Source organism: Physella acuta, unplaced genomic scaffold, assembly GCF_028476545.2.
Source record: "Physella acuta isolate Inbredline_101_S28 unplaced genomic scaffold, ASM2847654v3 ptg001170l, whole genome shotgun sequence".
Classification (NCBI taxonomy): domain Eukaryota; kingdom Metazoa; phylum Mollusca; class Gastropoda; family Physidae; genus Physella; species Physella acuta.
In genome coordinates this window covers 177095-238501 of record NW_026732687.1, presented here as the reverse complement: position 1 = coordinate 238501, position 61407 = coordinate 177095, and the positions used below count along the sequence as shown (strand labels likewise).

Genomic DNA, 61407 nt, shown 5'->3' with positions numbered 1-61407 from the left:
ATGAAATAGAGTTCACTTGTTTCTGTGACCTCGGCATATGAGGAGATAGTGTGGTCAGCACTATGCCTAGCCGCCCTTTACTTTCCCTAACTTGAGTTAGGTACCCATCAGAATTGGGTGGACTCAGGGACGGTTTACTAACTTGAACCCGGATTCGAACTTGAAACTTAAGGGTTAGCAGCCCAGCTCTCTACCGCTAGACCACTCCGTCCCTTGGAGGTATGGTTAACCGAAAAGTACCTGCTAATCTAAGTATTGTCATAATAGTGGTCATATTAAACAAAGAAACAATACTCATGGTTAAGAGAACCAAGAGAACAATAACGGTTATTTCCCTTTGTTTATCTGAGCATTTTCAAATGTTCAGGTCAGTTATTGTTCACCTTCTTGAGATTCTCTGCGCCCCATATTTTTGTAAAAATTTCTGAATAACTCTTTGTTCTTTTTAAACATGTTTGCCATGTGTTTCTACTCATGTAGGGCTAACAGTTGTCAGAAAAATAAAGCGGGAATGATCTCCCCTAAACTTTCTCGAATATTACATAGATAACACTTAGATAACACTTAAATAACACTTTGGGGGATGGCAACTCGGGATATATATATAAAGTTATTTATGTTTTTTTGTCTTTTATGCATTACTGCAGCTTTGTTCTATATATTTATAGAACTGAGGCATATATATATATATATATATATATATATATATATATATATATATATATATATATATATATATATATATATATATATATATATATATATATATATATATATTAGACAAATTGAGTTGAGAACACCATTGTTTATTCATACCCACCCTACTATTCACATGAGAGAAGCGCTACAGTGTGACAGCGGTTCTAGACTTGAGACATCCTGGTTTGTTACAAATGTGAACACGCTTGTCTTTAAATGTTACATGTTACAGCAGACGAGCAGATAACTTTTAGATAACAAGCAATAGATAAATAGATACCTTTTAGAATAGAAACGCTTAGCTTGCTATTACAAGTTAACGATCTATAAACTTACTTCAACAGCTTGAGCACGCCTCAAATGCTGACCATATAAGAAAAAACACTTTTGTGACTTAACTGGGCTTGATTCTTAATATCTGGACTATCCCTGTTGGTAACGTTATATTTTCTAAACCTCTTTAACGCTAACTTAATTTTTTACTTCCACTCTCGTTCGTCTTTGGCCTTAACCTTGGTTAGCTACCGCTGGTCATGGGGTTGGCTCATTTAAACAATGTTCTGTCGCCTCAAAAAAGTGGAGCACCTGCTAACTAAGTGTGAGCAACAGAGCTCAGGGTGAACAGAGTTTTACACGTGAGGCCTAGAGTCTAACCTGTTGTTGAGTATGTTGTCAACCCATGCAGTGTCTTCCGCGGTTAATGCTCTACATCAGGGGTCTTCAAACTACGGCCCGCGGGCCAGACGCGGCCCGCGATGTCCTCTCATCCGGCCCACGGAGATCTTTTTGTGCACGGAAAAAAACGTTTGTTGGTGATGGCTGGGGAACTTTGCCCAGAAAAATCAAAGACAAACCTGGAAGAAACTGGCCCCCGAACTGAAATTTGAAAGTTAATGCGGCCCTCGGAATGAAACGTTTGGAGACCCCTGCTCTACATAACAACACTTCAACACTCTGTTTCGATTTTTTCCAGCTTGGAAAGGTAATTTGCTGGTAATGGGGAAACTTTGTTTTTTTTAACGTAACTGGTAAAATGGAAAGTCGTTGTTTGAACACCGTCAATTTTCTTAACGTTGTGTATTTAATGGTCGTTCATGCATGGCGTTTCGTTTTTTGTGTGACGATTTTTATCGACCTGAACGTCACAAAAACTCATACCTCCTTCCCCCTTGATACAATTTCTATCCCCCCCCCACCCCCAACAATTAAAAATCTTTATTTTCTTGAAACTGTCAATTATGTCCTAAAATATGAACTTAACTGGGTAAAAATTAAGTACACTCATTGTCCATATTGAAAAAAAACAAAAAACAAACCAGGAGTGACCTCTGTCAACGGTAGATAATACCGAAAAAAACGTAATAATTCCTAAGGGTACAACATCAAAATTTATTGTGAACTAGAATAACACATTTTCCGGTTATACGAGAAAGTAAAAATTAAAAATAAAAAAAAAATTGTGTGACTGGTAAAGATTTTATCCAAATTTTTGTTTTCAAAATTCTGTTCTTCTGTTTGCATTTGCTTTGATCTCAGAATATCACAACACTTACTACTTTATTGTCACGTTATCTCTGCATAGTTACCTTACTGACACAACGACCAACATAGCAGATTAAGAAGAATTACCTGTATCTGTGACTTGTATCCCTTTACATGTTAACATTCCCCAACTTGACTTCATTTGACTTGGTTAAATGCAGGGATTGTGCAGTCAGTTTTATCTTTCCTACACGTTAACATTCCCCCAACTTCACTTCATGGAATTTCTACATTCCCCTTACGGGGTTCATGCAACCTCTACATTCCCCCAAAATGACTTCATGCAACCTCGACATTCCCCCAACTTGACTTCATGGAATTTCTACATTCCCCTTACGAAATTTGCAGTCCGTTAGGCAGATGAAGTAGAGTCAATCCGTTTCTTGACCATATACAATGATGGCGTGATCAGCATCATTCCCAGCCACCTTTACTTTCCTTACGTGAGTCAGGTACTCTTCAGAGCTGGGTGGACCCAGGATCATTAAGGCTTTCAGGTTAGCAGTCAAGTGCTCTACCTCCCACCCACACCGTTCATCTCACTAAACATACAGAGATAAATCCAACACATTTTGTTTCAGCAGTTCTATGTGTTAATCTCTTAAAGAAATCTAATATTTTTACAAATGTGTTTGTTCTTGTTAAAATCTAAACAAAAAAAAAGGTTATTTCAACTGTATCCTAATTAAGGTTTTTATATTTAATTTTTTTAATTAAAAAAACCACACAATCCACGTTGCTGCCATAACTTTAAGCTAGTTTATTTCATTGAATAGATATTAGATCAACATTTAAAATTGTTTTAACAACTTGATAGAAAGGTGGACAGAAAGAGTTATTTTTGTAATTATATGAATTTATATTGCAGCTTGCGACCAGTCGTTTGGTGTATTTGTTTTGCAAAGAAAACTACTTGCTATCTGCATCTTCAATGTCGAATTTAAGTGCATTTATTTACTTTAAGACTAGTCTTTTTATTTTTGTTTTTGCTGTTTATACGGAAAGAGTCATCTTCTAGCAGGCAAAGCCGGAATCTCCATATTCTGTCCATAAAGAAATCGTCGCGGTAACTGTGAGCGCCCTGAATCACCTGACCATCCGGGACTTGCAGGGTCATTGGCCCTCCCAAGGTGTTGACCTCGTCTGTCCAGTAACAGTTGCTTAATTTCTTGCCTATGATTCCACAGCAACCGAATTTGAAACGACGGTCTTCGTAGTAGTTGTCATGGTGACTCCCAATGTCGGTCATACCTTTGTCCTTCGAACAAAGGAAGTTAATGGGCTGACCCATAACATTCACGTATCCTAAAACAAAACGAAAACATGAGCTTATATATTTTATAAACAGAAGCGTCACAATGTAGGGGGGGGGGATGACACAAGAAACAATGATCATTCCAGTTAAATGAATGATTAATTATAGTTAAATAGGCCTAGTCTTCTAAGAGGCAAGTTGACAAATCCCGACAAGAGGGGGGGGGGGAGGGGGGCTAATGATAGAGAAAACAATGCCACATCTCCTGTATTAACAACCTACTCTAAATAAAAATCGCTAGTATTATCTGTGCACAGTTTAAAGCTATGGGGGGGGGGGGGGCGGTGACACCAACTAAACGTAACATGTGCCGAGGAAAAAGCTTTTGTTGAGAAGTGTAATAACTGATATGTTAATCGACTACTGTGATGGGGGTGACACCAATTTTCTACAAAAACTGTTAGAGTTAGGCCCCGCAATGCTTTTTCTAGGTGGATTAATATAAATTGACGCCACTCGACAAGGTGGGGGGGGGGGGGGGGATAACACCAATTACACCGTCCACCGAAGTGGATTGGTGTGAAACCACATTGGAATCACTTTAATCTTGAAATTTTTTAATATTATTCAATGGAATATGTACAATTATAATTATTTAATTACAAATTGAGTATACCCATTAGAGGCAAAGAACTTCTAGCGGATACAAACGTGCAAAATGTATTCGGTCGCTATGTTACTCATTTTTCTATGCATAAAATAAAGCGGGAGTGATCTCCACTAAACTTTCTCGAATATTTTTATATAATAGAATCTCGTAGAAAAAAGAATTGCGCAGCAAGTGAAAACTAAACAATCTGTGTATGATAGTGCGGAATATTATTAGTATTTAATAAAATGACATGCGTTTTTTTTAGAAATTACCACTTCCTGTCAAACGGAAATTACTCAAAATTGGATAGAAGGCAGATAATTAGATATTTTACTTACAAGTAAAATTTCATTTATCTATCTGAAACAGTACTCAAGTTATAGGCTTTAGTAAAAATAAAAGTAGCATAAGTTCCACTTCCGGTTACCGGAAATCGCATTAAAAGTTGATACAGCACTACAAATTTGATATTATACTTATGGAAAAAAAAACTTTCGCCGAACAACCCCCTTGATATTTTGTGAGGTGGTAGAAGAACGCCTTAGGGTATCAGAAAAAAACTCGCCATATCTGGGAAAACTTCCTAAAGTGGTCAAAGCTGACCAGGTCGTATTTCCCTATATAATCATTGTATTTTATGTGAAAAACAGAGGGTAATTTCAATTTTTAGCCTGTGTACATCTAGCTAAATTTTTTTTGCATGCACCTAGGTAAATGGATAGGCCGTATGGAAAAACTGTCAAAGCCTTTGACAAGGGCTAAACGATGACCGCGAGTGAAATTCTACTTTTATGAGCTATATATAAAAAAAATTAAAAACTTTTGCCGAACGATCTCCCTAGTATTTTGTGAGGTCGTAAACCGGCGGTGGAGGGTAACAAAATTTTTTTATTCCCGTCGGAGAAACCCCATAGGGCAGGGTCGTTAGATTTGTCAAGATGCCGTATTTTCTTAAATAAAAAACTAGCTGCATACCCGTGCTCCGCCACGGTGGATCTTTTTTTAAATGTACCAACTTGGGAACAGTACAAAACTAAACACAAACACAAAAGAAAACACAAACACAACACAAACACTAACACAACACAAACACAACACAAACACAACACAAAAACAACACAAACACAACACAAACACAACACAAACACAACACAAACACAACACAAACACAACACAGCACAAACACAGCACAAACACAACACAACACAAACACAACACAAACACAACACAAATACAAAAGAAAACACAAACACAAAAGAAACCACAAACACAAAAGAAAACACAAACACAAAAGAAACCACAAACACAAAAGAAAACACAACACAAACACAACACAAACACAAAAGAAAACACAACACAAACACAACACAAACACAACACAAACACAACACAAACACAACACAAACACAACACAAACACAACACAAACACAACACAAACACAACACAAACACAACACAAACACAACACAAACACAAACACAACACAAACACAACACAAACACAACACAAACACAACACAAACACAACACAAACACAACACAAACACAACACAAACACAACACAAACACAACACAAACACAACACAAACACAACACAAACACAACACAAACACAACACAAACACAACACAAACACAACACAAACACAACACAAACACAACACAAACACAACACAAACACAACACAAACACAACACAAACACAACACAAACACAACACAAACACAACACAAACACAACACAAACACAACACAAACACAACACAAACACAACACAAACACAACACAAACACAACACAAACACAACACAAACACAACACAAACACAACACAAACACAACACAAACACAACACAAACACAACACAAACACAACACAAACACAACACAAACACAACACAAACACAACACAAACACAACACAAACACAACACAAACACAACACAAACACAACACAAACACAACACAAACACAACACAAACACAACACAAACACAACACAAACACAACACAAACACAACACAAACACAACACAAACACAACACAAACACAACACAAACACAACACAAACACAACACAAACACAACACAAACACAACACAAACACAACACAAACACAACACAAACACAACACAAACACAACACAAACACAACACAAACACAACACAAACACAACACAAACACAACACAAACACAACACAAACACAACACAAACACAACACAAACACAACACAAACACAACACAAACACAACACAAACACAACACAAACACAACACAAACACAACACAAACACAACACAAACACAACACAAACACAACACAAACACAACACAAACACAACACAAACACAACACAAACACAACACAAACACAACACAAACACAACACAAACACAACACAAACACAACACAAACACAACACAAACACAACACAAACACAACACAAACACAACACAAACACAACACAAACACAACACAAACACAACACAAACACAACACAAACACAACACAAACACAACACAAACACAACACAAACACAACACAAACACAAAAGAAAACACAAACACAAAAGAAAACACAAACACAAAAGAAAACACATACACAACACAAACACAAAAAAACAAAAATACAATGCAAAAACAAATTAAAACACAAACGCCACAGTCAAATACAAACATAAAAGAAAAAACAGACGCAAATAAAAACACAAATGAAAACACAAACACAATGCAAACACAAATCCAAACGCAAAAGAACACAAAAAAAAAAAACAAACACAATACTCATAACACAAACACAGCTTAAATGCAAACATAAAGGCATAGTGCTCACAGTCTAGCCCGTGGCGCCAAATCGCACCCTGTCCGAGCGCCGGCGGACGCGCCTGATTCAGTGAATGACTATAAAAACCCAGCTTGACCGCAAACGGAAAGATAGAATAATAATTAGTAAACAGTACGTTCAGTGTATAAAATAAATAAAAGGCGGTATTTAAAATATCCGTGTTTTACCTACCATATTGCACTTTACCAATTTAAAAATCAAGCACAGCGTAGTTATAATTAATATGGTTATAAAATTCTGTCTGGTTTTTTTTCGGACTTTACTAAAGATTGGATGTATTTGATGTTTTTGATATTTTCGGTAACTAAATAAACATAAAAATAAAGCAAAAACAATTTGGTTTTCACGTGTAATGGCGACATAAACAATGGCAACCGAATTTTTTCCCGGTGTCCCGGCGGTTCAGTCTACTCCTGCTGCAGTGCGTATTTTTGCTGACCAAATAAGTTTGGTACCTGGCTTGTTTCTCAACCTCGTATAGGCTGAAGTCATTGATTCAACCAGCAACAATCAGGCATGTCTACAGAGGCGTAGCTAGGGGGGGGCGGGGGGGGGGGGCGGCCGCCCCGGGCGCCGACCCTATGGGGGCGCCAAAAGGGGTGGGAAATTTTTTTTTTATAAACTGTCTAAGTTAAGAAATGTAATGGCTACACGCATTTACATACTGATTTAACTGTTTTCTATCTTGATTTCTTAATGTAAAACATATACTCTTAAGAAACAGTGACCGGCAAAACCGCTTTGAAGCTTTTCCTAGATGGGGGGGGGGGCGCTTTTTCGAGACTTAAAACGGAAGAATTTACACTAGATTGTTGAGTCGATAAACGTTACCACTATTAAAAGAAACCAATTGTATTAAAACGTATTGTACGATTGTTGAACTGTAAAATACGTTAGTGACATTTATCAAGATGGTGCAGGGGGGCGCTTTTAGGCTAAATAAAATAGCAAAATTACACAGGATTCTGAGTAAACAACCTTTAGCTCTCAGAAAGAAACGAATTGTACTGTGCATTGTATAATTGTGTAACATTTTTAAAAAAAAGTTAGTTACGTTAAAAACCGCTCTACAAACTTTGTCCAAGATGGTTGTGATGAGTGTGTGTGGGGGTGGGGGGGGGCGCTTTTTTCGCTAACAAAAATCGCAAGTATTTGTACTGGATTGGTGAGTAGATAACTCTCTTAACACTTAGTAAAGAAACCAAGTGTATTAACGCGTAATGTACAATTTCAATAGCCAGTTTTGTTAAAAAAAAAAGACGCGACTAGTTCTTTGTAAGATTCTTACGATTCTCTCAACTTCAACGTGAGAGATCAGATACTTTTGATCAGTGTTTCTTCCAGACTTTTTTCTCCGGGGGGGCACTTGAAATCTTCGGGGGGACGGGGGAGGCGGTAAACTTTCTTCGGGGGGAGGGGGGTAGACACTGTTAGAAGTATATATTTTCTATATATAAATTATATAAATTTCATTTCGTTCGGGGGGGGCGTAAAAAATTTTCCGGGGGGCTTCGCCCCCCCCCCTTCCGAAAAGATGCCTGGAAGAAACTGTGTGCGAGAAGGCAGGGCAAATCTGCGAAATCCAAGACTACGAGCTGTTAACATCCGTTGGATTCCAGTTTGTTTTCTCTAGCTTGTTTTGTCATACCATCAACCAATCAACGAAATACCCATGTCGTATTCCAATGTGAACAATAAATATTTCTGATAACTTCTTCTTGTATGTCACATGTGTGTCCTTACTCTAACAAACTTCGAATCCAACTATGTACCATATCACAACAGAGATCGTTCAAAACTAGAACATAAAAGGCTGGTCTAAACATATTAGCGTTAGCTACAAACTACCCTCTAACACAGATCAGGCTTAATTTTTTTTACTGACATTACTAATCTTTCGCAAAAAAAGTTAAACGCATCTTAATGGGAATTAAATTGTGGTAAAGTTTTAAGGAATGAAAATCATACAATGTAATTATTAAACCTTGTCCGGACTGTAGCATACACGCTTACACACACGCTTACACACACAAATACACTCTTACCCACACACAAGCTTATATATAAACACACTATCACACACACATAATTATATACACACACACACACACACATATATATATATATATATATATATATATATATATATATATATATATATATATATAAGCGGGGGGGGAGGGGCGCCAAATTGAAAGTTCGCCCCGGGCGCCGGGAAGGGTCGCTACGCCTCTGCATGTCTACGGTCTAAAAATTGGCCTGTCTTTAAGCTGTCTGTGTAAGACGTATTAAAACGCATATAAGTAAATCATAGGCTTATTTTAATATAATGGTTTTGGATTTATAACTCCATGGATGAATAAATAAAGTAATTTTCACATCAAGGCGTACTATACAGGCCTACATGAAGTAAATTCCTTACCGCTGTTCTCACACTCCATTGTCACATTAGGGCTTCCGCAACGAATTTCGTAACGCCTGTCTTTAAAATGGTTGCTGTATTCAGTGTAGATATAGTTGATGACCCTATTACGACAGGAGATACCAAAACTTAGGCTTTTATAATCGATTAAGACTGGACTGGTCCACACGGTGGCCAATGCTGCAGATAACAGCGAGAGTCTGAATAACAACAGCATTGTCTGAAGGTTTAGTGGCCGCTTGCTCAGCAAGGTCCAGTGCAAGCATTTTGACTGTGCAACACTGGTAATTAAACATGTCGGTATAGATTTCTTTGTCAGCTTAATTAATGAGTTTTAGAATGTATGGGGTTGTTTGTGTTTGGCTAAGTTTTACATAACCAGTATATCAGCAATGCCTTCGTTCAAAAGGGCCGTAAACGTAAAAGTAAACGATCTCAGTAGGATTATCAGGAAGAAAATCAGCGTCCAAACACAATAAAAGTGGGATGCACAAAACTCTATACACGTTTAAATTATAGCGATGTTGGTAGTCAGCCTTTAGGTAAGCTTTAGGTAAGCTTTCGAAAAAAAAGCCATTTTCTAACTAGAAAAAAAGGCAACAGAGAAATTTAATGAGCACCAGCAATGGTAATATCATAAAAGAGCAATTTTACTTTCCCGAATTCGTAAATCAGTTACGGAGGAAAAATAACTGAACATATTAACATCGCCTTGTACTCATCCTTAAGTAAACAAATTCTAGAAAATCGTTTAAGATTAGCGCCACTAATCGAAACTTTCTTTTGCGGCCGACAAGGTATTGCACTTGAGGGGCGGGGCACAGGTAATTACTTTACCAGAAAAGGCTAAACACGTATTTACGAAATACTACTTGCGATGGATTAAATGGTTTAGTATTATAAAATATTCACCGAGAAATTACAATTCCAGCTTTAAGGAAGACTTGAATTGCGTTAGTACCAGATTAATTTTAAATGTACTTTTAACGCGTTTGGTATGTTATCGAGACGATACTGGCTACGCCAATCATTGATTACCTAATTAAGCTGTAGCAGTTTGACATACACATGTGTGTGGCTGACCAAAAAATGGGGTAACACCTGTTTCTTCCTGCACAGCTAACCTAGGTTGTTTTTCTGACACATCTTGCAGTCTCCATGTTAGTTCAGTTAAATAGACCTAAATGTTAAAAAATAAAAAATATAGGTGACAAAATGCCCAAAGTTGACAAAAATACTTTCGAGTGGCCCCAAGAAAGTGGGAGCGCTAAGCTATTGCTTGTTTAGCTTATAGTTATATCCGGCACTGATGTCATTCGGTGGTAGAGTTTTTACGTATTAGCCATATTGAAGTAATTATATCTTATACAGCTTCTCGTTTGGAGACCAAGATAACAATATGATAGTTATTTCCCTTTGTTTGTTTGACCATTTTCAAATCTTCCAGCCAGTAAGAGTTGTTCACCTTCCTACCTCGGCGACAGAGTGACCACTTGAAGTTCTCTGCGCCCCAATTTGTGATAAGAAATATCTGAATTACCCTTCGTTCTTTCTAAACCTGTCTGCGCTGTGTTTGTATGCGTGTAACAGTTAACAAACTTTCATCACAAGGCAGTTATCAGAGATATGTGACATTAAAAAAATAATAGTGTTGTGGCGGCCTTCGTGAATAACTGGCTTACATGTGTTTACATATATATTAGACTAACGTAAGTATATATATAAAGATATATATATATATATATATATATATATATATATATATATATATATATATATATATATATATATATATATATATATTTATTTATTTATTTATTTATTTATATAGAGCCTATATATAGAGCCTAAATAGATACACACATAAACACACATAAACACACACACACACATGCACACACACACACACACATATATATATATATATATATATATATATATATATATATATATATATATATATATATATATAATAGATAAGTTACGATATATAATTTGTAGTTTAAAAAAAATATTTTCTAATTGTATTACATCGCAATTAATCTTTATAAACTACTAGTAGCTTGAGTCTAAAAAGAAGTTCAGTCAACAAATACCTCTATTCTAAATGACGTGTATGATTTATCCTCAGCAAAAATTTAGTCTTCAACATCTGCCAAAACCCCTAGAAGACTCTTTGGGATTCTAGACATGAGAGGTCCACTTTGGTTGCAGATGTTGACATGCTTGTCTTCAACTGTTTTATGTAACAGCAGACGAACAGGTAAATTAGGTTTTAATTAATAACCAGCTAACGATATATTTCTACCTAGAATAGAAACGCTTGATCGATACGGTATAATATAGTGTCTTTAGTTAGATAAGGTCCTTGACTGTCTCATACACCCCACAGAGACCTTGACTGTCTCATACACCCCACAGAGACCTTTACTGTCTCATACACCCCACAGAGACCTTGACTGTCTCATACACCCCACACAGACCTTTACTGTCTCATACACCCCACAGAGACCTTGACTGTCTCATACACCCCACAGAGACCTTGACTGTCTCATACACCCCACAGAGACCTTTACTGTCTCATACACCCCACAGAGACCTTGACTGTCTCATACACCCCACAGAGACCTTGACTGTCTCATACACCCCACACAGACCTTTACTGTCTCATACACCCCACAGAGACCTTGACTGTCTCATACACCCCACAGAGACCTTGACTGTCTCATACACCCCACAGAGACCTTGACTGTCTCATACACCCCACACAGACCTTGACTAACTGTCTCATACACCCACACAGACCTTGACTCACTGTCTCATACACCCCACACAGTCCTTGACTGTCTCAAACACCCCACAGAGACCTTTACTGTCTCATACACCCCACAGAGACCTTGACTGTCTCATACACCCCACACAGTCCTTGACTGTCTCATACACCCCACACAGTCCTTGACTGTCTCATACACCCCACACAGTCCTTGACTGTCTCATACACCCCACACAGACCTTGACTGTCTCATACACCCACACAGACCTTGACTGTCTCATACACCCCACACAGACCTTGACTGTCTCATACACCCCACACAGACCTTGACTGTCTCATACACCCCACACAGACCTTGACTGTCTCATACACCCACACAGACCTTGACTGTCTCATACACCCCACACAGACCTTGACTGTCTCATACACCCCACACAGACCTTGACTAACTGTCTCATCCACCCCACAGAGTCCCTGACCAACTGCCATGCTGTCAAACAGCACGAGTACAGCCTACAGGAAGGCGAGATGCTGCTGTTGAACACAGAAAACTGGACGGCGACACACCTCGGCGCGCGCGCCTGCACCCTCCACGTCACTTCCGCCGCGCGCACGATTCTCGCTCTCGCCATCTTGAATTGGCCACACGGCAACAGCTCGTGCGAAGGGGATTACCTGCACGTGGGCAATGACGTCAACCTGATCGATGTAGAGTCGATGACGTCACAAAAGTTCTGCCGTGGGCTGGAGGTCAGGCAGGAGATCTTCTCCCTTAGGAACTACCTGTGGATTGTCTTCAGGACGTCCAGCGAGCCCAAAGATCTGCACATTGAAATTCAGGCAAGGCGCCAAGGTAGGGACGCAATCGTGATGAAACAATCTACTTCACCTGCTTTGTTGATAATTAGTTCCCAAAATTGAACTTTACTGGGTTTTTTTATTTATTTTGTAATAAAAAGATTTATACATGGCTTTCTTTTATCGTGATCAGGGTTTCTTTCAGACAATGCCCCCCCCCCCCTATGATATGAAAGTTCCAATGTCCCTCTTTTAATTTTACATCTCCAGTCTCATGTAAAAGGACACAATTCCAATGTTCCCCCGTCCAGTGTGTGAACAGAACTCGTGTTTGTGATTCTGTCAAACACTGCAGGAATGGCAACGATGAGTTTTGTTATAGAACAGGTAAGGTTACACAGGTACTAGTTTTATTATTTTAATACGTCCCCCCCCCCATATAAAACAGGTAAGGTTACACAGGCATTAGTTGTATTATTTTAATAAGTCCCCCCCATATAAAACAGGTAAGGTTACACAGGTATGTTTTATTATTTTAATACGTTCCCCCCCCCCCCCATATAAAACAGGTAAGGTTACACAGGTATGTTTTATTATTTTAATACGTCCCCCCCCCCCATATAAAACAGGTAAGGTTACACAGGTATGTTTTATTATTTTAATACGTCCCCCCCCCTCCATATTAAACAGGTAAGGTTATACAGGTACTAGTTTTATTATTTTAATACGTTCCCCCCCCCCCATATAAAACAGGTAAGGTTACACAGGTATGTTTTATTATTTTAATACGTCCCCCCCATATAAAACAGGTAAGGTTACACAGGTATGTTTTATTATTTTAATACGTCCCCCCCCCTCCATATAAAACAGGTAAGGTTATACAGGTACTAGTTTTATTATTTTAATACGTTCCCCCCCCCCCCATATAAAACAGGTAAGGTTACACAGGTATGTTTTATTATTTTAATACGTCCCCCCCCCCCCCTCCATATAAAACAGGTAAGGTTATACAGGTACTAGTTTTATTATTTTAATACGTTCCCCCCCCATATAAAACAGGTAAGGTTACACAGGTATGTTTTATTATTTTAATACGTCCCCCCCCATATAAAACAGGTAAGGTTACACAGGCATTAGTTTTATTAGTTTTAATACGTTTTTTTTTCCCTATAAAACAGGCTAGGTTACACAAATACAGATATTGTTTTTAATTATTTTTTTTGAGTTTTTTAATAGGACAGTTAAAGTAACATAGATGATTTTTAATTTATTATTGTTAATAAAGAGTTGCCTGAAAGAAACTTTAAACGCGACTTTTGTCAATGGGATTATCGGCAGAAAGCTGGACTGCTAACCCGTAAGTCTCGAGTTCGGGTTCAAGTCAGTAGACCGTCCCTGAGTCCACCCAACTCTGATGGGTACCTAACCCACGTTAGGGAAAGTAAAGGCGGCTGGGCATAGTGCTGACCATATGCCGAGATCACAGAAACAAGAGAACTCTACTTCACTTACCCCTTAGACCGTCAGGTTTGAAAGGGAAACTACTTTTTTACTTTGTCAACTTTGAGCTTAGGTGCAAGGTTTAGGGGTACAACAACGACTATATTTAGTATGAATGTGCAGTAACTAGATCAAGGTTAAATCCGGTTAAAATGCCGATTCTGGATAAAAATCCGTTTTCAAATACATTTTTCGTTTCCATTTAAATTAGAAGTTGAAGTGGCGATTTTGGTTTAGGTTTCGTTTTAAAGAAAAAGACAACACTATCAACCTAGCGCCCGTTGTATTTCTCCAACAACGGGCCATTTATCTAGTGAAAGAAGTGTTTTGATTTCAGTTAGGTTGTGTTAGTTAATTTTTGCTGATTGCTACATACTACTGCTCTTATAAACTTGACATTCGAATATACCCAAACTGGTATAAACTTGACACTAAAATACACCACTCTCCCATTTAGCCTTAACGTCCATCCAATTCCTAGTACCACTAAGGCAGAGAAAAAGCCACTTCCTACTATATTACACACCCATAACTTCTAGTGCATAAGTATCCCCCTCACTCTCTCTCACACACAAACACAAAACACACAAACAAAACACACACACACTGGCGTAGGCAGGGGGGGGGGTTAGGGGGGTCATAACCCCCCCCCCCCCATAGACTCCTCGGTGTATATAAAAAGTATAAGGGGGGGGGTGCAAATCGAAAGTTTGAGGGGGGGTGCAAATCGAAAGTTTGAGAGGGGGGGGGGGGTGCAAATCAAAAGTTTGTCCCAGGGTAAAAATTGGAACCCCCCCCCCCCCCCCCTTGAGACGATCCTTGCTACGCCACTGCACACACACACACACACTCACACACACACACCAATCACAACCAAGGCCGACCGCGTCTCCCATTATTGATACTGATTCGCCAGGGTAAAAACAGCATGAAGCCGTACATTAAACAATCTATAATTATCCTAATTACATGGTCCATCACTGACTATAATTACATGGTCCTGTCGTCCATCATTGAAGTAACCAGTTTCTTCCCCTCAGGTCAAATCCCCCGACCCGACCAGCCGCCGTGTTTTCGCTGTGGGGACAGCACCTGTGTTCTACCTGCCCCACCCCGTCATGACGTCACGAGCCACCTGTGGTTCCTGTGTGACGGGTACCCCCACTGTCCCGACGGCTGGGACGAGAAACAGGGTCAGTCAGGGCGGATTTGTTTTAAGAGGATTAACGGGATTATCGGTTAGCTTATGGGATACGCTGCCGTCCTTATAGGTAGGGGAGGGGGGTGGGGAGGCGGGAAGGGTTCGGGCAGTGGGTAAGGGTGGGAGGGGACAGACAGTAAAGGAGTGTATCCACCTCTACCTACATAAACATATACATAAGTTGAGAACCTATGTAGGTGTATATGTGTACCTACACATACCTTTACCAATGGGCAGACATATATATATATATATATATATATATATATATATATATATATATATATATATATATATATATATATATATATATATATATATATATATATATATACAGGGATATAGTACTAGCTTGTCCATTACAACGATCTATTAAAATGAACTTTTAACGTCTATTTTTATATGAGGTTGTTATGTCCTGAAATAGAACCATAGATTGTTGTGTTACTAAAACTGCAACATACCACCCCCCCCCTCCCCCAATCTTGCTCAACCAGAGAGCTGCATGCCGGTCCAGAATTTGAACGATGTCACGGTGACCTGCGTGCCCTCTGACCTCCAGTTCGGGTACAACGGAAGTGTGGTCATGTGGGCAGACGTCGCGTGCAACGGTGTTGCGGACTGCTACGCTGGTGAGGACGAGGCTGCTTGTCAAAAAGGTAGTTGCAAACACTGCGGTGATATATGACAGGGGAACTATGGTGATAGATGACAGGGGAACTTTGGTGATAGGGGAACTTTGTTGATAGATGACAGGGGAAGTTTGGTGATAGATGACAGGGGAACTATGGTGATTGGTAGGGAACTATGGTGATAGATGACAAGAGAACTATGGTGATAGTTGACAGGGGAACTGATTGGTAGGGAACTAAGGTGATTGGTAGGGAACTATGAAGATAGATGACAGGGGAACTATGGTGATTGGTAGGGAACTATGACGATTGGTAGGGAACTATGGTGATAGATGACAAGAGAACTATGGTGATAGATGACAGGGGAACTGATTGGTAGGGAACTAAGGTGATTGGTAGGGAACTATGGTGATAGATGACAGGGGAACTGATTGGTAGGGAACTAAGGTGATTGGTAGGGAACTATGGTGATAGATGACAGGGGAACTGATTGGTAGGGAACTAAGGTGATTGGTAGGGAACTATGGTGATAGATGACAGGGGAACTATGGTGTTACAGGTAGTAGGGAACTATGGTGAGTTAGGTTGTAGGGAACTACGTGATACAGATAGTAGGGACCTACGGTGATTGGTAGAGAACTATGGTGTTACATGTAGTAGGGAACTATGATGATTCAGGTAGTAGTGAACTATGGTGATTCAGGTAGTAGGGAACTATGGTGATTCAGGTAGTAGGGAACTATGGTGGTACAGGAAGTAGGGTAATGGTGATCCTGTTAGTAAGGATATGGTGATACATTCGGTATCCCATAGGATGATGTAGAAAAACTAATTTAAATAAAAAATAGCTTACCCGTGCCTGCCTCCTCACTTCCCTTCCCAGAAGTTGCAAGTAGCCCCGGAGAGAAATGTCGTAAAGAAACCCTGATCTAAGATATACACCATTCCAAAGGCTACTTGTAACTTTTTAAACTAAGTATCTCGCACAAAATTTCACCCCAGCCCTGTATTTAATTTAAACTGACAACATATGGCTGACATAAAGACTAAGTACTAATTGCGTTTAAACGTCACAAAATATATCATGTGATCAAGCCAATTTATGTTTTGTCACTATATTATCCCTCGCATTACTTCATTACCACCTAATTATTGTTTGGATTTCAACATAAGTAAAGTATTTAGATAAGTGGATGCCTACACCACCGCGGGTAGTTGATTTTCGCTTGGGGGTATTGACAATGAATTATCTCCCATGTTGAAAAATAAAAATAACATTTGATCCAAGGGACAAAATTTCTTAAATGATTCAATTAAAAGAAAAAAAAGTAATGAAGAAATGACAAAGTAAGTTATTACAACAAATAATATTACCTTGATATGTTGATAACAACAGATTTAAATATTGCTTATAATTTCTGTTCGTACTTAAGTTTTGTATGTCTAAAAATTAAAAGAACGGATTAAATAAATAAAAATAAACGCTTTAACTTTATTTTAATATTAGTTTGAAGTCCTCTTGTTACAGCTCGCACTGCTTAAACTTAGCAATAAATTGAAAAATAAGTTTTGGATCCTGTAACAACATGAATTCTCTGTTGTTGTGGGTTAGCTTTCATACAGGAACACGAGCAACAGTGGCAACTTCAAATGACAACTTTATTTACACTATGTACAGATAAATCCGTGGTACATCCATATTTGAAGATCAACTGATATAGGTACAAATAATAATCACGACTCCAAGTCATGGAGACATCTTACATTCACTGCCATCGTTCCAGTCCCAAGTCCTAGCACACAACACCCGTTCACCTTTTGCTCTCTCTTTTATTCACAACTTTCTCTCCCTTTACGTCAATGAGCGATCTCACCCAAAACACGGAAAAACACATGACGATCGCTCAGACAGTCCTTCCGCTAGCCAGGTACTCTTCATTCATGCAAAACACAATATAATAAAGATACATAATAATACAGTCTGTGACACGTCCCCCCTTCGAATAAAATTTTGTGTAACAAAATTTATAAATACAATATTAGTAGGGCAGGATCATGTGCCAGACAACAAAATTTATAAATACAGTATTGGTAGGGCAGGATCATGTGCCAGACAACAAAAAATTGTGTACAACTCAAAGTAGAGTAAAATATATTCATTTTAGACTAAGCACTTGTAGTCATAAATTTATAGTGCATACAAATACAACAGTATGTAGTGACTATATCAGTGATAATTAAAATATGTCAGTGTTTTGAACAAAAACTTTAAATGTACAAGCATTATATGTAATATTTAATGCATCAATATACATTCACATAGGAGAACAAAACATTTCAATTACCCAGTAACTGTAGTATAAAAAAAAACTACATCAGTTGGGATAAATAATATACCAAACTAATTTGGTACAGGACTTAATTTCAAAACATAACACATAGTTAAAATTCTTAAAGACTTAATTCAACTCATGAATTAAATAATGATATCCTATGTAAAGAAAAAACAACCTTATCATCAAGGCATGTTATTACCACGCATGAGTAATATACTTTGTTGTCTCCCCTAGTCGACCCATTTCAGTCATATCTAGGTCACAACACAACAACATTCTTGCCTTCCACAGGTAATGATTAATACACAATTCATCATTGAGACTTCCGTCTTATTGTTATGCGGAATAAATAGTCTCTAACTTTTACTTTATACATTATTCCCTGTTAATTAATAGTATAGAATAGGTTTAACATAATACAGTTTACATTCTTTAGATATAGTACACAATTTATGTTTACTCAAACACATTATTTGATATTTATATATTACAGTTACAGACTGTATAATATTAATAAACTGTCAATTGATAATTTATCCTAGCATCCTCTATAGCATGAGTAATCGTTCTCGTGCAGTTGACGATGACCTGTATGCCATCTCTCCCTCAAATTGTAGCTTTTAGCTGTGCTACCATAATCATTTCCTAGATTTCGTGTAACTTGCGTTACTTCATTTGTTTTAATATTCTCCTCTGGTTTCTGAACAACGTCAGTAGTTATCTTGCTTTGTGTACGTTCGTTTGGTTCATCAACCAACTTAATATAAATATTATGGCATTGCTTTGGCCTCTCATAATATGTGTTGCGTCGGTAACTTCCATTAGTATACCTATTCACACTTTTGTTATTCTGATTTGAACTTGATACATTATTTCTTAAATTACTGTATTTCTCACATGACTTTCTGTGTACATAATTGTTTCTTCTCTGATTTGCCAACCTATGCCAACATTGATTTTGATAATGACCTGTTTTTCCGCAGTAAAAACATCTAGATTTTGGCTTCTTATAAACATGGTGACTGTATTCATAGTTTGCTAAATTTCTTTTTCTTTCATTCTGTGCATTAATGACATTAATGACATTCTTATTAACATGTTGACTGTATTCATAGTTTGCTAAATTTCTTTTACTTTCATTCTGTGCATCAATGACATTGTAGTTTCTAGTTACTGCTTCATCTTTCTTAACTTCCTTGTGCTTCTTTATTGATTCTAATTCACACATAAATTTCTGTGTTAATTTCTCCATTTCTTTGTTAAATTTATTCTTGAGTTCTAGTATATCTTCTTTATAGTTTGACTCCAATTTTCGAAGTAAATCTTCAATAGGTACGTTCTCTTCATTGTGGCTTATTAAGTTCACTGATTCATTAATCATCATTAGTTTATCATAATTCCTGCCATTCTCCGATGGACTTATTAAATCATCACTGCCATTGACTGATGGGCTTATTAAATCATTTTGACTGCCATTCACTGATGGACTTATTTCTTGTTTACTACCATTATCTGATGGACTTATTTCTTGTTGACTGCCATTCTCTGATGGACTTACGATACAACTTTCAATAATATTCTCGTGTACCTGCGTTTGAGTCAATAAAGAGTCAATCTTAAGACATTCTAATGTATCTGTCACCTTTAAATCATTATTAAGTTCAACCTCTGTTTTTTCCTTGGGTTTCAATTCTTCCTGGACTATGTTACTCTGTTCTTCATTCCAAAGGTTGCCAATATTTACTTCTTCAAGTTCTGCTTTAAATTCTGTCTGTTCACTTTCTAATTTTGTTTCATTTGTGTCTGTTATAGCTTTCATTTCTAATAGTTCTTGTTTATATACTAGTTCATGTAGGCCAACTTGTTTTTCCAAAGTTTCAGCCCTTTTATCTGCTCTTTGTTTTCTGTTTCTTTTTTTTCGCTTTCCTTTTAGTTGTACAGTCTCTTCTACTTTATCTCCATCTGACATTTCTTCTTCTTTTTGCATGTCTGTAATAGCTCTTGATCTATTACACTCTATTTCTATCTCATCATCTAATTCACTTATTACTTTTCCATGAGCTACTCGGGGTCGTCCTGTTTCTTCGTCCCATGCTTCTAATGCTTTTTCTATGTCTCTGTCAAATCGAGTGTTTGCCCAGGCTATCTGCTTCTTCATCTTCTTAATGCCTTGCGCCCTCGCTAGTGCTAGATATTCTTCAAAACATAACATTTTGATATATTTTCTATGACATAAAATATAAATTCATTAGTTGACAATAGATAAATGTTAATTAATTTACAATACCCTTTCTTGGTTTCTCGCTTGTTTTAGTTGATTACAGACATCTGGTAATCCAAGAAAAGTTCATAGTACATATATACGTCCAAAAATAGTTCACTTTGTTGATTCCAAAAAGTTGAAAAAAATTCAAAATAGTTCTAGTAGCCTGTTACAGAGTAGAAATTTGTCCAGTTTTAGATAAGACATCTTTAGGAACAGTTTAGGAACAGTTACAAAAATAAACTTGATCTGCTAAATCCAAACAGTAGAAAAACTTGAACAGCTAATCCATATAGAAAAAACTTGAACAGCTAAATCCAAATAGAAAAAACACACAGACGATATTTACTCGACATTGGTGAGACAATATCGAAATAAGGTGATAAAAATTATCACGTTGATGACTTGACTTGAACAAAACGTCTGACTTGACTACAGCAACCCTTCTGACTTGAGTGTAGATAGATGACTTTCAAGAACTTGACGTACTTGGTAAACAGTGGAAGACCACAGACTGTAATATCTCCATTTCTGACATATGTAGCACCAATTCTTCAACCACTTGTGACATCATAAGTAACAGTAATACAATGTAGCAACATCACTTTATTGCCTCCACTTCTGACACCATATGTAACAACATGAATTCTCTGTTGTTGTGGGTTAGCTTTCATACAGGAACACGAGCAACAGTGGCAACTTCAAATGACAACTTTATTTACACTATGTACAGATAAATCCGTGGTACATCCATATTTGAAGATCAACTGATATAGGTACAAATAATAATCACGACTCCAAGTCATGGAGACATCTTACATTCACTGCCATCGTTCCAGTCCCAAGTCCTAGCACACAACACCCGTTCACCTTTTGCTCTCTCTTTTATTCACAACTTTCTCTCCCTTTACGTCAATGAGCGATCTCACCCAAAACACGGAAAAACACATGACGATCGCTCAGACAGTCCTTCCGCTAGCCAGGTACTCTTCATTCATGCAAAACACAATATAATAAAGATACATAATAATACAGTCTGTGACAGATCCCATAGATAGAACTATGGGACGTCACTTAATTATTGAAGCTCAACTCATTTTCTACATAAAACGTGTGAGAATTTGTCAATTTAAAAAATCTGCAATTTGTATAGTATGCTCAAGAACTTTATTATGTAGAAAAAAATCCATTCTGTTAAATACGAATATATTGTTCTATGTAATAGTTTCGGTATTCTGTCACTCAGTCTATATGTCACTCTGTCTATATGTCGCTCTGTCTATATGTCACTCTGTCTATATGTCACTCTGTCTATATGTCACTTTAAAGAAAACATAAGGAAAATTAAAACTTCCACAGGGGACAATAGTGACGTCACATGAAACGAATAGGGCTTTTTCAAAATGAAAAGAAGTAGGCCCGTATAAAGCTTTAACGCCGGAGAAGTATACGCAATACAATGACGTCACTGATTCTAGAGTGAAAATAAAATAAAAAATACAATGTCGAAAACAATCCACGATAATAATGACGTCATGCACGGTGTAATTAAAATTAATCCACCGCATTCACCGATTAAGATTCGGCCTCCATTTAAAATGTTCCAGCCACTTCCGTTACCAAGTCATACAAGTCAGACTACACGACAAATCTGGTCTTATACAAATAGTCAAATACTGTTTATTTGGTAAAAACTCATTGCCTTTATTGTTACATTAAACAATCTAACCTGATCAAGCACTGCATGATTCACCGGTATGCCCTCGCCAGCAAGACTCTTCCGACTCCATTGCTAATAAAAGTCGTAAATTATATTAATTATTGAGCCCTACACACATCTGTTTAAAGAACTGTGCAAAGCATGAATATAGATCACGAGGATCTGCTTTTCTGCACTACAGTACGCTGTCTGTCAAAAGGAAATGTTGTGAATCGTGTTTTTGAATTGAAAAGTTGTTCTTGGAAGTACAAGGGAAACAAGACCTGTTGATATACTCTAGCGACAAAGAGTAGTTGGAGAGAATATCATGCCTAGCAGAAATTTTCAAACATCAACATAAGCTTAACCTGAAGCTTCAAGGAAAATGAACGAACAGTAGACTTATTTCCCTCGGCTGAAAGAAGAAGAATCTGCACTGGCACTTAACCTATCCCCTGCTTCCCTTGATGTTGCATCTTGAATCTCTTGAAAACGAACAGTGGACTTATTTCCCTCGGCTGAAAGAAGAATCTGCATTGGCACTTAACCTATCCCCGCGTCCCTTGATGTTGCCAGCATTCCCAATGAAGTACAAGAGGGATTCTTAAATTTGCAGAATTATTCCGCGTCACGAACCGTGTTAAATGAAAAACTGCGCACACTATTTTGGTGTAGTATGCACAATTAAAACACAAACGTCAAATTGATTGCCTTGCGAGTTTTAGCTCCTTTTGTATCTACATATCTTTGCGAGGAATGATTTTCAACAATTCTCCAATTAAAAACAAAACAAATAAATAAATAAAATGTTGAGAATGACACAAGGATGGCATTTACAAAAACTCAACAGCGAATTTTGAGGCTAGTTAATAGCATATAATTTCACTCATCGTATTAAAACAGTTATCAAGAATAATTCATTTTAAAAGTCTACTAAAATTTTTCATTTTTTAGTGCTTATTAATTTCCTTACTAATTTTGACTTTTTAATTCTATGGGGGTCGCGGGTTACTTACTTTTTATAAAAGTGGGGGGGGGGGGGGGTGTCGCCACTCGAAAAAGTTTGGGAATTATTGTGATAGAGCAAACACCAACTTTGTAAGCATGATATCAGTCAAATATTTCATTGTAATGTCATTATTAAACGTCGCCTATATTTTTTTTTGAGATATTCAAAGCGATTTCCCAGTGTATATATCTATTTGTTGATGCGTTTAATTTTGTAGTATACTTGTGCTGTATATGTTAAAAGATTTGTGTAGGCTTGGGTGATGACAATGAATTATCTCCCGTTTTTTCAATCTATAAATAAATTTTGAGTTAAGGGAGACAACGTTTATTCGATTTGCTTAAGGCTGAACATTATTGAAGATATGTATAAATAACTTAGTAAAATGAGATAACTATTTTATTGGTTATTTTGAATAAAAGCATTATTTTTGTTTTATATTCGTGTCGAAAACATCGTTTTATTAATTTGATATTTAAAGTTTTATTGTATTTAAAAATAACAAATACTTCAAGCGTTATTTCATTGTTGTTAAATAAAAGTGAGATTATTGCAATTTAAAGTATATTGCGATCCATAAAAATCCCAAATTTTGACTCCCTTGAAAATGAGGGACAAGAATAAAACTAGCCTGGCCCCATTCTGTGAATCAAAGTCTCTATTAAAACTCGGGGTCATCCATGAATGATGTCACGCTTTTTAAAAGGATTTTTACCTCCCCTCACCTCCGTCACACATCGTCTCAAATAGCCAGATCCCCCCCCCCCCCTAAAATGACGTCACACCTCAGCCTACAACCCCCCTCAAAATCGCAGTTGAATTTTTCTTAAAGCATCGATATTTTGTTATAAAACAAAAGTGTGACGTCACACCATCTGAACCCCCCCCCCCCCTCGCCCTTATCACACACCGTCACTAAATTACGGACCCCCGTCCCCCCACTACGAGTGTGACGTCATTTATGGACGACCCCATGCTTAAAATATTAGTTACTAAACGTCAATACAAAGTAAATTTAACAAGGGAATATCACTACACGATATGCACACACAAATCAACTACTTCCGATTACAAGAAAGAATAAACATAGCACCACAGCATTAAACTGTAAATAAAGAACTTTAAAATTATAAAATTCATATGAAAACAATAAGGAGGGAATTGTGTACGGAACTTTAATAAAGTGTGTTTAGCAAAGGTGTGACGTCACATTATCTGACACCCCACTCCCCTCATCACACATCGTCACAAAGTCAGGGACACCCCCCCCCCCCTCACCCATACTAGTGTGACGTCATTTGTGGTATGATTGTGACGTTATTTATGAACGACCCCCTTAGCTACCAAGACCTTTACCAACCCAAACATGTAATCACTTAAATCCATTCATTATCGCCGTTAACTTGTCATGTAATGCATTTTAGATAATCAAAGCTATTGCAGCGTATGTACAAATTCTAGTTAAGATAATTATGGTGTATCTGTGCTAGTTGATTTAGGTGATTTGTTAAGGCGGATGTTTGTTAAGGCCGATGTTTGTTAAGGCCGATGTTTGTTAAGGCCGATCTTTGTTAAGGCCGATGTTTGTTAAGGCCGATGTTTGTTAAGGCCGATGTTTGTTAAGGTTTTGTTAAGATTCGTCTCCCATTATTAAAGCTAGAAATAAAAATGTATCAAAAGGGACAGAACAAGTGTCTAATAATTTTTTAGGCAACAAAAGTAAGTAAGGTGATTTGTAAAATTAAGTGATTACTATTGATGTTTTATCAATTAAATAATAATATTGAAACAACTTATACATAGCAGCCAATTACGTGCATGTGCAAATTAAACATTGCTGTTGTCAATTATTTGTAAAACCTTAGCATTAGTTCAATATTTAGGCCGCACGCGTGTCATTGTATACTTTACGATGTCTATGTAATATTAAGTAAAGTTCCCTTTCAAACCTGACGGTCTACGGGACAAGTGAAGTAGAGTTCACTTTTTTCTGTGACCTATGAAGGGATAGTGTGGTCAGCACTATGCCCAGCCGCCTTTACTTTCCCTAACCTGAGTTAGGTACCCATCAGAGCTGGATGGACTCAGGGACGGTGTACTGACTTGAACCCGGATTCGAACTCGAGACTTTCGGGTTAGCAGTCCAGCTCTCTACCGCTAGGCCACTCCATAATTTTAAATGCATAAATGTAATATTAAATGGTTATGAAATTTTGGATCTAGTTTTACCTACACCCGCTCCATTGCATTCAATGATTAAATGTCACCCTCCGTTTAAAATGTTCCTGCCACTTTCGTTGCTAAGTCATACAAGTCAGACTACTTTTTCCAAATGTACACGACAAATCTGGTTTTATACAAATAGTCAAATACTGTTAATTTAGTAATAACTCCTGGTCTTTGTTGTTAAATTAAAAAAAAAATTTAACCTGATAGAACAAACACCAACTTTTGTAACCATGATATCAGTCAAATATTTCATTGTAGTGTCATAATTATAGACGTGTATTATTTTTTTTTTTTTTTAGATATGTAAAGCGATTTTTCAGTGAACATAGCTAAGTGTTAATATATTTGTAGTATACTTGTGCTGTAGTGTTAGAAGATTTTTGTAGGTTTGGGTATTGACAACAAATTATCTCCCGTTCTACAACCTAGTAATAAATTTTGAGTAAAGGGAGACAACGTATAAATGATTTGCTGAAGGTCAAACAGTAATGAAGAGATGTATAAATAACTTAGTAAAATGAGATAATAACTATTTTATTAATTATTTTGAACGATAACATTACCCTTATTGTAAATTTGTGTCAAAAAATTCGTTTTTATTAATTTGCTATTTAAAATTATATCGTATTTAAAAATAAGGAAAACCGTTAACATTATTTGAATGTCGTTAAATAAAAATGACAGATTTCAATGAAAGTATGCGGTACAAATCAATATATATTACGAAATTTTGACTCCCTTTAAAGTAAGGGACAAGAATGAAACATGCCCAGCGCAGGTATATATGTATATACCAGGGGTCGGCAACCTGCGGCTCGCGAGCCGCATGCGGCTCTTTTGATGTCGAGATGCGGCTCTTCAGCTCCACGCACAAATATTAATAATTATCTATCTATATATATAATTCTCCTCTTCGAGCCGTTAGAAAACAAGCTGCAAACGCTCTCTCTACCTCCCCACCCCTACATGGTTTTAGTGAGCTGTGTTCACTCTAAATGTTTACAAGCAGAGCCAACGATTTTAAACGTAGGGGGGGGGGAGGGGGGGGGGGAAGGAAGGGGGGGGGGTTATGGTCCTTAACGAGCTACTTATAGTGTTTTAAAGAAATATTTTCAGTGTCAGCGTTGGTACTGTCGAATTCACAAATTATGAATTATTGAAAATTAGAAACAACTAAATAGCGGCGTATGTTATGCCGCGGGCCGGCTCGTTTTATTTTATTTTCAAAACTCATCAAATTATTGTTCTGCAACACTCGATAGTGAGCGATATAATGATATAATGATAAACAGAATATTAGAATATTTAGCTAGTCCCTATTTCAATGTACTTCCTATTAACTTGTCTATCCCAAATTGAAACATTTTAAACGTAGGGGGGGGGGGGAGGGGGGGGGGAAGGAAGGAAGGGGGGGGGGGTTATGGTCCTTAACGAGCTACTTATAGTGTTTTAAAGAAATATTTTCAGTGTCAGCGTTGGTACTGTCGAATTCACAAATTATGAATTATTGAAAATTAGAAACAACTAAATAGCGGCGTATGTTATGCCGCGGGCCGGCTCGTTTTATTTTATTTTCAAAACTCATCAAATTATTGTTCTGCAACACTCGATAGTGAGCGATATAATGATATAATGATAAACAGAATATTAGAATATTTAGCTAGTCCCTATTTCAATGTACTTCCTATTAACTTGTCTATCCCAAATTGAAACATTCAACTTCATGGTGGTTATCACAAAGAAACTAAACGGGTTTAATATACAACTGCAAGGAAAGGAAAACCCAGCCTACGCCTTGCTTGAAAAAATACTTAATTTTGTTGAAGACACGGAGAGCGGTAAATTACTTTATTTCGAACAATCTGAAAAAAAAAAATCGTGATAAAACAAACGCTACTATTAACATGAATCACTTCAGCATTACTATAATTAAAATGAAGGGTGGGTTCACTGAGAGATTTGACAATTCAAAACAAATGCAAGTACTATGACGTTCATAGTAGATTCTCTCAAAACAAAAACAAATGAATATATATATATATATATATATATATATATATATATATATATATATATATATATATATATATATATATATATATATATATATAATCCTAATTAAATATCATAATATTGAAATAAAAAATATTAGTGGCTCTTTAAAGACCGGGAAATTTGGTAAATTGTGATTTTTGGCTCTTCCGTCTCAAAAGGTTGCCGACCCCTGGTATATACATATATATATATATATATATATATATATATATATATATATATATATATATATATATATATATATATATATAATTAAATAAATTCTTTAAAATATTATATAATTTTATTTCATGTGTAGCTATCTCTGCTAAAATAATAAAATTAGTCATCAAATAAAAAAACTATAAAAACTATAATAATTGAAAATTTACATTAGTTACATCAATGGGAGCATTGGCCTTGCATGCCTTTTAAAAGTTAGTTTAAACCTGGCTCATAACTTGTTGTTTTCAGCTTCAAGCACGTCTCTAGATTTTTATTTGTTAGTTGGCTTCTTACTTAACTATCTATATATATAATTCTCTTCTGGGAGCCGTTAGAAAACAAGCTGCAAGCGCCTCCTTGCAGTCCCCTCTCTTTCTCTCTATCACTATCACTACCACCCCCACCCCACCCCCACATTGTCTGGTGAGTTGTGGTCACGCTAAATGTTTACAAAGCTAAATGTTTACGTAGAGCCGGGTTTCTATTAGGGGCAGATAATTTAGTTCGATTTTAAACTTACAGGAGGTAACTAAGAAATAACTAAGAGGAGGCTGCTTTCAGGGGTGGGGGGGGGGGGGGTGGTGTAGGGTCGGGGTTAGGGGAAAGGGGGGTAGTGTTTTAAAGCAAATATTTTCAGTGGCAGCATTGGTACTGTCGAATTCACAAATTATGAATTACTGAAAAGTAGAAAATAAAACAACTAAATAGCGACGCTGCGGGTCGGCTCGTTTATTATATTCATAATATGAGAACTCTTGTTAGCACGAATATGTGGGCATAAAGATCGTCAGCTCTCCAGATGTCAACTTTTCCACGTTACTGTCGCATTCTGGAAAACTGTTCCTTGCGTCAAATACAAGTGCTTCAACTCGCGTCATTTCTTTTAGACCTGTGTATTTTTGAAGTGTAACTTGCATGCTTTTCTTAACCTCCAGCTCTTGCAACTTGCTCTTGAGTTCCACAAATGTTTTGTTTATTTTCAAATCCAGCAATTGCATTTGAAGCAAACTAACATAAATTCCAAATGGCTCAATGTTAATCTCATTTGTTTTTGTGTTGAGAGGATCTACTATGAACGACATCTCTTTTCAGTTGCTCAAATCTTTCAGCGAAAACATCCTTCATTTTGTTGATAGTAATGCTGAAGTGATTCATGTTGACAGTAGCTTTGGTTTCATCACGATATTTTTTTCAGATTTTTCCGTGTCGTCAATAAAAACAAGTAAGTTTTTTTCGAAACCCACTTTTTCAAGCAAATGACAGCCACCATAACGTTGAATTTTTTTTTCAATTTGGATTGTAAATAACAAATCAAATTTATTTACTTAATCCTAATCAAATACCAAAATATTGAACTAAAAATTGTGGCTCTTTAAAAACTGGGAAATTGTGTTGTAACTTTTGGCTCTTGCGTATCAAAAATCAAAAGGTTGCTGACCTGGGCTAGCAGTGTTTCTTCCAGACTTTTTTCTTCGGGGGGGGGGGGGGGGGGGAGAGAAAGGGCGGTAGAAATTTTTCGAAGAGATACCTGGAAGAAACTCTGTGGGCTAGGAAAATGAGATAGGTGTGGATCGGTACAGTGTTGAATTTTTTTCAGATTGCTGTTTATGTGTCGTAAGGTCTATTTTATGGTGGTCGGCGCAGTTAAACTATGTCTCTCTTAGAACCCTTCCAAAAAACATAAAGATTACAATTGCGCCACTTTTTTTACACACTCAGTCAGCTGCTTATTCATTTTGCTTTAATTGCTTTAAGGGGATATGCAAGTGTAGCACTATAGTTTTAACAAATCGTTAAATCTCTGTTCCCAAGATGGTACATTTAAGAAATATTTACCGTGGCGGAGCACGGGTATGCAGCTAGTGTATATACACACACACACACACACACACACACACACAAATATATATATATATATATATATATATATATATATATATATATATATATATATATATATATGAAGTATTGATTTTGGGGTATGTATTAAATTCCATTGCTAAAATTTTATAAGCAACCCTCGCTTTTCTTTATAATCCGTGTTTCTTTCGGGGGATCTCTTCGGAGTGAGAGGGCTCCCTCCCCCCCCCCTCCCCTCTCTCCCGTTTGAAATAGTAAATATATAATTTAGATAGAAAATTATAATTATATAGAAAATTATAATTATATAGAAAGTTATATATTATATATATATATATAGAAAATTATAAATATATAGACCCCTTTATCGTGTCCCGGGGCACTTTTTATGCACCCCCGAAAGTTTCAAAAGCACCCCCCCCCCCCCCAATGGAAAACAATGTCAAAAAGAGACTTTGTTTATATTTATTTAAATATTGTGCATCATTATATATTTAAAGAAAATTAATTATTGTGTTGTAGTTTCTGTTTTTTTTCAGAGCATTATATAAAAGCTTGTTGTTATAATACACAAATGTCTCGTCACAAATATCTTCACTTAGGTCTGAACCAGCGCGTTTCGAGTTTCGCGTTTCGCAATTTACCAAGACCCGAACTAGCTGCCCAAAGGCATGTGACGTCATGTATAGACGATCACAAATGGAAAGCAATGGAATTTTGCTAAGCAAACGATATCGTTGTTGATATTATGCGTTAGTTATACGTTAAAATCATTGCACTATTTTTTTACTGTGATGATTAGCTATTCATAAATGTGTACAAACTGCACTAAAAATCGGGATTTCGGCTATGATGTAATAATTTCTACTTCAGTTTAAAGTCAAACTCTAACCCATTTCGACAGGTCCTAAAGCCTTCCACGGTCTAGACCTGGACAAGGACAAGTTCGTCACGGTGCTAGTGGTGGCAGTGGTGGTCATCCTGTGTCCACTCGTGTTCATCGTCTACAGATTAAGTATTCATAAAAGTGCTCTTTTATTATATTTGTCGGTTTAGAAAAATGTTTATTCTCAAGTAGTAATATCCCATTGGGTATATTTCCATTATTCTTTATGCTAAGAACTAAATTAATCAAATTTACGCCTGTTTAATGTCAAGGGTACCCTGAGTATTACTAAGAAATATTGCATTGATTTGTAGGCCCTATATCCATGACGGAACTGTGTGGTCAGGTAGTAGAATTAACATGTAAAGCCTCTAGTAAAGTTCAGTCAGTAGGTCGTTCCTCAATATGAGTACCTGATTTATGTTGTGGATATGAGAAAGGGCATTATGCTAACCACCGTAACCCATGATGGTTCAGAAAACTAGATAAAATCTCCTCTGCCACACCGAGCCTTAGGTCTAAATGGTACTTTTTTAAAACAGTAATTTAACACTACTGCACGCACAAAACTACTGTACGCACTTAACTACTCCACGCACAAAACAACTGCACGCACAAAACTACTACACGCACAAAACTACAGCACGCACAAAACTACCACACGCACTTAACTACTCCACGCACACAACTACTACACACACAAAACTACTGCACGCACTTAACTACTACACGCACACAACTACTGCACGCACAAAACTACTGCATCCACAAAACTACTGCACGCACAAAATTACTTCACACACACAACTACTGCACACGCACAAAACTACTGCACACACAAAACATTTGCACGCACAAAACTACTGCACGCACAAAACATTTGCACGCACAAAACTACTGCACGCACAAAACATTTGCACGCACAAAACTACTGCACGCACAAAACATTTGCACGCACAAAACTACTGCACGCACAAAACATTTGCACGCACAAAACTACTGCACGCACAAAACATTTGCACGCACAAAACTACTGCACGCACAAAACATTTGCACGCACAAAACTACTGCACGCACAAAACTACTGCACGCACACAAAACTACTGCACACACACAAAACTACTGCACGCACTTAACTACTCCACGCACACAACTACTCCACGCACAAAACTACTGCACGCACAAAACTACAGCACGCACAAAACTACAGCACGCACACAACTACTGCACGCACAAAACTACTGCACGCACAAAACTACTGCACGCACAAAACTACTACACACACCTAACTATTGCATGTTGATTTCAGGGGATGATGCCCAGCACAGACCTTCTACCACCTCGACCACCTGCACACAGAGTTCAGTGCTGGAGACAGACTACACCGACACGACCCAGCAAGCTGAGTATGAGAGCTACGAGCTGAAAGGTGGAGGACCATCTAGAGTATCAGAGGCTTCAACAGACTGCGACCAGACCGTGGTGTAAGCAGTTTACTGGGGCTCTAATGATAGGACTTGTGAATGCCTGAAGAGTTGCCTATACAACTTTTGAATGCTTGACAGTCGCTTATACAACTTAAAAATACCAGAGAGTTTGTCTATACAACGATTGAATACTAGAGTTGCCTATACAGCTTTTGAATACTTGACAGTTGCCTATACAATTTGTGAATACATAGTTGCCTATACAACGTTTGAATACTTGAACATGGCCTATACAACTTTTGAATACTTGAACATTACCTATACAACTTTTGAATACTTGAACTTCGCCTATACAACTTTTCAATACACGACAGCTGGTCTATACAACTTCTTAATACCTGGAGATTGCCTTTACAACTTTTTGATACTGGATGGTGCCTATACAACTTTTGAATATTTGAGTAACTGATATAACTATTGAATACGTGACTGTTGCGTATACAACTTTTGAATACCTTAATACCACTACAACTTTATAATACATGAGTTGCCTATACAACTTATGTATACTTAAGTTACTTTACAACTTGGGAATACCTGAAAACTGCTTGTACAAGTTTGGAATACCTAAAGGTTGCCTATAAAAATTCCTAATTACCTCAACAGCTTTGAAATACCTGAGATTAGCCTACGCAAGTTTTAAATGATCCTGAGTTACCTCTACAACTTTTAGAGACCTAAGAGTTCCCAACATATAACACAAGCTTTGTGCTCTGAACAATTATTTACGACATCTTTATAAAATTGAACATTGACTTACACTATCTATTCAAACCTGTACAGAAAAAAAGTTTTCATTGTCCGCCGCCCCCCCCCCCCCCCCCCACAGTCTAAATATATAAAGAAACAAAGAAAGAATTAGATCTATTTGGCACATACAATAAAAAGAGACGAAAAATGACTTTTAGAAAAGCTCTTCTACAGAATATAAAAGAAAACACAGAATATCTCAAACCACATTGTCTTTTATATATTAGAATTGTAGAAACCAACAATTAAGGTTTAAAGTGAAATTTACTATGGTATGTAGAGAAACTTTGGAGCCCCAAAAAACTAGGGCCTCCAACTACTGCCCTCTCAGCTCCCCCCCCCCCCTTATACGCTACTGCTGACAATTGAGTAACAGCTTATCATGAGGTTATTTGCCAACTCTGATGTGACAAAAATAAATCACACAAATAACATAGTGTTTATATTTGAATGAATAAAATAAAAGCTAATCTTGCAAAGTTTCATCATTATTTCAAATGCATGAGTGTTAAATATCTGCGTTTTGATGCCAGATTGTAGGCTAAAATTAAGGAATATTTTTTTTAAACGTTTTTATTTTAAAATAGGGCTGGTAAGTAGGTCACCAACCAGTTCTATGGCTCATGCAGGTTTTATTGAGCCGTAGAACTGGTTGGTGACCTACTTGTCAGCCCTATCGAAGAGACAACTCAAGTTGCAGGGCAATGTGTCTCCAAATATGGTCCCGTCTGCAATCATATATGACTACGATACCACAAAATTTCGGCATAACAACAATGGTCAATGGCGTAGCCCCCCTCAAACTTTCGATTTGCACTCCCCCCCCCCCTTCAAACTTTCGATTTGCACCCCCCCCCCATACTTTTGGTTTGTACCCCCCTCAATTTTTTATCTATATATTTTGCTATTTTTTGCCTTGGTGTCACCCCCCTAAATGGTGTCACCCGGTGCGATCCGCACCCCCCCCCCCCCCTTGCTAAGCCTCTGACAATAGTATTATTAACATTTTCTATAATTTACTCACCAAAATTAACAATGAAAACAAATTATTTTTTTTCAGACTGCTGTCTTTATTCTTTAGCGCAAATATATAAATCCCTCGCGCAGAATGAGTCCCCAGCAGGCCTCAATAATTGTCCACTTTCAGCCTTGTAAACAGCAGACCAACAGTAACGCTCATTATGTTTTTACGAGATTATTTTGGCGGCCATGAAATGATTTAAAAAAATAAAAATGATATTTATTTCGGGTCCCAATCTGTTTCTTAATGGAATTTAAAATTTAGTCTTAGTGAAAGAAAAGCTACAACTACAACACACAAAATAAAAATAATTTATTACCCCACCCCCTACATCCGCCACCCCGCCCGGTGAAAGCAGCCGTTTACAAAGAAAAGATCAATCAGAAATCGGTTAATATTAAATTATCTGCCCCTAAAAGCTGTCACTAACACGACTCTACGATTGTAAACATTCGGAGTGGACAACAGCTACCTGACAGGTGGGGATATGGGTGGTGACTAAGCTGCTTGGTGTTTTCTATGGTCTCCATGAAGAGAATTATATATATAGATTTCTAGGCCTACTTATGTTATAATTTTTCATGCTTTCAAAAATGACATGTTTTAATTAGTTTTTGTTAACTCTTACTAATTTAATACAAATTATTTTTAATCAAACAGAAATTGGGAAACAAAATCGAATGGACTGCACATTTCATGTCTCCAGACTAAAATTAGTCTGTTGTGGGTAGGCTGTAGCTTGGCCCATTTTTTTTTTTTGCTGTCGTCATGTTAGTTGTAGACACGAACCTTCTCTTGTGAGACCGCGGTATTGACCGGTAATTTAATACGTGGGTGCTCTATCTTCTTCTTCTTCTTTCATATTTGCAGACTCGACCACGCCTTCAACACAATTAAATATACGCGTCTACTCGTTATGCGCCATTGATGCCATTGACTCCGATTTCAGCCTGCTTTTCTTTTTGGATTTGCTTCCATAGCCTATGTCCAACCAAGAACAAAGTACAAGGCAGCAGTTGTTTGATATTGGAGTTGTCTCTCCTAGAAGAGTGGCTGTCCCCAGATAACAAGCCTCATCTGTCACCCAACTTACTGAGCGTCCATGTTTATATTTGAGTCTTTTATATATATATATATATATATATATATATATATATATATATATATATATATATATATATATATATGTGTGTGTGTGTGTGTGTGTGTGTATGTGTGTGTGTGAGTGAGTGCGTGAAAGCTACGTTAAAATCTTTGTCACCTATCGTCTATCGTAAACTAATTCGCTAAATTTGCTTCAAGATTTAGTGAACGAAAACAAAATTATTCAGACAACATAGATGTAAATGAATTGAGTAAATCGTTGAAAATGTTTCAATTTATTGAGAACTGTTCTAACCTTGCTGCTTTGCCTGATGGATCCTTGCTAAGGAATCTTTCAGTATCTGGTACACTTGACTATATTCGGGACCTTTAGATTTGCCAAGGAAACGATCTGGACGATGAACCTGCAACGCAATAATTATTGAAAAAAAAAAACTGCAATTCATATACATTTTTATGACAGAAATCTATTTCTGTTAACAGGTATTTTCTGAATTTAAATTGCAACTATTATTATAATTCAGATTTTACTATTAATGTTTTTAAAGACTTTCAAAGCTGCATTGTTTAATACTTATTTATTTTATCACTACAGCAGGTGTAACGTGAATACATTTAATTATTCAAATTGGTACAAATTTATTTGGTATAATTATTAAAATCTTATTATGTGTTTTAAATTATGTAATGTATCCTCACTTTTTTGACTCGAATTCGTGGTTTGATTTTAAAACAAATAATTAATCGTTTAACCTTACTGATTATGCTTGTGTATTTTTAAAATTAAATCATTGTATTGCCTACCTTTTTAAAATATATTATAAAATTTAAAAGTATTTAAATAAATGAATAAATAAATAAATTACGGAGTAAATGAGTGAATATGTGAATAAAAGAATTCATGAATAAAAAAAACGCATGGACGTACGAATAAAATTGAAAGCATAAAAAATAACCGAATGGACGCATGAAAGAATGAAAGGATGAACAAGAGGTCAATCAAATTCAAGTAATTTAAAATGCATAGTTGATATAAAGCGCGGTCACTCTAGGTCAGTTTTCGGTCACTTTAAACTCGATTATTGAGATGAATCTAACGTTACCGTTAAAAAGAGAGTGAACAGCAAACTTTGTCAAGAACAATTTCCCTGCAATTTACGTACAAGTACTCTAGTTAATATGTATGAGCAACATGAATTCTTTCAGTCTTTTTTTCTCCGTTGGGCGGGGAGGGGGGCACTTGAAATTTTTACGAGGGTGAGATGACTAAATTTTCCTTGGGAAGGAAGGGGAGGACATTTGAAAAAGTATATTTGTATGTAAATTATATTTCGGGGAGGGGGGCGGTAGACATTCCTCGGGGTGGGGCTCTGACCTCTCCAAAATATGTCTGAAAAATCACTGGTGAGGAACAAACAAATAAACCAAACAGACATATTTAAAAATTCTCCACATCGCTTCCATAGATATAGATAAAAACACGAAGTCAACCTACCTCCTCTTCCATGCTGGCATAGGTAATGGCGCAGAACAGCCAGACACTCAGAATGAAAAGGACCAGGACTTGCATAATGATCGGCTGCACATAAAGTTATACACAGTTGTGTAAGTTCCCTTTTAACCTACTGGCATTGCATATGCTAAATTTAAAAGCTACGCTTTAACTGTAAAATTAGCCGTGATATATTTAACAAAAAAAATTGGTGACAACGTTTTTGCAATGAAATAAAAATAAAGTATTTTGTCAATGAATTGCTGACTTTCTTTTACTTGTTTCAAAATTGTTGCTACATAATTTTATAGCCTCAAACCTGTATGAGATTTTATTAAATCGAAGATTAAACTGCAACAATGAAATGGTTCGTATCAGTATCAGAGCATCGTCTTGTAGTGAAAAAAGAAGATTCTAACGTTTAACTATAACGTAACCAATTGTATAGTCTAAATTGATTTTTCAGCTCTTAAAAGCAAACTGCCACATAAGAATATCAGGGAAAATAATTCTTTGAAAAATTTACGTTTTTTTGGTATTCCAACAATATTATAAAACCAAAAAAGCAATACTTGCCTGTATGAATAGTTGTGAGCAAGAATCTGATGAGCAGCTCCCGAAGGTGAGATGATCCTCTCGTTAAAATTACCTGCCTTATATACTTGAGTCCCTCTTTTAAAATTAATTCATAAAGCTAAGTTTAATTATCCGATTAAGATTAGTAACTAATTCAAGTGTTCTCAAAAATACAAGATCCGTGAAATTAACTAGGATTTCTAGTTTTACACCTATGGCATATGTTTATAAAAATTTGAGATCACTTTAGGATTATAATATTTTGGGATTCAAACTATCGCTGTACAATGGCTTACCAGCATCAAATGGTTTTGGTTGAAAACAGTTTCCCTTCTCGTCAACCAACCGTCTAGAACTGCCTATCTGCAACATATCTAGAATGAATTTATAATTAATGTAAACGGTGTATTCTAACAATTTGTAAGTGGGCGGTGTACAGTATGTGTGGTCTGATGGACAAATTATGTGTGTGTGTGGGGGGGGGGGTGACAGGGGGATGGGCTGACATACAATGTGTAGGTCTGAGGTATGGGGGTATTATGTACAATGTGAGGGGTCAGACGTACATTTACATCACATCCCAAACACTGTTCTTCTGACCCCACACATTGTATATCTGACCCCACACATTGTATATCACACCCACACATTGTATATCACACCCCACACATTGTGTATTACACCCCACACATTGTATATCACACCCCACACATTGTGTATTTAACCCTACACATTGTGTATCTCACCCCACACATTGTATATTACACCCCACACATTGTGTATCTCACCCCACACATTGTATATTACACCCCACACATTGTGTATCTCACCCCACACATTGTATATCAAAACCCACACACTGTATATCACACCCCACACATTGTTTCTGACACCACACACATTGTATATTAGTAACTGATGTATATCAGTCTCTAACACAATGTTACCATCAAGTGGAGGAAACGTGTCATAAAACAACACAAAAAATGTCACGCTTTTCTTTTTAGTAATTTAAATAGTAGTGTATAATTTATTTTCTACTTTTTAGTGCATTATTATATAAAAGCTTGTTATTAAAACGTTTTTTATGAAAAAAATTTTAACAAGCTTGGTGACCTTCACAAGTCTACACATTCTTTGCACACCCACACAGTTTTCTCCATACCCACGGGATGTAACTCATTTTTAAAAAAAAAAGAGACGTCGAGCCCTCACAATAATTAAAATAATAACGGTGTTAATTGTTATTGTATTTTTAAAAATTACCAGTAGAAAAAAAATCAATTTCACCTGTTACTGACAAAGCGTGTCTAATCTACAACGGTTGGTTGATGAAAAGAAATTAATAAAATTCTTATCCAAAACCTTTTGATATTGGCTAGCCACAGGGGCGGAACTACAGTGCCGCCAGACCCCGCAATGCGGGGGGGGGGGGGAGATCCAGGCCGTTTTGGGGCCCAAGGCTGACCATAATTAATTTTTTTTTAAATTTTGAATTTAATTTTCGTGCATTTTTGCTTGATATTTGGTTCGTAAAAGAAAAACACTGTAGCTGCGGTACGATTATCTTTATTTTACAGTCACTATACCACGCTCTTCCGCAAAAAAATAAAATCCGTTACACAAACTACAGTGTAAAATATAGGCAACTCTTCAAATTTGAATGACTTCTGTGACTCGTTGACCCCCTTTGATAGCCAAATAGGGGACACGTAACTGTTTGACCGACCCTCCAAAGTGTACTGTGGCTGATGAGGCAGGGGATGGGGACCAAAAATTGGGCTAAAAAATTGTCGTCAATTTTTTTATATATTTAAAAAAGTTATTTATAGTTGTATTTTTAACCATCGTCAAGGATGAGTTCTATTTTCCTACAAACAATCACACGCTGTCGCCGGCAAAATTCTTTTTAAAAAAACAAAAAAGTCTATAGCACGAGAAGACGCTACATATGAAGTGGGCTTTCATGATGCGCGGTTCTTCTTTGCGGCATTAGCTAGGGACCTGAAATCCATTGTACATTTTTTAATGTTTAGATGTGTTTGTGATAGTGGTTGAATTTGTATCCTGTACTATCTGTTATCCTACAAATACTAAAAAATAATATAATACTAGAAACTACAGTTTTATATACGTTTACTTGTTTTTGCTTTTACAAGAAATATCAAAGTAAGCTTTAGAGACCTACGAGCCGACCCGCGGTGTACCATACGCCGCTATTTAGTTGTTTTTTTCTACTTTTCAGTAATTCATAATTTTTGAATTCGACAGTACCAATGCTGCCACTGAAAATATTTGCTTTAAAACACTAAACCCCCCGCCCCCCCCCCCCCCCCTTGAAAGCAGCCTCCTCTTAGTTACCTCCTCTAAGTTAAAAATCGTTTCAAACTAAATTATCTGCCCCTAATAGCCGTCACCAAACCCGGCTTGTAAACATTTAGAGTGAACCACAGCTCACCTGACCATGTGAGGGAGGTGGGGGGGGGGGGTGGAAGCGATAGAGAGGAAGAGATGGGATTGCAAGGCGCGCTTGCAGATTGTTTTCTAACGTCTACCAGAAGAGAGGTATATATATATAGATACTTGGAATTATCTCCCCTGAGTAAGTTTTACAATGAGCGATGCTGACGTAAATAGGCGTTTTGTTGTCTCTTTGAAGTTTTTTCCCGAGCCGACCCCCTCCACATCCCTCTTTCTTAGCCCTCGCGAGTATCGAGTAGATCAATGTATCGTTTATGAATTACTTCCTAACCGTACATTCACCACTTCAGCACATTTTGTCAGACACTAGACAGCACTAGTCAACAGATATTAATTTACGTGCATAGTATTAGGCACATCCAATTCACAAAACAGGGAAGGTAAGATTAATTTTATATAATTATGTAGAAATTAATTAGAACGTTTAGAATTAATTGAACATTATTAATAGTCAATTACTATTTATAAATGACGTAAATTAGGTGGGGGGTGGGGGTTTGGGGGGGGTCTAGCTTTTTGTTAGTCGTTAAAAAATGTGACGTTATTTGTGGATTCCACCCCCCCCCCCCCACCCTCCCCCAAATCAGAAGGTTATCGGATGCGTGAGCTGGACACATACAGTTGTACATGTGAAAAACATTTTTCTGTCTATTATGCATTACTGCAATATTCACCCAATCGCCATGAAAACTTGGGAAGCTGTTGGGTACAGCCCCGCAAAGGTTTCTGTCATAGGCCTAACGGAAATATGTGATTTAGCGCCCCAAGATCCTGCATAAGCGGATGGGGTTACTACTTGAATCCACCGGCGGCAGTGTCATCCTGAGCGCCGTCGCCGAGGGACTTACAGCATGTCTTGGCTTGTCTAGTTGGTAGTGTGGACAAACCCGCGCCCTAAGATCAAAGACATGAACTGCCGACATTGCTTCTCACTTGGAAAACTGAATGGGGCCAGCTCCTGTGTTGGTAAACCTCTGATTAAATCGTGTACCAGATGGAAAATTTGTAAAAAAAATTTATAGCGCCCTTTGTTTTCCATATATATATATATATATATATATATATATATATATATATATATATATATATATATATATATATATATATATATATATATATATATATATATATATATATATATATATATATATATATATATATATATATATATATATATATATATATATATATATATATATATATATATATAATATATATATATATATATATATATATATATATATATATATATATATATATATATATATATATATATATATATATTTATATATAGGGTCCCAAAAAACATTCTGCGGGGGGGGGGGGGGGGGGGGGGCTTTTTTTCCTAGTTCCGCCACTGGCTAGCCAGTGAATCACCAAGTGTTCTCAATAATACAAAAATCGATACATTTTTAAACACAATGTTAGGTTAGATTTGCCTGTTGCCCCTCCTGGGACATAGACCGCTGACAAGATCTTTCCATGCGTCTCTGTCCAGGGCTAGTCTCTCCAATTGTCCCCAGGTATATCCAATCTTTGTGGTGTCTTCTTCCAGGTCACGTCTCAAGGTCTGCCTTGGTCTGCCTCTCCTCCTCCTGCCTTGTGGATTCCAGGTGAGGGCCTGTCTTGTTATGCTGGATACAGGCGTTCTGAGTGTGTGGCCAATCCATTTCCATTTTCTCTGGTGGATCTCTACTTCAGCTGGCAGTTGATTTGTCCGTTGCAATAGAACATCATTTCTGATGGTTTTAGGCCAGCGAATTCTCAGGATCTTTCTGAGGCATGAGTTTATAAATGATATTATTTTATTCTTATTTATAGCAGTTATTCTCAATGTCTCGGCTGCATAGAGTAAAACAGGTTTTACTAGTGTGTTGAAGATCCGGATTTTTATTCCAAGGGTTAAATCTCCGTAACCCAAACATTTTTTATCCTTTAGCTTACTTTACAATACAAGACTACTCTTGCCTTGCCCGTCCTTATTTTTATGTCGTCTTCTGTCCCACCCTGCTTATCAACAATACTTCCAAGGTGGGTGAATCTATCGACTTTTTTTAGGGCTTCTTCTGCCAATATTTTAGGGGTGCTGTTTGGTGCATTGACTTTGAGAACTATACTTTTCCCTCTGTGGATGTTCAGGCCCAGGCATGTAGAAAAATTTGCAACCCTGTTGGTTTTATCCAGCATTTGCTGTTGTGTGTGAGAAAGAAGGGCCAGGTCGTCAGCAAAATCCAGCTGGCTCCACAGTGTCCACTGTATACCGTTTCACGTTTTCTCTGTTGACATCTTCATAATCCAGTCTATGGCCAGCAGGAACAGGAATGGTGAAAGTAGCCAACACTGTCTTACTCCAGTCCGTACTGGGAAGGCCTCTGAAGTCTGTTGGCCATGCACTACTCTACATTTCAGACCTTCATATGAAAACATAATAATGTTGACTATTTTCTGTGGCACCCCATAGTGTCTCAACAATTTCCACATTGACTGTCTGTCTAGGCCAGTAGTTCCCAAACATTTTTCGAGCAGCGACCCCCTTTTATAAAAAAAATAAGTGACCCGCGACCCCCATAGAATTAAAAAGTCGAAATTAGTGAGGAAATTAATATGCACTAAAATATGACTTTCTAGTAGACTTTCAATATTAATTTATATTGATAACTGTTTTAATTCGATTTGTGAAATTGAATGCCTATCACTAGCCTCAACATTCGCGGTTGAGTTTTGTTAACGCCAACCTCATGTCATTTTCAGCATTTAATTTATTTCTTTGTTTTGTTTTTAAACGGAGAAGACACAAAAGGAATTAAAACTTGAAAGGCAATCGATTTCACGTTTGGTTATAAACGGTGCATACTACACCAAAATTGTTTGAGCAGTTTTTCATTTAACACGATACGTGACGCGGAATCATTCCGCAAATTTTAGAATTCATCTTGTAATTCATCGGGAATGCTGGCAACATCAAGGAAAGCCGAGAATGGGTAACGTGTCCATGCAGATTCTTCTTCTTTTAGCTCAGGGAAAATAACGCCGCAGTTCGTTTTCAAGAGATTCAAGATGCCCAGAATACACTTTCAAATTTTTATTTATCTCACAACCAGATTCATCTACCACACTGCAGAGTTTCTCAAACAGGGCAATATTTCTAATATTTATTTCTCTTCGCAAATTGTGCAGCTTTGACAAAAATGCCAAGAGATTATCATGAAAAGAGATAATATTCGTTCATTTTCAGGTTACGCTTATGTTACTGTTCAAATTTATCTGCTTAGGCTAGGTATGCTACTCTCTCCAACCATTCTTTGTCGTTAAAGTATTTGAAAAAGTCTTGTCACACCCCACACATTGTATATCACACCCCACTTATTGTATATCACACCCCACACATTGTATAACACAACCCTCATATTGTACATCACACCCCACACATTGTATATCACACCCCACACATTGTATATCACACCCCACACATTGTATATCACACCCCACACATTGTATATCACACCCCACACATTGTATATCACACCCCACACATTGTATATCACACCCCACACATTGTATATCACACCCCACACATTGTATATCACACCCCACACATTGTATATCACACCCCACACATTGTATATCACACCCCACACATTGTATATCACACCCCACACATTGTATATCACACCCCACACATTGTATATCACACCCCACACATTGTATATCACACCCCACACATTGTATATCACACCCCACACATTGTATATCACACCCCACACATTGTATATCACACCCCACACATTGTATATCACACCCCACACATTGTATATCACACACCCCACATATTGTATATCACACCCCACACATTGTACATCACACACCCCACATATTGTATATCACACCCCACACATTGTACATCACACCCCACATATTGTATATCACACCCCACACATTGTACATCACACACCCCACATATTGTATATCACACCCCACACATTGTACATCACACACCCCACATATTGTATATCACACCCCACACATTGTACATCACACACACCACACATTGTATATCACACCCCACACATTGTACATCACACACCCCACATATTGTATATCACACCCCACACATTGTACATCACACACCCCACATATTGTATATCACACCCCACACATTGTACATCACACACACCACACATTGTATACCTGACCGCCGCGCACTCACAATAATTAAAACAATATCGGTGTTAATTTTAATCATATTTTTAAAAATTACCAGCAGAAAAAAAATCAATTTCACCTGTTACTGGCAAAGCGTGTCAAATCTACAACGGTTGGTTGATGAAAGGAAATTAATAAAATTCTCATCTGAAACATTTTGATAGTGGTTAGCCAGTGAATAACGAAGCGTTCTCAAAGTAATTCAAATATCTAATACATTTTTAAACACAAGGCAACGTTTAAAACACAACATTTACCATATGTGCGTGTGTATCCAAGTGAGAACCTGCAAATAAATTGAGGTGAAATTTATTATCATTTTTATCATAAAAATATTCGAGAACAAAATAGTATATTATATTCAGATAATTATTTTTAATGAAGAAATCATTTGTAAATTTTTAGCTGTTCATCAGAATGCTGCTAAATTTATATCTTACAAGGAAGACAAGTATCTTATTAACTTTTATGTTGATGCCGTTTACATTGTCTATAGTCACCATGTAACTATTTCTGATGCCGATGACTTGCACAGTACCTAACATCGCCAACTGAATCGTTATATAGTCAGTATTTATTCCAGATTTTTTTTCTCCGGGAGGGGGGGGGGGCGCTGGATATTTTCGAGGAGGTGGACTAAAACGGGAGGGTGGGGGGCGGACACAGGGTAAATTTATATATTTTCTATATAAATTTCCATTTCGTCCGGGAGGGGGGGGGGATGCCTGAAAGAAGGATTCCCCCCCCCCCCCCCCCCCCCCCCCCGTCACAACAAATTTTGAGTTGGTTGAATACTGATCTTGCCTTGCCCGTCCTTATTTTTATGTCTGCTTCTGTCCCGCCCTGCTTATCAACAATACTTCCAAGGTAGGTGAATTTATCCACTTCTATTAGGGCCTCTTCTGCCAATGTTATAAGGTTGCTGCTTGATGCATTGACTTTGAGAGCCTTACTTTTCCCTTTTGATTTCCCCCTATTGATGTTCAGGCATGTAACAAAATTAGCAACACTTAATTTTATCTTGCTATTGCTGTTGTGCGTGAGAAAGAAGAGACCATCCAGCTGGCTCCACAGTGTCCACTGTATACAGAGGCGTAGCGAGAGGGGGGGGTGCGGACCGCACCGGGTGACACCATTTAGGGGGGAGGTGACACCAAGGCAAAAAATAGCAAAATATATAGAGAAAAACTTGAGGGGGGGTGCTAATCGAAAACTTGGGGGGGGGGGGCGCAAATCTGAAGTTTGAGGGGAGGGGGGGGGTGCAAATCGAAAACTTGAGGGAAAATTTGAAAGTTTGTCCCCGGAAAGGGTCGCTACGCCTCTGGGTGGTGACACTATTAAGTGCCGCACCCGGTGACACCCGACCTCGCTACGCCACTGACTGTATAACGTTTCACTTTTTCTCTGTTGCCATTCATAATCCAGTCTATGGCCAGCAGGAACAGGAATGGTGAAAGTAGGCAACCCTGCCTTACTCCGGTCCGTACTGGGAAGGCCTCTGTAGTCTGTTGGCCATGCACCATTCTACATTTCAGACCTCCATAGGAGGACATGATAATGTCGACTACTTTCTGTGGCATATTATAGTGCCACAACAATAACGTCACCGACTGTCTATATGGGCTATCAACGGTCTTCTTCTCGAAAACTTTGAAATTAAATGTAGAGACGAGTTCCACTCTTGGGTTTGTTCAATGTTGATGTGATCGGTGGAGATTTAGTCTGAGTCTAAGCATGATCTTTCCTTTCTAAAGTCCGCCTGTTGATCTCAAACTTGGGGGGTCTATCCCTTCCTTTCATCGTGTTTAATAATAATCTGTTGAAGACTGCCTGAGATGGATCGCCGTTCTTTTGGGAACTTTATGAGCAGTCCCTCCTTCTATTCCTACCACAATTCGTTCATGTGTGGTTGAAGTAGTGCGATACTTGTTTCAATATCTGTCAGTGCATCTGCCTGTATACCATATAGGCCTATTCCTGGAGATTTCCAATTTTTCACTTCAGCTGCTTTATGTATCTCTTCTTTTGAAGGTGGGTTACAGTCTAAGGGAAGATCACTTTCAGCTGGTGGTATATCTTGCGAGCACTCTGGTCTTGGTCTAATTAGTTTTTCTCAGAAAGCCTGTATCCAGCAAAACAAGGGAAGACACAGAACAAAATTGAGAGTTATCTTTGAAAAGTTGTGTTTGAGCTTCTCAACATTTGATGAAAAGTGAACAGGTCAATATAGTTTTGTGTACTAGTACTTCAGCTGAGCTACTTTGAAATGCTTAATTTTAATATTGTATATTAGACTTTATCCCTGTTGCCTGCTATGACTACTGAGTTTTTATAACACTCATTAAATTATTAACCTGAACATTGATCTATGATGATATATTTTTAAAACCTGAACATGGATCTACGATATATTTTTAAACCTAAACATTGATTTATGATGTTTTTAACCTGAACCTTGATTTATGATAATTTTTAAACTTGAACATTGATTTATAACACCTTTATAAAACTAACATTGATTTATGGCACCTTTATAAACATGAACAATGATCTATGACACCTATAGAAACTCAAACATTGATGTATGGTATCTTTCTCAACACAAACATAAACATTGATCTACACCAGGGGTCTCCAAACTACGGTCCGCGGGCCGGATGCGGCCCGCGAAGTCCTCTCATCCGGCCCGCGGAGATCTTTTTGTCCAAGGAAAAATCATTTGTTGGTGAAGATGAGGAGCTTTGCGCAGATAAATCAAAGACATGCCTGAAAGAAACTGGCCCCCGAACTGAAATTTGATAGTTAATGTGGCCCTCGGACTGAAAAGTTTGGAGACCCCTGATCTACACTATCTATTTAAACCTGAACAAAAAAATGTTTTCATACAACTTTATGTTTAAATAATTAATACTGTTAAAAAGTGTACACCATCCATCCATTAGGCAACCTGCCTTATATCAAATTATAAGACCAGAACAGACAACATGAAGTTGAGAAATCTGATAAAATCACTTTATTACAAATTAATTTTATAACATGAGCAATTAGAATCACTTAATTACAAATTAATTTTATAACATGAGCAATTAGAATCACTTAATTACTAATAACTTTTCTAAAATGAGCTAACCATTCTGAGACCTTACATCGCTCACACTTAAAACATAATTTTTCAAATCATTTAACCAAACAAACATACACAGAAACGTATGAATAGAGTATGTACAAATGAAAGTTTAGGATGAGTCGCCGAATCATTAACCAGAATCCACAATTTTGTCTTGTGCTGTTTTTTGACGCAACTCTTCCCGCACCTGCATGGATTGACATTTTAGAATTAAATTCAACCAGTAAAACATTGAATGTTGAAATGGATAAAATTAAAACTGCTATCTGATGCTAAAATAAAAATAAAAACAGAATATTTAAGGAAATTCTACAAAAAATTGTATCAATGTTAAAATTAAGTTTATTAAGAATGAAGAAGAAGAAAGAATGTTAAGCAGGTATTGCTATCCTAACCCTAGGATCTCTGATTTTAGAAAATTCTACAAATGATTGTATCAATGTTAAGCTGGTATTGCTTCCCTTACCCTAGGATCTCTGATTTTATAAAATTCTACAAATGATTGTATCAATGTAAAGCTGGTATTGCTCCCCTAACCTTAGGATCTCTGTTTTTAGAAAATTCTACAAATGATTGTATCAATGTTAAGCTGGTATTGCTACCCTAACCCTAGGATCTCTGATTTTAGAAAATTCTACAAATGATTGTATCAATGTTAAAATTAAGTCTATTAAGAACGAAGAAGAAGAAAGAATGTATTGTTAAGGGCATGGGCGGGTGTACTTTTCGTCATAAATCCACTAAATCATCGATTTCCCACTTTTACTTGATCTATACAGAATAACCATCGTTGAATCTAAAAATGACATTGTTATGACCCTAAAAACGGTATTGATTTATGAAAAACCGGGTTCAATGTAGTGTGTTTTTGTTTAATTTTTTGGTAAAAATAGCCATTTTTCGACCTAGAAAAGTACTATTAGGCTTCGCGGAAACCTAATGTGTTTCATATCAATGGAAAGGCCGTGACATCCTTTCTTTATTTGTTCTAAAATTAAATGACCAATCAAAATACCTATTTTAATGTGATTATTTTTCTACGTCATAAATTTGTTTATTTTACTCAGTCGGGTTTTTCCTGTATGCAAATTTTTTACCTCAATTTTTTCATTGGCATACAACTGCGGAAGCTAGTTAGCGATTGGTCGTTTCGCTTCGGAAGTAAACATTCCCTTAGTTTCAGCGCGTTGCTAAGTTTGATTTAGTTTTGTTTCTCTAAGCTTCTGTGAAATACTTACATTATTTTAACATATAATTATTTCAATTAAATATACTATTAACAGTTTAGATTAGTTTGTGTGAATTATCATAAGCAGTGAGACGATTTAATTTGTTTCTCTTTCGATAATGGGTAGAACAAAACACTCGCTAAAAATAGATACACACAACTAATTTACTAAAGCTAGGGCACGTCCGAATGCAACTGATTGCAGCTACCTTTACTCAATCTAGCACTATTCAGACAAGCACTGGTGCAGATGTAATATGCACATTTACTAAGAAACTGCGACAATGTAAGACACAGTTTTTACGGACAGAAGAAAGCACTGTTACATCTAGTACTGGTAGTGCTAATTGTAAACCACAGCCATGCAGAATTATTGTCGAATGTGATTTGTTTCTTGATGTCATCAATACATTTCCTCGCCCACTGTGATGTAGTGGCTACTATTGATGAAAAAAGTGTAAAGGGTTTGCTTCAAGCATGGTGTGGCAGTAATAAAAATGTTGTAAACCGTAAGTATACAACTGCAAAAGAATCCAGAACAAGGCCTTTCACCATAAACAAAGACATCGTCTTATCATAATTGGCTTTAGACATGAGACCATGCAAAATATACTGCTGTTTCTGCGATAGCATAATTCAATTTTGGGCCCAGGCATGCTATGGCATTGCTGTCAAAAGAAGGAAACCATAGTCGAAGACCCAGTGAAGGACGCCAAAAAAGATGCCATGACAACAGCTTTACTACAGCTCTAGGTAAAACAAAGAGCGCCAGAAAAAAAGAAAACTAACAGCTGAACAAGCTCAGAAGGTATATATTCAGCAGCACCATACTTCAGGCTATAAATGTGGTCGATTTTAGTGACATACAGCGATAAATTTTCATTTTTTGCAACTTTTTGTTAGTTTTTTGCGTTTTTCTCAGTTTGATGTTTTTTTGTACAATTGTTGAAATAACTTTGTTAATAATTATCAGAACTGAACTAAATTTGCTCCAGTTACTCTTTATATATGTTCAAATAAAACTGATAGAACACTTTTGGAATTTTTGTAAAAAAAAAATTTTTGTTGTTGAAATAGTGAAAAAATTGGACGAAATAATGAAATTTTTACAGTGATGTTTGAAAAAAAAAAGTAAAAAAAACCATATTTTCTTTTTTGAAAATGTAATCTATCAGAAGTCTTAAACACATGTGTCTGCAGACTATATTAAGTTTTCATGAAATTTGTACAAACCATTTTTGAGTTATTTCCATTTAAAAATCGTCAATAAAATCCAATATGGCCGCCGTCACCATGGCAACGGAAGATTTAAAAAATTAAAAAAAATATTTTTATGCTTAACTCTTTGAGTTATAACTATTAGCCAAGTATTACATCTTTAGACTCGGAAATAAGGAAGTTGGTACTCATCACCCGCCCATGCCCTTAAGCAGGTATTGCTACCCTAACCCTAGGATCTCTGTTTTTAGAAAATTCATTAAGTAATTGATCTGCTGGTGATAGAGAAGGTAACATTTTAATTAGCAGGTGAACCAGTAATTAATTACCTGCTGATTGAGAATGTTAAAAATGTCTTTACAGCCTGCCATAACTTGATCCATGACAGGTGATAAATAGTCTTCATGAAGCCTGGAGTTCATCTCTATGAAAACAATCTAATTGTACAAAAAAAAAAAGATAAAAAACATTTAAAATATGTTTCAATATTATGATAAAATAAAACAGATTTAAGTATACAGTTTCTGTATACAATTGTTTTTGTTCTCTATTTCATCTGAGAGAGCAGTAAAAAATCTGCTTGGGTATGCCTGACTAGAGATAATCTTAACAACAGAAACATCTTTCAAAATAATAATGTATTAGTTGTATGGAAGTAATTTCAGTTAAATCGAATATGAAAATTTAAAAATTATTCATACACTCTCTCAAGATAAAGTGTCATAAAAAATAGAATTTCTAACCCTTAAAGTCTCGATCTTTGATGTAAATAGTTATAAATTTTAGATACAAAATTGATTTTAAAATTTTTAATTAGAAACCAGTTTTAGTAATATAAATGTATCTGTATAATAATGTTGTATGATACTGAATTTATTTTTTTAAACAGAAAGTAAGAAGGAACAGAATGTCACTTTCAAACTCTCCTTTATCTTTTAAAATTTCATGAATAATATAAAGTATCTCAAAGAGAAATAATTTTAGATTCAGCAAAACAAGTTGTAAAATATTTACCATAACAGGATAACTCATCAATTCCTAACAGATCAAACCAACCATGCAGAAATAAACCCAACAGACTGGGTAAACTGCCACTCACCTGATCACACCGAGGTAAAATTGCCATAATAATCTCAGCTCCGGCACCTGACTCTTCAAGATTGTTTATGTCCACTATAGGGGTATCTCTCACATAGCTCCCAGAACAGGCAATGACAAAGTCCTTCATTGGAATACCAGCATCTATCAGGGCTAAGGTAGCAGCATTGACACTAGCACAGTAGTTACCCCCATCTGATTGCAGTACCTGAGATAAGCAAAAGCAGAATCTATAAAATATTGACAGAATCTTAAAGGATAAGTATCAGCAAATTAAGTAGGCCTAGCTCACTCTTGAATAAAATATTTTTATTTAATCTCTATGCTATAGTAAGGTAGTCTGAATTTTAAGATGTTTACTAACTTTAACACAACTGAATATAAAATCCTGTCCTTGCTAATAGTAAGCCCGATTACAATTTTAAGATCTTATAAACTTTGAAACAAACCTCGATATAAATGTCTAACTGAACTTTAGGGTAGAGGTCAGTCAAAACCACAGCATTGAAAGTCTGTTTTAAATGTGCAGTCATCTCCAGGGATTTCCTGTCTCCTCTGGGTCTTCTTTTCCTGTCTTGGGTACTGAATGTTGCCATACTATACTGACAGTTGATTAACAATTTATCATGGAGTTGTTTGGATTTGCCACCTCTGATCTGAAAAGAAGAAATCTCACAAATAATCTTTTTTTTTTTACATTTCAAAACTTTGAAAATTCATATAAAAAAACTACTTGGCCTAGGGCCAGATTAGTTTAGAATTTAGAATGATAATTTTTGTGCATTTAGAGATGGGTTATAATTTTCGAAGTGACTACTCGGAAAAAGATTTTTCGCCCCAACATCTCCACCTACTCTAGTCGGCAAAAGATAGTTCTGCGCATGCGCAATGACTAGGGTTAGGGTTAAGGCTAGGATTAGGTTTAGGGATAGGGTTCTGCCGTTGTAAACACACGCATGCGCAGTACCACCGAAAACATCGCAGCGAAGGCAAGTCGTAGTTTCTCTTCATTATGCATGTGTACCTTTTACCGGCTAGCATTGGCCTATAATTTTACATAAAGATCTATCAATGCATATTGTATAGGCCTATTTAGATCTATATAATAACCAGAGATATTTCCCAAATTTGCCTACTGACTCAGAAGATATTTTAATTATTATTTGCTAAAAAAAATCAAAATTCTAGCGGCTAGCGGGCTATAAAACTATAAATAAATTACCTCGTGAGGACCATAAACAGCTGCAAGAACTTTAGTGTTTCCTTGTTCTAAGTATGCAGACCCATCAGCTTGCTTAAAAACTCCTTTTTTAAAACGTATCCTTCTAAGTTCATTTGGCTTTCTACCATCTGTTCGAAAGCCTTGATCAGACAGAAGTTCCATGCCAGCCATTTTAAAACAATTACTTAGAGTAAACTCCCTTTGCAAAAGGTTTTAGAATATCGAAAACTAACAGAAAAATTCGAAACATTGTCTAAAAAGGTTATCAACAAATTATAATAAAAGGAATACAAATAACTTAATGCCTTAATTAGATGTTATTATTTAGATCAATAATTGTTGAAAGTTTTAATTATTTGTTATGCGCATTAAATTTTAAATTTAATAATAAACATTTAACTATGCCAGTATGTAGGCCTAATAGGAAAATAACTGTTTTCCAAAAAAAATTCATAAAAAACGTTTTAATAACAAGCTTTTATGTAATGATGCACTAAAAAGTAGAAAATAAATTATAGACTACTATTTAAATAACTATAAAGAAAAGCGTGGGTCACTTTAGTATCTATTGGATACCTTTACTAATGTTAAGGAAGACACCCACGCTTTTCTTTATAGTTATTTAAATAGTAGTCTATAATTTATTTTCTACTTTTTAGTGCATCATTACATAAAAGCTTGTTATTAAAACGTTTTTTATGAATTTTTTTTTCAGTACTTTACATGTTTTATTTACAATAGAGTTACATGACTAAAAACCATTGCGCGCCTACTGAACATCACGTTCAGTAGGCGCGAAATGGTTTTTGAACGCAGCCATTGAAGCTATTGAAGGTGATGACGCGTGTGGTGTGGTTGGCTAGACATGCCTACTAATTCGGTCCAAATTTTTATTAATTCATAAAAAATTAATTAGGCATCCAATTAAGTCAAATTTAGTTTCAGATTGCATTGTCTTCATGTCTTGACCCACGTGCTAACTGTGAATCGTATCGGTCAAGTAGAACTGTCCGAATTTTCACTCCTGCGTTTCTGTCTAGACTGACGACTGACGACTGACGAGGAAGTGAGTTAAATAAAAGCTTGTAAAAAAATTCATAAAAAACGTTTTAATAACAAGCTTTTATGTAATGATGCACTAAAAAGTAGAAAATAAATTATAGACTACTATTTAAATAACTATAAAGAAAAGCGTGGGTCACTATAGTATCTATTGGATACCTTTACTAATGTTAAGGAAGACACCCACGCTTTTCTTTATAGTTATTTAAATAGTAGTCTATAATTTATTTTCTACTTTTTAGTGCATCATTACATAAAAGCTTGTTATTAAAACGTTTTTTATGAATTTTTTTTCAGTACTTTACATGTTTTATCTACAATAGAGTTACATGACTAAAAACCATTGCGCGCCTACTGAATATCACGTTCAGTAGGCGCGCAATGGTTTTTGAACGCAGCCATTACGTGGTCGTGATGGCGCAGCCATTGATGACGCGTGTGGTGTGGTTGGCTAGACATGCCTACTAATTCGGTCCAAATTTTAATTAATTCATAAAAAATCAATTAGGCATCCAATTAAGTCAAATTTAGTTTCAGATTGCATTGTCTTCATGTCTTGACCCATGTGCCAACTGTGAATCGTGTCGGTCAAGTAGAACTGTCCGAATTTTGACTCCTGCGTTTCCGTCAAGACAGACTGGCGGACGACAGAGGAAGTGAGTTAAATAAAAGCTTGTAATAAAAAAAGACATTAGTTTGTAAAGTTTCGAACTCAAAAAGGTTTTTTTAAATATCGAATTTAAACTGTTATTAAAAGAGCAATTAAAATTATAATTTATGGATGCATTTGTATTATTGCAAGATAACTGTTGGTAAATTATATACACATTTATTTTTCACAGTTGCCTCCCCTACTCTAAAAATATTTGTCTTTCTGCCAAAATAGCTTACATACAAATATTTTATCTATACACTTTCAGCAACCAAAATTTAATGAATGCTAATATTGAAGCTAATAAAAATATACGTTTAATCTCTTATGTTTAGTTTAGTTTTATTTTAATCCCTGTCTTGAAAATGTAATAGGTAGGCCTACATGTTTTGTGTGTGTGTGTGTGTCTTGAAATATATATATAGGGACCACAAAGAAGTGAGACCCAAAATAAACTGTTGTGTTTCTGCTGGTAGAACACTGCTACACAATTCGATACTACGATTCGCATGACAGGCATCATCAGTATTGCACGCCTTATCTCTGGCGCGTGAGAGAGGTGTAGATGTAACTAATAATTCTACACCTAGGCCCAAATACCTAGGGGACAAACTTTCAATTTGGCGCCCCCTCGGGAACAACCTTTCAATTTTCAATTTTGCACCCCCCCCCCCCACCTCAAACTTTCAATTAGTTTTTCAAACCCTTTTTGGCGCCCCCTAAGGTCGGCGCCTGGGGACATATGTACCCCCCCCCCCCCCCCCGCCCTCCCCTCGCTACGCCTCTGCATATATATATATATATATATATATATATATATATATATATATATATATATATATATATATATAAACTTGTATATATTTGTACCATATGAAAAATATAATCCAGGCAAGCGATCTCATTGTTTATGTATGAATACGAAATACAAGTGTATATTATAACTTGCAATGCGGACAGTACTATGTATTCACATTGATGTGAAATAATATAGTGCATACATACCAGAGTGTATCTAAACGATACGGTCATCTGTACATATACCCCGATGTTTCTCATTAGCAGACGTGAGAATGCCTTAACAGCGACAATAAGCTCAACAGACCATCGTCTGCTAAGTGCCCGCGAGCATTTGTTTATTGTCTTGTACCGTCCGTCGCCGAGTCTCCCGGCCATCTGGACTCCATTAGACGGCCTGTTCGGAGTTAGCTCTCCCTCGAGTGCATTTCGCTACTCGGAAACTCTCAGCGAGAGATAGCAGAACTGACATGGCCCGTGTCATTTGGGTTTTGGTTTTAATTATCGTGTAATATGTTGATGTTCAACTACGCGTCATGGTTTGGTGCGTCTTGCGCCGGAATGTCTATGTGAGTCCTGACCCGCTAGGGGGTTAGTGTGTGTAGTAAATGAATCAAAATGTCGAAGCGTGTCAGTTTATTACTACGGAGGTTGTTTTTTTTTTCTTTCGGGATTTTCCGAAAACAAAAATAACATAGGCTGAGATTTCTAATTTTAGATTTGATTGTTTAGTATAGACTTTGCTCATCGATGATGAGATTTAAAATTTGGGTGGGTGGGGAGTAAATTTATTAAAGACGCCATCTTGGTGAACCGAGGGGGATGTGAATTTGGTGCTATGCTACCAATCTAACGGTAAATAAAACTGGCTTTTTTTAACCACAAACGTTGCTCAACATCAAAGAATTAGCCCCATGTGAGTGCAGGGGGGGGGGGTGTTAGAAGGTGAGGGTCGTCATAGTTTTGGGTGGGTTAGAGGGTTTTAGGCTTGTGTAACGATGTGATCGTTAGGAGGGGGGGGGGGGGCGGCGGACTGTATTGTATGTATTGTATAACGCTTTCAAGTTACAAAAATGATTTTTAAAAAAGAAAAGACTGCTAACAGCCCCTTTATACCCTCAAGTAAAATCTAACCCGATTCGACGATAACTTTTCAGGCGTCTCTGTCCTGGGCTAGTCTCTCCAACTCTCCCCAGGTGTACCCAATCTTCCTGGTGTCTTCTTCCAGGTCATGTCTCCAGGTATTCACTGGTTGGCCTCTATTTCTTTTGCCCAGTGTCTTGTTATGCTGGATACAGGCTTCCTGAGTGTGTGGCCAATCTATTTCCATTTTCTCTGGAGGATCTCTACTTCAGCTATCAGTTGATTTGTCCGTTGCCATAGAACTTCATTTCTGATGGTTTTAGGCCAGCTTATTCGCAGTATCTTTCTGAGGCATGCGTTTATAAATTATTGTATTTTCTTCTTATTTGTGGCAGCTATTCTCCATGTCTCAGCTCCATAGAGTCAAACGAACATTCCATTACGTTTTGTATATTTTCTATAAAATGTTCTCTGACTTCCAAAAATGGCTCCTAAAATGGCACTTTCCGAATGTTAAAAAAAAAAAAAAAAAAAAAAAAAAAAAAGGCGCCTTTGCGCACTTAGGAAAGTTTAGTACAGAGAAGGGAAAAAAAACCGCAGACAAAATACAACGACACCGTCTGGCTTATATCGACACCGTTTAGCTTGTAGGAGATCGATTAGCCAATTGTTTGAAGCCGGCTTATATTCCCTGTGTGTGGGTAGACTTGGTCTTTGTAAAGCAACAGTTTAAAAACTCGACCTCAGTCGCACACAGTAAAGGTACAAACGAAACAAAATATTATGAAAAATAAACAGTCAGCAGTAGATTGATTTAATACTTGATTAGAACATGAAATAATAGGAACACACAAACAAGTTGATATTAGAGATCGTGTGTATAGTTTAACAGGAAGAGAGTATTGTGGTGTGGATTGTTGTTGTTGATGTATTGTGTTAAATGTAGGAGGGGAAGATGTAGGTATAGAACAGAGCAGTGGCGTAGCGAGGTCGGGTGTCACCCGGTGCGGCACTTAATGGTGTCACCCCCCACCCAGAGGCGTAGCGACTCTTCCCGGGGACAAAGTTCAAATTTTCGATTCGCCCCCCCCCCCTCCCCCTCAAACTTTCGATGTGCACCCCCCCCCCCCCTCAAACTTTCGATTTGCACCCCCTCCCCCTCAAATTATTTTTCTCTATATATTTTACTTTTTTTTTGCCTTGGTGTCACCCCCCTAAATGGTGTCACCCGGTGCGGTCCGCACCCCCACCCCCCCTCGCTACGCCTCTGGAACAGAGTTATTTACAACATTACGTTTGATTTTCTGTCGTGTTCATGTCTAAAGTGTCTGTGTTTTTAGAAGGGTTGTATGGGACAACATGGTCGGGAGTTAGAGCGTATGATTGCTAACTCAGAAAGTCCTGAGCTCGAACCCTAGGGTAGATGAGGCTCATTAGCTATGGACCGACTTTCCTCTAGTAGAGACAACTCCAAAAACTGCTGTCTTGTAGATTGTTCTTGAGTGGACAAGGGTTATAGAAGCAAATACAGAAAGAGAAGCGGGTTGAAGTTGGAGCCAACAGACCGCAGATAACATATTAACATATTGACACGCTATACTTAATTGTGTTAAAGAAAACCCTGTTCAATATCATAAAAAAAAAAAAAAAAAGTTGACACTATTTGCCCACGTGGTTTTTTAATTTAAATCACTTTAAGGATTTAAAAAAACCAAGAAAACTGTACCTTCTGTAGTAAAAACAAAAAAACTTCCAAAATGTGACACAGAGATGCCATGTTGGAGCAGACACCTGTGAAATGACATATTATAACACCCCGATCAATTATAGTACAACCAATAATGAAATCAAAATCAAAGAACAAAAAAATTATAGCATATAGGCCTACATTTTTTTTCAAGAACTATAAAAAAAAAATTAAATATCTTTTTCATCAATGTTACTTGCTTATTATATAAAAACAATGTCTTGTTAGTTTTTGAATTTTCAAAGTGTGTCATGTTCTTTAGATCCTAACGGTGAAGTATATATTAGTACTTATTGTGAGAATCTTAGGGAATTGGTGAGGGGGGGGGGGAGAAGGGGGGAAGGAGCAAGACGTGGAAGCGTACACCTGATCTGGTACCGTTTGGAGGTTTGTGTAGGAACTCTGGCAGGAATGGGGATAATGGGGGGTGGGGGGGGGGGGGACGACCAACACCTGAGCTAAAACTATTCTGCTGTTTGTTTGTCTTGTCAGGGCTGTTGATCTCTAGAACAGCTGTTGTTTTAAATGCTACAGCAGCTGTACAGCCAAACTCTACTGCAACTGTACAGGCAAACTCTACTGCAACTGTACAGCCAAACTCTACTCCAGCTGCAAAGCCAAACTCTATTGCAACTGTACAGCCAAACTCTACTCCAGCTGCAAAGCCAAACTCTATTGCAACTGTACAGCCAAACTCTACTCCAGCTGCAAAGCCAAACTCTACTGCAACTGTACAGCCAAACTTTACAGCCCGTGTACAGCCAAACTCTACTGTAACTGCGCAGCTAAACTCTACATCATCTGCCTTAGCTGCTGTTACCTGTCTTAACGTGGTTGCTGCAGTAGTTTTGTTACTGCTGTTGGTGGTGATGTTGTCCGCTGATGTTGCTGACGATATCTGTTGTTTTATTTTTTACATCAAGCGGTTGTTGGTGTTGGTGGTGATGTTGTCCGCTGATGTTGCTGACGATATCTGTTGTTTTATTTTTTACATCAAGCGGTTGTTGGTGTTGGTGGTGATGTTGTCCGCTGATGTTGCTGACGATATCTGTTAATTCTATTCGATGTAGTATCTGGTGCTGTTGTCTGATGCTGTAGTTAATGCAATTGCCGGTTGACGTTGCTGTTGTTGTTGATGATCATGTCTGCTGTTATCTGGCGTTGTAGTACAACTCCATACTTCAACTTCAGCTTCATATAGCTCGCACCACCACATATTATTCCTCGCTGAGTCCACTCAGCTCTAATAAGTACCCGACTAATACTAATAGCCGTGGAAGTTAAGAGGGGGGTGGAAATAAGTAACTACCACTGGCCACGATGTTGGCGCAACAATTCTTTTAAACCCAATTCACTGGAACTACAACACGAAAACAAACACCTGCTCCTCAAGTTGGCCTACAGTACAACATCATTTTCTTGCTATGCAGACCCACCGTACTCTAAGGTAATGTATTTATTTTTCTAAAACAGCACACCTTACTTCGTTAAAAAAAAATTGTGGTAATTATCCCAATTAGCACTTAGGATTATTCACACTCCTTTTAAATTAAAAAAAAAAGTTTTTAAAAAATTACCTCCCTTTTTTACTATTTTCACTGAAACTGATTATGGGCCTTGGCGCGTTGTATCATGTTCACTAATTACACAGTAAATAATGGACCATCCTGGCGGGCGAACACCTGCCCGGCTCGCTTGTCGTGTGGGGTGTGGGAGTACTCACACCGCTCTGTGTGTGCAGGTGGTTTTTTTCTCTACGGAGATCGATCTGAGCTCATCCCGCACGTGCGTGTGGGACCAACAAGGGGACGCAACTTTTTATTTTTGAATTATCCCCCCTGGGTACCAGCTTCTCTGGGGGTTTTGGAGATAGTAAAACACACGTGTTTCGCTACTGTGGTGCACCCCTATAAACGTTAAATATGTTTAGATTTTTTTTTAAGTCAGTCCTACCGCCAACCATATCAAACACAACAATGTTGTATTGTGCTGACATGGTGTGTTGATTCCAGAAAGCCAGTTTGGCTAAAGACAATGTAGGCCTACAGTTGTGGAAGTGTACACACTTTGTTGAAACTTCACACCTATTGAAAACTATGAAACCTTAAAGCCTTTGTCATTAAACAACTATAAAAAAAAAGAAATTACAGCTTCAGAAGTCTTACAGATATAGAGACCTTATAGCTATAAAGATCTTATAGTTATAGAAAAGTTATAGCTATAGAAAACTTAAAGCTTTAGAACACTTATTGCAATAGAAACCCAAAAGCTATTTATAAATAAAACTTATAGTTACAAAAACCACATAGCAATAGAAAACTTATAGCTACAGAACCCGTATAACTAAAAAAAGCCTTTAGCTATAGAAACCTTGTCACAAAAACTGACTGCTAGGGATATGTTGTCGCCACACGCAGCCAAGTCTACATAACCCAACATATAGCTAGACAGTCGCATGGACATACGGCAGAATTGACCGCTTCATACGATTGCTGATCGCTTCGGTTATGCATTTTTCTATGTCCAGTTAGTTGTTAAAACTCAATATGATTTTTAAATAAATCACCCGCTAACGAACCTTACCCCCCCCCCTCTTCCTCATATATACCATCTAACAACCCTTCACATATATGTATGTGTCCTGTAGAACAAACTAGCCATTTCTTCTCTGTAATTTCTCATCTAAAAATTACTCCATCTAAGACAATTAACTAATTTCACCCCCCCCCCACGCCATGCCCATGACCCCCCCCCTCCCTCCACCACCCCACACGCGAGCTCTGCACATTTGTCTAATTGACGTATCTGAGAATTATACTGGACGCTGCCAGACACGAACGTGAGCATTTGCAAGCCGGGAGAAGGATTGAGAAAGCGCCATCTGTCCCCGTCCCCATTCACAGCCAGCTCCCGACTGTCGTCTCATCGGATGAGGGACCCGGGGGGAGAGGGGGGGGAATGAAGGGAGGGGGTAGGGATTCCGAAAACAATCCAATTAAAAATTACTTTAATAAAAATTCATCGTGTCGATTTTAACAGCATTTACAAATAATTTATGTTAATTATAAAAATTGAATTATGAAAATATAAATTCCAGAAATAATATTTTTTATATAAATTTAATATAATAGACAGTTATACAGGGGAGTAATATATCTATAGATGGTTAACGAGTGTCTATTCAATCAGTATATCCATTAAATGCAGTGGTGTTTTTTTTTTGTTTTTTTGTTTTACTTTTTTCTGAGGGGGGCACTTGAAATTTTCGGGGAGGGGCGGACAATGATAAATGATTAATGTACATTTTTTCTATACCCCCCTCCCCCCACCCCCGAAGAGATGCCTGAAAGAAACTCTGATTAAGTGTTGGATCAATTGGGGGGTGTGGGTAACTTTAAAAATTACCGAATTCTTGAAACAAATTATACCGTTATCACATCAAATGGGGAAGGATAACAAGCCTACGTCGTAAACAATAAAAAAAAATTAAAAAGAAATTATATCATAAAAGATTAGCAGCTAAAATTTGTCTTTTGCATATTTGATTTCTAGTTGCTTATTCTTAAAGATAAAAATACACAGACATACACATACATATACACACAAACATGCAACGCTGGGGAAAAAAAATCTAAAATTCTAAACTCGATCTATCGAATAAGAAAACAAATGATATGCAGTTTTAAAAAGAGGGATCTAGACTCAGACGTGTACGTATTAGATCACACGAAATACGAGCATCTTTGGCCTAACACCCACACTGTTTTCCTTCACGCATCTGGGGGGAAGGGGGGGGGGGCAGAACCCTTGAAGCACATCCACCACTTCCCCGGACGAAAAATAAAATAAAAATTCATTGGTATAGAGCAGTTAAACTGTAACCAGTATGCCCCCCCCCCACCCAGCCCCTCGGAATATTCAATCACTCCCACCCTCGGAAGTTTCAAGGGCCCCTGCCCCTCCTCTCGGAAGATTCAAACCCCCCCCCCCCCCCCCCCCCAAACTCGAAAGATTCAAGCATCCCCACGGAGAAAAAACGTTTGAAAGAAACCCTGTGTATACCATTTCATCATGCAGCAGTCCGCCATATTAACATACATATAATGTTTCTGGGATCTACCCTACGCCAAGAAGTAAAGTAATAGTAAAGTTCCCTTCCAAATCTGACGGTCTACGGGGCAAGTGAAGTAGATTTCACGTGTTTCTGTGACC

At 37.2% G+C, this 61407-nt stretch overlaps 3 protein-coding genes across 3 annotated transcripts; 1 reads left to right on the top strand and 2 right to left on the bottom strand.

The window, feature by feature from the left end:
* Positions 1-2986: 2986 nt before the first annotated feature.
* Positions 2987-9667, bottom strand: LOC131956689 (dermatopontin). The gene is made up of 2 exons (XM_059321239.1): positions 9402-9667; positions 2987-3546 (listed from the first exon to the last, which is right to left on the bottom strand). Exons 1-2 carry the CDS (start codon positions 9616-9618, stop codon positions 3182-3184), a joined length of 582 nt encoding a protein of 193 aa, XP_059177222.1. The 5' UTR covers positions 9619-9667; the 3' UTR covers positions 2987-3181.
* Positions 9668-10952: 1285 nt separating this feature from the next.
* On the top strand, positions 10953-32893 carry LOC131956692 (uncharacterized). Its single transcript, XM_059321243.1, has 8 exons — positions 10953-11110; positions 11533-11664; positions 12644-13027; positions 13243-13359; positions 15513-15665; positions 16171-16332; positions 30865-30987; positions 32156-32893. Exons 2-8 carry the CDS (start codon positions 11592-11594, stop codon positions 32332-32334), a joined length of 1191 nt encoding a protein of 396 aa, XP_059177226.1. The 5' UTR covers positions 10953-11110; positions 11533-11591; the 3' UTR covers positions 32335-32893.
* A 14118-nt stretch (positions 32894-47011) lies between these two features.
* On the bottom strand, positions 47012-52043 carry LOC131956690 (exosome complex component RRP41). Its single transcript, XM_059321241.1, has 5 exons — positions 51854-52043; positions 51081-51287; positions 50633-50839; positions 49863-49970; positions 47012-47274 (listed from the first exon to the last, which is right to left on the bottom strand). The coding sequence occupies exons 1-5, from the start codon at positions 52022-52024 to the stop codon at positions 47218-47220; spliced, it is 750 nt and encodes a 249-aa protein (XP_059177224.1). The 5' UTR covers positions 52025-52043; the 3' UTR covers positions 47012-47217.
* Between the last annotated feature and the right edge of the window lie 9364 nt (positions 52044-61407).

Bases quoted from the DNA above. Each gene is read 5' to 3' on its own strand.
- LOC131956689 (XM_059321239.1), bottom strand. From the start codon at position 9,618: ATGCTGTTGTTATTCAGACTCTCGCTGTTATCTGCAGCATTGGCCACC. The intron at 3,547-9,401 runs GTAAGGAATTTA...GTTTTGTTTTAG, and splicing joins AATGGAGTGTGAGAACAGCG to GATACGTGAATGTTATGGGT.
- LOC131956692 (XM_059321243.1), top strand. From the start codon at position 11,592: ATGAGAGGTCCACTTTGGTTGCAGATGTTGACATGCTTGTCTTCAACT. The intron at 13,028-13,242 runs GTAGGGACGCAA...TTACATCTCCAG, and splicing joins AATTCAGGCAAGGCGCCAAG to TCTCATGTAAAAGGACACAA. The intron at 16,333-30,864 runs GTAGTTGCAAAC...CCATTTCGACAG, and splicing joins CGAGGCTGCTTGTCAAAAAG to GTCCTAAAGCCTTCCACGGT.
- LOC131956690 (XM_059321241.1), bottom strand. From the start codon at position 52,024: ATGGCTGGCATGGAACTTCTGTCTGATCAAGGCTTTCGAACAGATGGT. The intron at 51,288-51,853 runs GTAATTTATTTA...TCTTCTTTTCAG, and splicing joins CTGTTTATGGTCCTCACGAG to ATCAGAGGTGGCAAATCCAA. The intron at 50,840-51,080 runs GTTTGTTTCAAA...TGCTTATCTCAG, and splicing joins AGTTAGACATTTATATCGAG to GTACTGCAATCAGATGGGGG.